Genomic DNA, 63,691 nt, shown 5'->3' on the forward strand with positions numbered 1-63,691 from the left:
ATCCCTGTGACCAGAAAACATGCTGAGAAGTAAAGAGCTAAGTGTGGAGCGTGCAGTATGCTAACAACACGGCTCTGTTGTTCCTGTGACCAGATTTACTCTTACTTGGTGGTGCTGGATGGTGGCACATACATAGACAAGTCTATCTGCAGGAAATTGTGTCATAGAATAGTTTGGGTTGGAAGGGACTTTTAAAGGTCATCTAGTCCAATCCCACCAAAACATTTTTTTTAAATTTTTGGGATCCTGAGGATCCTCGCAACAAGCTGCACTGCGAGATGTAGCCTGACACTCCAAGGCTATTCTGTGAAATATGAAAGGTCTCAAGCTCTTGTTGTAGGTTGGATCACATCTCTGCGGAGAAATCTAAACCTGGGGAGAAAGTAAAGGCCCTACAGAAAATAAAGTCTAAACCACCACCTAGAGGGGTAGAAAGGGTTGGTGGTGTTGGGGACTTTACTGACTGACACTTTACAGACCCTGTCCTCAGCACTTGCTCTCATCCCTGAGTTGCCCTGCTGTGCAGTGACCCAGAGCAGGAACCCATGCAGCTGAAAAATAAACATTTTTTTTTCCCTCGGGTTGTTTTTTATTTGGATCAGTTCTCTGGTCTCATTCGCCATGTGCTACACAGACAGCATGCTGGCATTGCTGATGGTGCAGAGTCTGGGTGGGGAAGCAAGGGGGAGTTGGAGGGGAGCAGGATTACTTAAACTGATGTAAGCAGCCCTGTTGTCAAAAAGGCAACCACAGCTGATACCAGAGCCTGCCTGGAGTGCTCTGTGGGGTCAGGGCTGGCCTGCAGTTTGCACAGAAGGGGGGAGGGGGATAAATGCCTCTCTCAAAAAAGCTGCAGAAATTCTTGAGTAATCAGGACAAATCATCACAAAATGCTGCTACTGGTACTCTGTAGTTGATGCATGAAGGATGCTGGAACCTTGTGAAACTTGCTGGTGTGGCATCCTGATACTGAAAAACGACAGCAGCACTTCATGTCCTACTTCCTTCCTGTCTATCCCAGCTCTCTTGCAGAAGCATTTCTTCTCTAGCCTTCTCTGGGAGAGAAAAAAATAATTTGGCAATTCCCTGGCTCCTTCCTTGGCCACCTTTTCTGTCAATGGCTGCTGTATTTCATCTCTCTGTGCTGCTGCTTCCCAGGCAGCATGTGATCCTCTGCAGTACGCTCAGGCTTCTATAAGGAATGGGTTAACACTATAAAATAGTATTTTTATGGAACCTCTTGGCAACGCAGAAAACTTTCCCATTGCCAGGGTGTTCTTTTTATTCAACAATTTGTTCCCAGAAGGCAACCCATTTAACCGGATTTTCTCTATTAAGTGGCTTCAGCTGCGTTTGTTGTTTTTTGAGCTTATGTGGTGTGTTGTAAACTGCAAACCAGTGTCCTACAGTACATTTGTCTGAGGGAAGTGAAGTGTGCACTGCTGTGATTCTGCCTGCTGTGGGAGCTTCTTGAAAGCCAGATGTCACATTCAAAGAGTAATCTGTGTTTACAAACACATGGCCACACATACTCATCACTTTCAACAGCCACCAAACTAAAATTCAAATCCTGCAGTTTTGCTTCTCTACCCACCCGCCCTGCACCCAGCCAGAGCAAGAGAAGAAAGTTTCCTAAACTTGAATGGGATCATCTCTTTTATTGAGATGAGGAAAAAAGACATTACTGTTTGCAGAGGGCTGAATTTAGCTTCCCAACTGGGGCCTCTCATCCTCATCTGTAAATTCTTGAAGACAGAAAAACACCAACTGCTAGCAAGATAATCCAATTTCCCTTCTCTTGCATTCTGAGGAAGATTGCCTACCCTACCCCCCACACCATGCCAGGTTTCAGTCTGGGAAGAAATTCTCTGGACCACTATACCCCCGGCAAGATCCGTATCAAAGCTTCAGCCCCCCAGGGTTCATTAGAAGGCATTTATTTCTGCATATTCCAGGGGGCAGGGGGCGGAGGAGGCAGATAACTATTCACCATGCAAATAGGCTGCCCTTACTTTCAACCCTTCCTTCAAACTGGGAGACATTAAAAAAACATGAGCTCTTCTAAAATAATAAATACGTTAAATCTGCTGGATGTTAAATTGCTGGTGCCTCCAGAAAAGTGCCCTGGCACCATTTGATGGGAAAAGCCAGTGAAGTCTGTTAACTCTGCTCTTGTCCTTGCTCCTTGAAAAGCTGTTAAAAGTTTAGTCAAGTGGGCTGAAACCGTATTAGAGCACTTGACTGGTTTAAGAAAGATTGTTAGCAGGTAGTTTTGTAAAACAGGACTAAGATACTTCAAGGGACGAGGGAAAATCAACCCGATTCTCTCTGCAAATTTGAAGTGCTAGTCTGTGATTTACTAATGGGGAGCAGTGAGTTACTAAGCTCATCACAACGCAGCATCCTGCTCCCCTAGTCCAGAGGGAGCCAGCTATTAATAAATCAGAACCCAGTGCTAAACTACAGGGATAAAAGGATCTACATTAATATGAAAATATTAATATCTGGAAGAGCAGATTATCATCTAAATTCATTAGAACAAGATAGCAGCATTGTTTAGAAGAAATGGCTTGCTTCAAATCTCATTAGAGCTGTAATCATACTAGCAACGGAAGATATCTTCCGACCCCTGCAAGCACTTTGGATGCTTGGTAAATGTGGTGGTCATGCTGGGGGTTTCAAACATCTGCCCAAAGCTTGCCTTTCCTCTGCAGTGTCAGCCGGAGGGCCCGCCTGAAGGAAAAAGAGACCGCAGGTACAACTGAAGAGGATGATAGGGCTGTTCCTTCTGAAGGGTGTGCCGCTCACGGAAGCGCTGTGCTGAAAATGGGCATTGCCTAGAGACACCCGTGACTGGGGATGAATTTCTCTGCTCCATGTCCCTCCAAAACTTTATCCAGAGCCACAGAGGAGGTGAGTGGAAATCTGTGAGACAGGCTACACCCTCCCTCCCTTGCTCATGCAAACTGAAGGGAACTTCACGTAGCAGTGCCTGCTGTAAAGGGGCAGAACAAGAGGAGGTTGTATTCAGGAGCTGTATCCTCCCAGGCCAGGGTCCCAGGGCAGCTCCTTCAGGGACACCTGCACAGTTGCCTCAGGCACTATCTGACGTGGAGTGGCTGGCCCTCACTGCTCACAGCATGCTTCCCTTCAGGCCTGGCCATTTTTTCCTCACTTGTACTAAGTCATGCAGAATCTGCCCCAGTAGGGCTGTGGTGCAGCCTGGTGCATTCAGGCAGCTCCCTGAAAACACAGGGACAGCTAGTGGCCTGTCTGCCTTCGTTCTTCAAGCCCAGACAATAACGGTGCCTTCTCTGCCAGCTGGGCAGCTGCTTTTCTGCGTTTCTCTCTATCACCTTCAAAGAGTTTATGGTTCTCAGGTTGCCTCCTCACTCAGCCCCCTAGGCAGCCTTGTCACTCTGCTTGTGGGAGCCTCAAATGTGGCCCCAAGCTTGTGACCTCACAGCTATGTCCAAGCTTGTCTCCTGGCTCTTTCTGCGCAGGATCCCCAGTGGGATGGTCAGCAGGCCTGCTCCTAGGTCTCTTGCAGACTGTCTTCTTTCAACAGAATTAAATCTTTCAGGTCTGTGTCTAGCTGAATGGCTTCTGAGAGGGTTTTGTGTACAAAACAGACATATAATCACGTGAGCACCTACTATATAATCACTTCAGCACCTACCCAGCGAAGCATGATGCAGTTTGTCTTGCAGCCTTTCACCAACTGCACGATGCAGGTTCGTGCAGCTTAGCCCACAGCTCACCAACATCGGCACAGTGACTACTTGCCTAAGAGGAGACCTGTACAACAGTATTGCATTTAGCTCACAAGAATTGATCCCAGACTTCATCATGGGGATAGTTGGCCTTGGCAGTACTGTCACACACTGATAAACTCAAGAACCCTGTTCATTGGCATAAAATCTTTTCATCCTTTTTATTTTAAGTCCAGTCAAAATATCAAATGGCCTGAGATTTCACTAGCAGAGAAGGTTCTGCAAAGAATACGCAACAGCCATTCCTGATGAGAAGGTTGACGCCAAAGTCAGGCTGTGTTGCTCAGAGCTGTTATTTCCCTTTGGCACCTGTGGCACTTCCAGGCTTAGTTACCAAACTGAACTTTCCAGGATATCCTTCAGGGAAGTGCCCAGTCAGGCCAGCGATCTAGCTCATGCTCACTTCATCACAGACCCAGGAAGACCTTTATATCATAAATAGAGATGTCACAAACAAGTTATGGCCCAACTGCCTAGGAGAGGCTGGCGAGTAGAGTTTAATCTACTCAAGATATGAAAGGACCTTGCGTAACACATGGTTTTGGTTTTCAGAAATATTGAGACTATTCTTTGCATTAATGATAAAGTCAATTAAACATGCCCCGTTTTCCTACATAATGCCCCTCTGGAGTTTCACTGGGAGCAAAGCGGATCTGGCATTTAAACTAAAGAAATCCCTGTTTAGTGTGTGGGAGTCTCTGGAGAGGCCACAGATCTGCACAGCAGCTGTGAAATACAGCATCTCCTCTGTCGCTTATCAGAAATCTATGCTTCTCCTGGGAAAATTTTGCCCAAAGGATTCAGCCCTTGCCAAATTTTCAACTGGATTTTGTTTGTTTATTTTAAATTTCTTTTTACACATCTGAAACCAACAAACTTTGAAAATGCCCTAAATCTATCAACTTGAGTTACTCCCTTAAAATAATAAAAAAATTAATTCCTTCAGGCTGCCAACTTCTATTTCAAAATTTAGTCTAAAATGGATTTAAAAGACAGAAACTCTAAACCCGGAAAAAATGGAGTTTAATTGAAAAGAATCAATGTTTTTCTTTTCTCCTGTGGTATTGCACCAGTTCATGGCATCCAGGTGTCTGCAATCATAAAGAAGCGCCCAAAGTGAAGCCTCAAAAAAGTGCACTCCCCAAGGACCCCCAGTCTTCTGGATAAGACTCTCATCGAACTCTAGAGGTGTTAGATGGAGATCTTGTAGTATATGTCAACAATACATATGTTTGTCCTGGAAATAGCTTCAACTGCATATTTTGAATGAAATTTCTTTACTTTGGAGAGAGCTAATGGTCAGATATCTGTAGGTATTGGTCCCATGTCATCATCTGGGATCCTGCTGAATGGTGGTAACATACAGAGGTGTCCAATGTAATGTACGGCCAAGATTGGAGAATCCCAAGTTTCTGCCTGTTTCTGGTGGCTGTCCAGGGAATATGGTGTTCACTGAGGAGGACAGTAGAAGCGATCAACCCTCTAACGAAAAGTGGATTCTGATGTTTGTGTCTGTATCCAAGCTGTTGCAGCTTAGCTATTGTCTTTGAAGAGCTTTGCTACCTGTCTCATTACCCTGGAAAAGACTCTGGGATGTTAAACAGAGAACAATCAATCACACTATCAGCAAATAACCCTCTAGGAGATAAATACAATAAAAGAGTTATACTTATCTTAGCAGATGTTGATATAATCTCAAATTCAGAGGTTACTGCATCTGAAGACCTTTTCTGGAACTATTTGGTGAATATGCATGTGATGGGGTAAATGGGTGGAATATGATTTAGGTTTAAAAGATCTGGCTCTGTAACAGTGTATATCTCTAAAAAATATATTTCATCTTATGACCAGCTGGATGAATATCTGGCTATGATACAGCAGCATCATGGTACTGTACGTCATGAAGACAATGCTAAATACTGACCCTGGCTCCAGCTAGAAGACTTAGGAAGTCGTGACATGCTGTTCAAGGCCAGCTTGCTGTAGAGGAAAGCAAAATTCAGGGCTGGATCCAGACCCAGAGTCCCTGTTCTCCTGCTGCTGGGAACACTAGTTTTGCCCTACTTGTTTGACTAGGACTGATTTGGTTTTCTTCCAGACTGGTTGTACTTTGCCTCATTATAAACTTCACCATGTACTGTCCTTTCCCCTGCCTTATCGCCCTGTCTCTTTCAAGGGCAACACTGGAATGCAAGAGGGGTGCTTCTGCTGGGAACTGTTCCGAGGTGAGAGGACAGGCAAAAACGACCCTTCCTCCTGCTTGGTGTTTCAAACAGCTTCCGCCAGCGGGGAGGGGATGTGTTGAGAACATGAGAGGAAACACTGAAAAGGGAGAAAAGGCACAAAAAGGGAGGGAAAAAAAGTACAGCAGGGAAGCTCAAGACAAACTTCAAGTTGTGGATTATTTCTCACCCAGGCTCTAATTAGGAAGCCTCTTATGGGACTGTGAAACTGTCAGGCTGCCAAATGTCAGCATGTTTGTCAGACATCAAGCAAGCCTCCCATCAGCAGCAGCTACAGTTTGGTGGCATGATCCTCTTGGGTCCTTCCAGTGTGTGTGGCTCACACTCAGCACTGGCATCTCCAGGGGCTTCAAGGCGCAGTGGAGGACTTTTCCTTCTCCCTTACGAATCCAACAATAAATCTTTTCCTGGGATCTGCGATCTGGCCCCTTCACCCTGGTCCTGCGCAGAGAGGGTTAACCGTAGGGTGCAGAGCCACTTCACCAGTATGTGACTCAGATTCCCAGGGAAATCCCCAGTTTATCTGATGGAGCCTGTTAGTCTGCTAATTGAATAAGCTCCTATTAAAAGTGCAATGTTCTTTAATGACTGCTAACAAAGGGCCAGATTCTGATCTGATCTTTTTGCTTGGGATCACTTTTGCTGATGGTCCGGCCCTGCCCCTGATTGCAAGCTTGCGGGAGGAAGGCAGCCGCCTCCCCAGCTCCACGGACCTCTGCAGAACCCGGCTTCCAGAGCAGACACCGAAACATCAGCTCTAGGGCTTTCCTGGTGCAAGTGAGATACCAAGTGGACATCAAAAATTCTGTTTTAATGAGCCAAGACTTCCATGAAGTGTAATAGGCAGGAAGCTTTTAACGGAGATCTTTAGGAAGAGGGAGAAGACTGCAGTGCAGTCACCAGAGGAAAGCATTTTTTGGGAGACTATGAAGGGCTCCAAGTAACATAGCTACTGCAAATATCTAATACATGATCCAAGCAGTGCTCTGGGTAATTAACTTTCCCAGTGTTGAAATCACGTTGATTTGTTGATTCTGCATATGAGATGTTGTCTGTGTCTGCACAGGAAAAATGCTGTGTATGCCTCTGCATATGCACATTCAAACCTTAATTTTAATTAAAATTACGTACATTATATCTGTATCTCTACGGGAATTGACTTTGAGAAGGTATTTGCCTAGTAGTAAAGGAAAAAAATGTGGTTAGCATTTAAAGTGAACTTAGTTGGGTTCCAGGGTACTTCCAACAGGGAGCTTAACAGCTCTGATTTCAGCCAGGCCCCGGCCACCCCAGGACAGGGTTGAGCTCTCTGGCATGACCCTGTGACCCCATTTGCCTTCCTTGTCTCACCTGAAACTCCCAGTGTGTTTCCCAAGCCTATGTGACATCAGAGGCATGAAAAGTTTTCTATTACAATTATAAGGAGAATTTTTTTTCTGTTTTCTTGCTAGCCAGGAGTGACGTCTGGTCACCTTCACCCCATGTGTTGCCACACCCACTCAGTTCCTCTGTGGGTCCTTTTATTCATCTAGGAAAGTTTCTGTTAAAATGCAGGAGCTTCTTCTAGAAGGTCGCATGTATTCACACTAGCACTGAGCTGCTGCTTTAAAAGTTTCATAAGCAATCCATAAGTGGTGGTTTTTTTCCCCACAATAACAATAGCGAAGTGTCAAGAATCTCAAGCTTCTGTTATGAGACTCTGAAACCCCTTTCTCAGCCTGTTTTCTATTCCCTACTCCCGAGTTGTCAGATGCTGTGACATGGCTCCATCACACCACGACGAGCAGTCCCAACAAACAGAAAATGATTTCCAACGGGCAAACATGCTGTTTACTCTCCAGAAAAATTGCCCTTTCCCATCTGACAGCTGATCAAGGGATCTCCTGCTGCTGTCAGCATGAAGAAGTGTTTAAACATAGGGATGGAAGTTTAAACATTTTCTCATTATCACAGAATAAAAAAAAAATTGAAGAATAATAAAAAATAAAGGCATTGAGACTCTCCGACCACCTGCTGTGTCAGTAATGAAGCGGTGTCACATGACCAACTGGCGAGGACTTTTATCTCTGCCCCAGTATCATTACTGAAGTGACACCTGTCACATGACCTGCATCAGGGCTTTCATCTGGGCTCCCCAAATGCAGTTCTGGCTTGCGAAAGGGATTTTCCTGGTGCTTTTCTCCCCCCTTTAAAGAGCATTGCCCGCTTGCGCCATTACAGACAGGGGTTTGCAAATATTAAAGCCCTTGGATTTTTTCTTGGGAATATGTAATTTGGCCAACAAACTTGCTCTGGCCTGAAGTGAAACAGAGAATCTTAGCCTGGGGAAGAAGTTATTTCATTTACTTCAAGGTGTTTTTAAAGCAAATATTTAAGTCTGCTGTTAAACTCTCTTTACATAAAAGAGGATGTTGAAGGATTTCTCCAAAATCTCAGATTTGTTTCTATTTTTTTATTAGGTGGTAATGTCACCAAAAATCCGGGAATAAAACCTCGTAACACCAATGTAGTGTTAAAAGGCAGGCATTCTTTATTGCATCGCTGGATGCACGGGGGATAATTCCACCGAACGTGCATACCTCATACCTTTTCCACGCAGTTTATATAGATCAAAAATATGCGTATTTATTTTATTCATGCATATTCAATATTATTCTCTTTGGCGATTGGTGTAAACTTTTCTCGCTTCTTACGTAAATGGTTGCACAGACTCAGTTACCCTCTTCCATTGTTCCTTTTTGGGTAGGTGGTATTACTTGAGTAGGGGGTCTGTGAGTCGGTGGTTGCGATCTGCCCCTGCTGGAATTACCTTTTGTCCACTAGGCTCGCAATCTTGGCAAACCTGGTCAGTCTCTTCAGCCCGTTTCACAGAACCACACTCCATCATTTCTCTTGACAAAACCACAATTACCTACTATGGTTAGCGTTAATGGTTACCTAGAGAACAGACCCTCCGTTCCCAGACCTAATGTCCAGGTGGGTCGGGCTGTACCAGGAACATAGCAGCATTGTTCATGTTTATGGTTAACTGATTCTATCTCCCTGGTTACATTTCCCCCCTTTGGAAGTTTTGAAATAATCATCTTTTCGATACTTCCATCCTAAATTAAATTATATTTTAGTTATGCACTAATTCTATACTCTACTGTCAATAATGATTTTATAACAACTCAATTATCCACTATCCACTATATGATGGGAGCATCATGACCAAATCACTTAAATTTTGTTTTTTGGCTACTGTCTGAATAATCATTTGATAGACAGCTGTTTTGTTGGCGAGTTCCTTTTTTAAACAATAATAAATGAGTAATATCACTAAAAATACGATTAATAAATGTAGCTCAGTACTAATTAAGGATTTTACCCAGGAACTCAAGATTCTACCCCAATCCACTGAAAATTTTGTCAAGCCAATTTTCTTCCAGAGTTCTTGGGAAGTATATTAACTGTTCCACTTTTATTGACAGTGGATCCTTACTTCTTGTTTTCACTTTTAATACTTTAAACAATGCTCCCATCATCATCAGTCTCCAGGCCAGAATTTATTCTTTCCATATTTTACAATGATAGCCCTTCCTTTTAGACATATTTTAAAATTAGTTTTGCAGTCTCTGGATCTCTATTGATGATTTTCCATGAAGGGGCCTTCTTCACTCGAGTGTAGTGTATCCACGGTTCCACTCCTTCTACTTTGATCGCAGTGTAAGTTGTTAACAGTACCTGGAAAGGTCCCTTCCACTTCTCCTGCAGTGGTTCAGAGTTCCAAGTCCTTATGCACACGAAATCACCTGGTGGATATTGATGCACAGATATATTCCAAAGCAAGCGATCTGGTCAGCACAATGTATTTTCGGAGTGCTTCGAGGGTTCTTCCTAAAGAAATCAAATACATTTTTAAATCTGTTTCCCCTGCTATTTTTATATCCCCTGGGATTAGAGGAGTTTGATAAGGTCTGCCATACAAGATTTCATATGGACTTACACCATCTTTAGGTCTTGGTTGGATTCTGATTCTCAGAAGTGCTAACGGTAAACCTTGTGGCCATTTTAAAGACACTTCTTGACAAATCTTACTTACTTGTCTTTTTAATGTTTGGTTCATCCTTTCAATTTTCCCACTTGATTGCGGCCTCCAGGGGGTGTGTAAATCCCAATTTATTCCTAAAATTTTACTTACTTGTTGAACTATTTCTGCTACAAAATGTGGTCCCCTATCAGAAGACATGCCTATTGGTACTCCAAACCTTGGTATTATTTCTTCTAACAATATTTTAACCACTTCTCTTGCTTTGTTGGTGCAACAAGGAAAGGCTTCCGGCCATCCAGAAAATGTATCCATTAATACTAATAAATACTTAAATTCATTTTGCCTGGGCAATTCAGAAAAATCAACCTGTCAATAGTCTCCTGGGGAATTGCCTTGTTTCTTAACTCCTAAGAGTGCTTTTCTCCGATTTAAGGGATTATTTTTGAGACAAATTGGACACTTGGCCACTATCGATTTAATTATTCTCGTCATTCCTACACACACTACAGATGATTTTAAACTCGAGACCATAGCATCTACACCCCAATGTGTCTGCGCATGCTTTTCTTTCGCAAGTTCTAACATAACTTGCGGGGTTACTATTACCTGCTTTTCTGGCGTTACCCACCACCCTTCTGTATTTTGTGATGCTTTTAATTGTTCCGCCAATTGCTCATCCAATTTGCTATATTTTGGTTTCAGATTCAGGATTTTTATCTGTTTTACTGGTACTAGTGCAAGGATACCTTGTTCCGCAGCCTCCTTTGCCGTTTTGTCCGCCAATCGATTACCTATGTTTACAGCTGTCTGACCAAATTGATGAGCCTTACAATGCATTACCGCCACTTCCTTTGGCTTCTGCACTTCTTTTAGGAGCTGGAGGATTTCTTCTTTATGTTTTATCGATGATCCTCGGGCTGAGAGCAGTCCTCTTTCTTTCCAGATAGCTCCATGAGCACGAATCATGCTAAATGCATATTTAGAATCAGTCCGTATATTTACCTTCTTTCCTTCTGCCATTCGCAAGACTTGTTTCAATGCCACCAGTTCTGCTTTCTGTGCCGAGGTATTTGCAGGTAGCGTTCCTGACTCCAGTACCTTGGTGGTGGTGACAACAGCGTATCCGGCCGTTCGTCTTCCTTCTTTCACAAAGCTTCTCCCATCCGTAAATAACTCCAAATCAGGATTTTCCAGAGGTTCATCTTTCAGGTCCGATCTGCTGGTATAGACTTGTTCAACAGTTAGCAGGCAGTCATGTTCTAGACTTTCTGTTGGATTTTCCATCAACAGAAACATTGCTGGATTTAGAATAGCTGTCGTTTTAATTCCACATCATCTTGTTCCAGCAGGACAAACTGATATTTCATCATTCTGCTGGGGGATAGCTAATGACCCCCCCTTTTGTTCTAAAACAGTTATCACCATGTGTCGTACCTGTACCACCATCTTTTGGCCCGTAGTCAATTTTCGAGCTTCCTGAATCAGCAATACCGTTGCTGCCACAGCATGTAAACATCCCAGCCATCCTTTACTCACGTTGTCAAGTTGTTTAGACAAGTATCCTACTGGTCGCTTCCAGGATCCCAGATGTTGTGCCAGCACTCCAAAGGCCAGATGTTGCCTCTCATGGACAAACAGCTCAAAAGGTTTGGTTAGATCAGGTAAACCCAAGGCAGGGGCCATCATCAATGCCTTTTAAAGTTCCTTAAATGATTTCTGGCATTCAGGTGTCCATGTCAGATACGAATCTTTCGTCCTGTTGCAGGGCTCTCCCATTCAAAAGCAAATATGCTTTGATTTTGTATATCTAGAGGTATGCAAAAGAAGGCATCCTTTAAATCTAGTACAGTAAACTATTTGTTCCTCTTTTAGAGATGTCAGTAAAGTATAGGGATTGGCTGCTACTGGGTGTATATCTTGAACTATCTGGTTTATAGCTCTTAAATCTTGGACTAGTCAATATTCTTTTCCTCCAGATTTCCTTACTGGTAATATAGGAGTGTTATATTCTGACTCACATTCTACCAGAAGTCTATACTCCAAAAATTGTGATTAACCCCTCCAATCCTTTTTGAGCCTCCCCCTTAATAGGATACTGTTTTTGTCTTACTGGTTTGGATCCAAGTTTCAAGGTCACTTTTACCAGTTCTGCTAATTTGGACCGTCCCGGAACTTCATTTGCCCAAACCAAGGGGATTACTGCGTTTTCCACCTCTTCTGGAATTTGCTCTTCCTTAAAAGAATCCTGTAACATAAACACTCTTGCCTCTACAGCTTTTGATTCTGCTATCAATAATTCAGTTTCCCCATTTTTAAAAGTTATTTGTGCCTCTAATTTGCTTAATAAATCTCATCCTAACAAAGGCAACGGACATTTAGGCATATATAAAAACTGGTGAGTTACCCACTGTTTTCCCAATTTAAATTTCAACAGCTCTAAGAAAGGTTGATTTTCTTTTTGCCCTGTCACACCAACATCTACTGATTTATGACTAAATTTCCCTTTACATGTGTTCAATACCGAATAAGTGGTCCCTGTATTTATTAAAAATTCTCTTTCCTCATTCCTTAGCTTGTTGGAGAGGGGCTTGGAGGGGAGCTGGTTCAGCCACCCCCCGCATCCATCCCCGTGTCCTTCCTGAAACTGGGCTGAATCCCCCTGCGCCCCTTCCCATAAGAGAAGCAGAAGGACTATCAGCCTCCAAATTTTGATCCTCTTGATCATCTCCCCATCTCTGGCAAGGTGCAATCATTAACTTAACATAATCCTCCTCAAGTCCATATTTTAAACACCTTTTACCAATACTACAAGCAGAACAACACTTTTAAAAATCCTCTTCAGATTTCCCTTTCTTTAAAACCATCACCATAGCATCGTGTGGATGTATCCCACACTGCTTCTGCCACTCCGGATGATTTCTCAGTGTGAAAAACAGATCTGTATATATTATGTCATTTACCTTCCCTTTTATAAAATAACATTAATTGCAAGATGGTGTTATCATGCAGTGTCCCATTCCCTGGCCATTTTTCCCCACTTTCCAAGGTATACTTTGGCCACCAATGATTGCAGTACTCAATCAATTTCTTCCGAGTCAAAGGATCACCCCGCAGACCTTTCCAATGTTTTAGAATACATCCCAAAGGCGTACCCCATGAGATGGGCTTTTTACTCGGAAATGTGCCCATCTCCCGAACAACCAGTGGTTGTGATTGTGCACTATATCACAGGCACTAGTCAGAGGGACCCCAACCCTTGTTGGAGCTCCCTCTGGGGTCCCAGCCCCCTGCCGGAGATCCCAACCTTGGAGACTTCAACCCCCCCCCCATTGAAGACTGCCCCCTTGGGCCCCACTCCACCAGCTTTCACCGAGCAGAGACTTTCCAGCAGAGGTACCTTTATAGCCCAACTCTGCATGGCTTTCACTGCGACTTACGAGCAGGCTTCAGTGGGACTCTAACCCACGTTACTTATTAAAAGAATGCCTTAATTAAATTCCAGGGGACTTACTTGGAATCCTTCGGTCCGGGGATCAGAGGTTCTCCTCAAGAATCCCTCGATGCCTGCTGGAGGTCCCGTGATCCCGCGGATCCATCGGTATTCACAAGCAGGGTCCCATCTGGGTCACCAGAAACTGTCACCAAAAATCCATGAATAAAACCTCGTAACACCGATGTAGTGTTAAAAGGCAGGCATTCTTTATTGCATCGCTGGATGCACGGGGGATAATTCCACCGAACGTGCATACCTCATACCTTTTCCACGCAGTTTATATAGATCAAAAATATGCATATTTGTTTTATTCATGCATATTCAATATTATTCTCTTTGGCGATTGGTGTAAACTTTTCTCGCTTCTTACGTCAATGGTTGCACAGACTCAGTTACCCTCTTCCATTGTTCCTTTTTGGGTAGGTGGTATTACTTGAGTAGGGGGTCTGTGAGTCGGTGGTTGCGATCTGCCCCTGCTGGAATTACCTTTTGTCCACTAGGCTCGCAATCTTGGCAAACCTGGTCAGTCTCTTCAGTCCGTTTCACAGAACCACACTCCATCATTTCTCTTGACAAAACCACAATTACCTACTATGGTTAGCGTTAATGGTTACCTAGAGAATAGACCCTCCGTTCCCAGACCTAATGTCCAGGTGGGTCGGGCTGTACCAGGAACATAGCAGCATTGTTCATGTTTATGGTTAACTGATTCTATCTCCCTGGTTACAGTAAGAAGAAACAATTTGATGACCGTGGAGCACAGTGATCTCAATTTACACACAGTTCAGAAGCTCTCACCTGCTTTATCAAGGCATCCTACCCCTGCCAAGACAAAGTCTTTACTGGAAAAAAGGAAAAGTCAGTCCTGCAATGTTCCGCCAATGTCTGGGATTTTTTGTGAGGTCTTCAACAGCAAACACCTAGATTTGAGATGGACCCACATACACAATAGCAGTACTGAGCACTTACTCACCAGAACCTGTTCAATTATTACCTCAAAACAGAACATCAAACATCCAGATGTGACAGAGGATGACCACCCACATGAACTAGATGTGAGCAGGTTGGAGATAAGAGTCTGAACTCCATGGCTTTTTCCTGCTCCTCCTTTCCCACTACACACTCAGACATGCATGAAGTCTGGTACTTCTCTAACCCCTTCATAATCTGATTCAGCTCACTAAAGCAATGGAAAACTAACACAGCGGAAGAGTTAATAATTTTCCACCTGTTTAATGAGTTAAATCAGCTCATCAACGGCTTAGATAAGGGCCAGAGAACAAAAGAGACTGTGAAGTTTGAAGCACAGAGGGAAATGGAGCAGCAGGACTGCCTTTTTGGGTGGCACCAACTTGGTACATGGATTCAAGTATGTTTCTTGTTACCTACTTTTCCTGACTCATTACAACACTACATCCATTTTCCCTAAGAGCTGTTGCCCCTGAGACAGTGGAGGCCAGGGGATGGAAAGTCTACTGAGATTAGTACTCCTGATGCAAACAGTACTCCCATTAGTTTGGGAGAGGAGTGATTCTGGGGCAATTTCTCTCTGATCTGGCATATTTAAGGCATCCAATGTTGAGTTAATGAACAGAAGAGCACTGGGTTGCATCACATCCTTTTGCCAGGGTCTTACTGACTTTCTGCCTCTCCAGATACAGAGGTAGAAGGTGTCATTCGGCCCTGTGGCAATATTGCATAAGAGCTTTGGCCATTAAGGGTTAGCAGCTATGTAAAAGAGCAAAGCCATTCTCTCTGCTCCTCCAGGGCAGAAGAAATTTACAACTAATGTTGTGCATAGACACCATGAGGAAAGTGATTCAGTTCCCATCATTAGACCTCTCACTGCCCACGCATAACAAATCCTACATATCTTGAGCGTTTAGTGGCTCCCAATTAGGAGCAGACAACTGGCCATAACGATCCCATGTGGCAGGCATTGGAGATCCTGCCTCTTCACTGCTCTTAGTCCATCCAGCCATCCCCAAGAGTGCAAAAGGAATGCAGAGCCCCCCTATCCCAACTCGGGTGTCATTTACAGCCGTTCTGAACATGCATATGACAATGCAGCGTCACTCAAATGTGGACAGCTATCTGCCACCTACGCAGCCAGCCAGCCACCTTAGAAAAGCTTCTTACTTGTACCAGTTCTTAGAAGCTTTTGCAATGCAACGGCCATTGCCAGTGTGCTTAAGAACTACTGGTTTTCTTCTAAAAAGGTTCCAAATGCCCTTCTCTCTACAAATAAACTTGCACACGGGAAGCTGACATGGAGGTACATGCCTAAGTAGAACTCTATACGATACTCTAGTCCGATCTTGCTTACACTGCTGTGAGGTCACTGTAATATTATTCCAGATTCATTGCAGAGCAAACGAAATGCAAAAGGTCCTAATATTGAAACAAATTTCTGTTCAGTATTGGAAAGGGAGGTCAAGCATTCACATTCACTTTGAGAGTGGCTGGTGTTTGGGAGATCTGGGTTCACACAATGTAGAAGTGGAATGACTTTTAAGACATAGCTTGCCTTTTCATCAAGGCAGAGAACTTTAAGGACTGTCATGTAACGTAAGGAATACCTCGTCCTCTTAACTGAGCAGTGCCTGCAGGTAGTCTGTGCACTCTTTTAGGTAGCTAATCTATACATTCCTGCAATTATGTCTATAGCAAGAGCAAAGGGGAACATAAACACTTATGCTGCTTCCTGCCCACATCTGCAGTGTTTGATTAGAAAACAATGGACTGGGGGTGGGGCTGAAGATGTAGCTCCCTTACACTAAAATGTCACCTTCCAGCTCTTTCTATAGCTGCCACCCATTTCTCTGGTGTTTCTCCATAGCTCCATGATTGCCTTTGTTCCAGTGCCTCAATGCTCTGCATAATTCTTGCTCGGAGAAGTTCTCCCAGTCATGCCAGTGACACTACTCAGGTGAACAAGAAGTATTCAACAAAGTTTGCATGCCTGCTCCTTAGTTATTTATCTTTGTCTTCCTGTTCTTCCCAGATCTGCTGTGAGATTACACCAAGGATTCTGTTTTATGATGTCCCAGAGCTGAGAAAAAATGTGCCAGATAACTGAAACCAAAAGGACTAGTATATGAACACAGTAAGTTGTTTGCTTTCCTGATTCTTCCACGAAGAACTCCATGAGAAATTTCACAGTAACTGTAGTTGGGAAAGAGCTTCTCCATGTATCCTCATCAGCAGTCACCTCAGATTAGCTTTCCTTCTCGTAGTCTGTCAGCAGCCCTGAGATCAAGGAGATTAAAACACCCTGGTAACTCATTAATGAACCAGGACTCTCTGCAACAGCTGGACAAAAAATGGACCGTGTTTGGCTGCATTTTAATTCTTTGACATCTCCCCTCTGCTCATCAACAGCTGCACACATTTGGGACCCAATATAAGGAGATACTTGAATTCAGCTCTGAGCAACCAGTCTGCAATGCACATGTCTGATGCTCTGCTGGTGTGGAACCAGTATGTTGGTAATCCTGTTAGTAATGGCAGAAGCTCTCTGTAGGAAATTATAACAAATAGTCTTAAACAATTCCTTTTGTTGACAACTTTATCCAAGAAACCATCTTCCCGGGAGACTTCACTCAACTTTTGACTAATCCCCTCCTTCCCTCAGGAGCTCTTTTGTTGAAGGAGATTGTAGGCAAACCCCAGGAATGACAGATCTCTGTAAGCCTTGGATCAGCCTCTACATTCTTTCAATTGTCAGTCCCCATCTGTCCTGTTTGTACATCGATCTTCTGGTCCAGGGATCTCTCTGTTAAGTGACACATGGTTGAGTTTATTCTGTAAGTCCAGTGTCCAGACTGTGCTTCATCTTGACTTACATCTTCATTGCCAAGTCATTCTTTCTGACATTGCTTTCTGAGAAACAAAAGGCAGGACATCTGCACAATTTAATTCTCTTCCACTGAAAGGTGATTTTAAAAACACCCCCACCCCCGACCAAAATCTGGACTTGCTTTATACTCTCATAGATTTGCTTCATTTTGTCAATATCAAGAGTTATTTCAAAGGTCCTGAGTGTAATGGAGGGTAGAATCTGCCCCTGTTGCCAAGGAATTCTGTTAGGATAAAAATCCATGGCCTAAATCCTGAATCTAAAAGAAAAATAAATCCTAATTCCAAATATTCTGCAGGGCTAGTGACTTGAGTTACTTTGCTTGTTGGCAGTTGGTTTAAAACAAGCTCTAATCTTACTGTAGATTCAACTACGCTTAGCTAGTACAGTAGCAGATGCATATAATAGGCACTGTATTATTCATCCACATTTTGAGAGGCAGCATGAGAACAGAAGCAGATTCCAATGATCCATACGTTCCTCCTCAACAGGTAGAGGGAAAGAGGTGGAATAACGTACAAAATGGATGGAATGTTGGCATGGAGTGTATATCACCCTGGAATAGATGCCTGGCACTACCTCTTCCCTTCCTGAAACCAGAAGGACAACAAGGAGGAGACTGATGACATTTTGTCCCTTGCTGTGTTGCTCAGGGCCCATGGATTCATGACTGAGCCTGGTATGTCTAGTTTTTTAGATTTGTCTATTTTTGTAACTTAACTCAGGTTGGCTAATGAAGGAAGGCTGGCCAGTTTCATTATGTTCCCAGGGAATTCCATTCTCTCATGTGCCAGCGTGAGGCTGTTGTGCTTTAGATGCCTATCTAGCTCCAATTAGATTTGAAAAAGGATACAGAACCCCCTGGTTTCCATTCGTAGCCTTACCAATGTCATTAAAATGAAAAAAAATTACTGTTTCATTTATAACCTTGCATGTCTGAATCCAGATGCCTTTTTTATACGAGAGAATTAATAATATGAACACCATCACTTATAGAATGTTTTCCTGTAATGTGTAGAAGAAAACTCGAGTTGACATTTAAGCTTGTTTAGTATGTTTTCTAAGCAGCTTAAAAAAAGAGACACAATCACTTTGAGGACAGGTTAATACTAAAAAAAAAAAAAAAAAGAAAATGTTGAAGAGTATCTCCTACTATTTTCATGGTTTCACTATTTTAAATTATGTATTTGTGAAATAGTCTCAAAATCAGTTAAAACTGGCAAAATCCAAGTTTATTGAACACTGAAGCATGAGTGCCTTCCTCAAGTGAGTTGTCCCAGAAGCCTTAGTGGAACTGACAACCAGATTTTTTGGCAGGATTATTCCTCTCTCATGACAGAGAGGGAACAGCCGTCCTGTCTGCACTTAAGTGAGCAGGGAATGTATTCAGGCTGCCTCCAAAACCCAGCCTGGCCACAGGGCTGGCAGTGTCAGGTCCGTCTTGAAAGGACTCGAGGCTGTCCTGTCTGCCTGCTGTTGTCTACATGATGAGGACAGACAGGGTAGAGAGAGGCTGTGAGACCAGGCACTGAGTGCTGGGACCTGATGCTATAGCAGGTACATGCTATCTACATGCATTTGAATGCACAGATGGGTAGCTGAGGTTTGCGCTGCTATCACAGCTAGGTTGTCTCTTAGCTTGGCAGACAATATGATGGCCAAACTAATTTGACTTCAAGATCCATTTCCAGGTCTGCCCTGCAAGCTCAGATCCAGCCAGCGACACTGACCGGACACATGCTCTTAACAAACACACAAAGTAAACAAAGAGACAGGATATAATAAAAGGGTACTTTCTGGTAATTTCTTTCAATAACCATGATTGTAAGTGACCTTTTGGTCTTCTGTAACAGAAAGGAGATGAAAAATAATGATGCTGAAGTGTCATTTTGAGGTGTGTCATGTTAAAATACTGATTAATTAAAACCAAGGATGTTACGAGCTAAGGAGATTTTTGCCTATCTTTGCTCAGGCTCCACTGCATGTGAAACCAAAACAAGTAAGCTATAAAATGTGAGCTCAATACACAAGGACAAAGGTGAACAAAGCAATTTGGTCAGTTTAAGAAATGGGGAAATGAAGCAATACTTTGACTGGGAAGGCATCAGAGGAAAGGGTACTGGTCTGAGACTTGGGAATATGATAAAACAAACCCAAACCTCCCATGATACCACTGAGCATTGTGCAGTGGGGGCCGCTGGCTTGCTGATCTCTTCTCTCTGAATGTGAGATTTCCCACTTTGTCTTCAGCCTGGGATGTAGTCATCCAGCCCGGGTATCAGTTCTGTTTTCTCACCTTCAGTACACAAAGAAATTCATGTTCTAAGGATGATGGCAGCAACGTTGACAGTGGCAGCTGTCAGCAGCGTTGACAGTGGCAACCCAAGAATTAGTCAATTGTCTCTGCTTTCTACCAAAACTTGCTTGAACCTCCTGAGAGATGGCCTTTTCAGTAAGAAGCAAACAGGTCACAGATTTCAGGCTGCAGTCTCACTCCTGGAACTATGAGCACTGATTGTCCTGCAGAAAAATCAGGTTAAAGAGAAAGCTGCAAAATGGTCCTTTTCCTACACTGTGCTACTTTCCTAATGCTCTCTTGTGACATTAGCCACAATATAAACTAATTCAGGATCCTATTTCTCACAGCTCCATTCCTTCCGATTTTTTTTGAAAATGATTTCTTTAATCTAGAAAATTTTCTTCTCTAGAAATCTCATCTACAATTTCTTTTCTTTTCTCTTTTTCTTTTTCTTGGAGCAACCAGCAAAATGTTATTTGGTAGAATAGTGGTGGGAATGCAACCCACTAATCAAAAGGATTCAAATGGATCTCCGCACTGCCAAGCTCTCCCCTTCCCACCCAGCAGAGGGGGAAAAAAGGAAAAGAAAAAAGAGATAGAGCGAAGGCACAGAGCTTCTCTCCTTCAGCAATCTCACAAATGCAAAACCTTCCACTCCAGTGACTCCTCATTAACTTACAAAATCTGACAGTCTAATTATCGTAGCTGCTTCACGCTTAGAATAAATAAATACTAAAGTGGGTGTTTAAAGAAATTGAGCAGTGAAATTCAGTCATCTAGACAGTCAATAGAGAGATAGTTTATTTTAAATTTTTATATTCTTCTGTATTTGTATGATTTTAGGAAAGCTAATGAGATAGTTGTCTTTCAGGCTAATTGAGTTCCTAGGCTCATGGCTGCTTGCTGTCACAGTCTCAAACTTAGCTTTAACTTTTGTGCCTTAGAAATCTGATCACTACATCCCCATTTGGTCTTTTCTGCTGATAACTGGGTGAAGGAAGAAGTGCACCTGAGGATGGCAAATGACTACATGGGAGTTCCAGTCCAAATGTCTTGCACAGCAAACAAGACAACTAAATCTTCTCAGATTTGCATTTAAGAGTGTTAAAGGGAAAGGGGAAGTTAAAGAAACCTCAGATATAACTTGCAATTAGACAAGATACAGAAAAACTTCTGCTAACCTCTGATGCAATAGCATCTGCCTGCTTGAAGGGTATTAACAGCACTCCCCCCCCACAAGAGCAGTTCATGTCCCTGGACAAGACGACCTTTGTAGACATTGTCTGGCCTGAAATCAATAGGAGCCAGAGTATTTGATCCGTGTCTGTAGGACTTTGTTTCCACAAGTCATGTGGGCCAGAGTTTGTGCCAGTTGTGCTTTTGCAAGAGCGTGAGCTGAGGATTGAGCAAAGGAAACCTTCCTTCTTTTCCCATCTTCCCCTCTGCCCTGTGCTCCTAAACAGGTCCCAGCACCTGCAAGCACGATGTCTGCCCCAAGCCAGCGCCCAGGGAAGAGTTCAAGTAGGGCAACATCTCTAGAGGCCTCTGCCTTGGCACGCATCTGTTGTCATGTTGCAACGGCTCTTTCCTAGGGTGGTGGCTTAAGGACGTAATACAAAACCTCAGTGGCCTGTCAGTATTAACACAAGCAGACCTTCCACCACTGTGCAGATCAGGCCAAGTGTGAAGTGAAGCATGTTTTTCCTGAGTTAAGTGAAGATCTGCTTTATCATCTCGCAGAAAAGACTGCTTCTGGTTCAGGAGTGACAGCTCATTTGCTGCTCAGCACCAGCTTTGGTCTATTTCCTTATTAAGGCACATTATAAACCAGATTCATACACTTTGTGGGAATTTCACTTTCTAGGTGCCTATATCTGATTTGCAGTGAAAGATATAAATTTTCTGTATACAGAGGTGGCAAAGCACAGAGGTAAAAAAGTGTAAGCGACTTTCAGCTATATAGGAGAACCTAGGGAAACCAGCCAACCCAAACAAGATGACCACGAAAGCCAGCTCTTCTTTACACATGCCCTGTGATAACACCAACCAGTGCTGGGTAATCCCAACAATAATGAGATTTTTGGTAGGCAATGGCTTGTAGCCTTAACCTCCTCATTGCCTGTGCTTGTTTTGCATTAGTTTAGATGCAACAGGCATTAAAATGACAGTGCTCTGTCTCCTGCTACTTGTCTCTGAAAAGCTGAATAGCGGGCTGTTTTAGGAGAAATGGTACAGTGTCATCACTACCTGGCACACTGGTTTTGAGTTGCTGGGAGAAGATAATAACCAGAGACCAACCTTACCCAAAAGGAGCAAGTCCCTCCTAGTCAAAGCCAGGATCACGTCCACATAACACTCAGTCCTCGTGGAGTACAAATTGGACTTGACAACTAACTGCTGTGCTGATAGTATACCCAGGGTTGAATGTCTCCTGAACTGTGAGAAAGGTCTATACTGAGCCTGGACATCAGTCCGATGGGGACAGGATCTGAGCTACTAGCTCAGGCCTCCCTGGCCCATGTGCCTGGGCTGTTTGGCAAGAGCAATATGTTTTCTTGGGACCAGACTGGTACTAACCCTCACTGCTCACCCTCCCTGCTTGCAAGCCTGCTCTGAAGCACTCAAGGGCAAAAGACAAGGAAAATAAACCAAAGCTAGAACTAAGAATAATAAGCTGCAATTGTTACTGTGTCTGACCTGTCTAACAGCAGAGTGAGACATCTTCTCAGAAGGCCCTTTGCACTTCAGGACTGACACGGAGTTAAGAGCACAACTCATGCTTTCTTGATGCAAGGATCTCATCTTTCTTCCAGGAGTGATTAATTGGACAGAAAACATTCTGCTTTAGCAGGCGGCAAAGGTTTAGACTGAAGTTTTATCAGAGCTGCTGTAGTGCAGGGCTGCACTGCACAAAGATAATTGTCTCAGGGTTGGCTTAGCCCAGAAAAAGGACAGCAAATGCTCCAGTTTTATGGAAGGTCATCACTGCCACGCCTTAGGCTACTAGCCACAGTGGAAGGAAACTGGAGAATCCCATGCTCCTCTTCTTCGTTGCCATATCCAGAGGTGCTCGTGGCGTGTATAGAATTAAGGCCACCAAGACGATGAGTGGGGCTTGAACAGCCTTAGCAGCCCCTTCCAGTGCTAGAGGCACAGGAATGAGCAGCTGTAGGAGAGGCCTGTCTGTGGACCAGCCCCACTCAGGGACAGAGAGCCTTCCTCTCTTACACTGTGGGCTACTCTTTTCCTAGCACTTTGCTTCCAGATGAACATAAGCAACTGCAACCTGTTCCCCTCTGCAGCAGCTGACCACCAGGAAGCAAAGAGCCCCTTGTTCCATCTGCCCCTTCCCAGGGGCAGCAGCCAGCCTCTAGCCATTAGCATTCTCTTCAGTAATCAGAAACATGCTATTTGGAGGGGTACTTGTCTTTGAAACACTGATTTCTCCAATTATTTTTTCCCAGGAATTGACCTTTGAAAAATGTCCTCTGGCTTCCAGCTTGTCATAGCAACTTATAAAAAGGACAGTTATGGCTACAATTATTTTATAAAAATAGAAAATAGTTTCTTATGGGAATCCTTTATTTTTAAATAAAATTACTTTCTCTCACACACACCTTGGGATCAACCCTCTCCTCCTTTCACCTTTTATCTCCAGCTCATTCTTTGCCCTTCTGCTTTAACTTTCTCCTTCAGAGGATGGGGACTAATAGCCAGCATTGTCCAGAGAAAAGTGGGAACAGAATATATTTAAAATCTGCAGTGGGTTATCATAGCAACCAGAATTTTAAAATTATACAGTTAAATTCCAAAATAGTGTGATGCCAAAATGACAGAAGAGAACAAATGTCTTACACAATTATGGCAATAGGGATGGCTACACGGGAAATTATTCAGAATTGCCTAATTCTTACGGGCTTAATGAGTCACTTATGAATATGGTCTTGCATGATCATACTGTACTTGTTTCAGCCCTGTGCGCTTTGATTCTCTTCCCAACACATTGGTTGCTATGATAACGCCATGCAGTTTCCTGTCCACAAGGTACTTCTCGCCATAATACGGGGGATAATAAATATGGGATGGTGCATAAACCCAGGTGAAATTAATCTATCCCCTTTCTGGCAGCGTGTCAGAGAGATTGACACATTATGCCAACCTGTTTTCTCATTCCTTCTGTTTCTCGTTATTCTCTCCCTTTCTCTCACACTGTCTGTCTCTGTACCTGTTTTTTTCCACACTCTCTCTCTTGGCACTGACACTTTCATCTTCTCCCTTGGGGATTGGAGATGTCACTGCGGGAAGTGCTTGTCCGCCTCTCCGGCAGCAGCAGAGCCCTGTGGCTTTGACAAACCTCATTTAATTGGGAGGAAGCCAGGAGGGTTTGAAAGAACTGAAACATCCACGAAACTCCTTTTATCAGGCATAATTTAAACTCTGCATGGAAAAAACCCTATATGTATAAAGAAAAGTCAACTTCCCTCCTGCTGTGCATGCTCCCCTCCTCCCTCCCCAGCACAGGCAGGCTCCTGCGAGATTCCATCTCTTCATTTTTCTAAAAGTGTCAAAGTAGATTTGTGCTCTGTGGCTGGGTGAACAGAAAAGGAATGCAGATGTTTCTCACTCATGCACATACACACACAGAGCACCTTCTGAAGAGTAGTGGTTTGGGAGAGACGCTAGCTGGCTGCTCCTTCACTTGGGATGTGTCACAGGAGACAGAAATTAAGTTTTCAAATAGCTTGACAACACAGTCCAGGAAGGCTTCTTCTTGATTGCCCCTATCTTAAAAAAAACCATCAAACTAGCTAGTGTAGTGGGTGCCCAGGAGGCAACAGGTAATGTGAGGGCTCTCTGGCCTGTTGCCTGATAGGAGGGAGCTTTTCCTAGTGAGGAACAGAACCTGTAGCTTGAGAGACCCTGCATTTATTGTCAGCTCAGGGCAGGAGAGGCAGATCTGTGTGTATGCAGCTGTGTGCTTAAGAGAAGGGAGCAAGGGAAGAAGAAAATAAAGCAGGTAAAACTGAGGGAGAACTGATGAGACAGGCACGAGGAACAGCTGCTATCTCTGAACATTAAAAGGGAGCAGGAGGAGCAGTCCAAGGGAACTGGGGCTAGCACATCATACTGAGCAGCTGGGAATTCAGGACATCAGGAGGGACCAGCGTGAGAGTTCCACTGAATATACAGCGTGAGCCAGCCCAAGGGAAAGCTCCAGGCCCCTGGGGTTGCAGAACTGGGGAGAAACAACCTGCCAAAGCATATACACCTTCACTTTGCAAATGTACCGTGGCGGCAGCCCATCCAGGTCCCCTTCTAGTATTAACACTGTGGTCAAGCAGAAGAAAAGAGAAAAATAAGCTGTCAAATTTGCAATGGGATGTAAACTTTGCAGCATATGGGAGTGGGGAGGGAGGGTAGGCAGAAAAGAGAAAGACATCTGGGTGAATGGCAGAGCCTTTCAAAGTACAGGAGAAACTCATAACAAATGTCATGTGAAGTAGCTCTTTCTTGGTGAGATTAAATCAAGAGTTAACTTACCAGCAGGAACTTGGTAGAGCTGAGGAGGCAGAGGGCGGAAGAAGCCATGAAGAAGTGCATCTTGTGCAGAGATCCAGCCTTGAGGGAAGGCTGTAAGCATCCTGGAGGCCAAATCCTCCGCTGCTGGCACCCTGCTCAGCCTAGGAAAATAGGAGCAAAAATAGCACAGGAGATGAGCACAAGCCAGAAAACTGGAACCAGAACTTGACTCAGCCCTTCTCAGAGCTTGAGGCAGAGATAATGGAGCTGGATAAACTCACCGTAGCTATATAGCTTTCCAGGACATTTGCTTTTCCATGCGTGTTTGATTATGTTGGAGTGTATGCATCTAGGATTTCAGCTCAAACTCATGTTTTCGGAGAAATTTTTAAAATAAGATTTCGTTTTGTAACAAGAAGGTTGTAAGTAAAAGGGAAAGTGTTGCTGGGGAAACTATATTTTGTCATAACTGGAATATCAGAGGTTGGTGTTACCAGTTCACAGTGACAATGCAAGTGCACAAAATAACCTGACGGGCCCATTGAGCAGACCAGGGGACAAAACTCAAAAAGTAAAGAAAATACCATTTCCCCTTTTCCTACCCTAGTACCAATAGAGCAGCTGGTTGTAAAATGTGTCGGGGATTTACAGACACAAATCTGTTTCTCAGGATGAATGCTTAAAACAGATGTAATACACACATGCTCCATGCCCAGCAAATACCAATGCCAAGTGGCTGCTTTCTAGAGGAGCACACAGCTGGGGAGAAGGAAGTGGAAGAGAGAAAACAAACCAGCAAGGAAACAAATAAAAATAGTAATTTAGTTTTACAGCTTTTACTTTGTTTGTTCTGATCATGTTTCAACATCAGGAGGCCCATCAGAGCATGCTGTGTTGTGCTTCCTCCGTCGGCCCCTGCCAGTGCTTCCCCTCCAAGTGACATCAAGCGCTGCGATCTCCCTGCCCCTACACTCCCCCTCCCTACACAGATTCTCCCTACAGAGATTTGACATGATGACTTTTTTGTTTTGAGGAGATAAAATGTAAAAAAAAGAAGGGCAAAAAAACACACAGAGAGAGAGAGAGATCCTGACAAACACATTTATAAAAGTTATCTGGCCTCACTTGTGGTAGGTAACTGCTGAATTCTCACCTCCAGCAAAATGGTTTGAGCCCCTGCTGCCTTGGGGAGCAGGGGCGGGACAGGGAGCCAGAGCATCCAGCCTGCGACTGCTTGGAAGAGCTGTGCCGCAGGCTGCCCCTGCAATCGCAGGGTCTTACTGCAGACCCTCTGCCCCCTCAGTCCCTGCTACTGCAGGCTCCCACACTGGCCAGCAACATGGTTTAGTGCTTCCCACCATGGCTCAGGCTTCCTAGTGGTGGCCAAGCTCTGCACAGAGCTCCCCTTTGACTTCTTAATTGGCCATGGAGAGTCATGGCTGAGCGGTCTGTATGAAGCAGCTCTTTCCTTCTCAAGAGCCGAGCGTGCCAAGGCAGCCATTTGGCCGTAGCGGCATAAGGACTCTGTAACGCAGAGTTGGAGCTGGCCCACATGCAGCCCAGAGCTCTGCCACAGAGGTGCTGGGTCAGCCCATCAAGTATGGGGCTATAATGAGGCCTGTCAAGCGATGATGGCCAAAAAGCAGAAGTGCAGTAGGTCAGAGCTGCGAAGAATATAGTTACTTCTTTGTTCAGGCTGAGAGAGCATTTGTTCTGTGTTATCAGGGTTTGGGACATGCTGAGCTTTGTGTGTTTCTGAAGATCTGCCTGACAATGGCTGACATTTCAGCAACCTGTACTTTGCTGAAAACTTCAGCATGTTTGTTCAACCATTCAGAACAGCGTCTGGGAAACCCAGTTCTGAAGGGAAGCACACTTCCCTCTGAGTAGGGCTGGATCCCATTAATGAGCTGAACAGGTAATAAACAGCAGTGATGAAAAATGTGGTTACGTCCTCAAAGAATATTTGATTCTTGACATGTGCATGAACACAATCCTGAGGACAAATCCTGTCTAGTCTTTTTCCTACATACCTATAAAGCCTGTTGTATGCCTCAAAATCAGTATTGGGGGGGATTTGATTTTAATGACTCTCTAAACTAGGTTAGGGCACTTTGCCTGATTATAAATTTCTTTCACTGATACATATATACATTATGTATATGTCTATGTATGTGTGTGTGTACATGTATATGCTTGAAAAATACTCCCTTCTCTTAGCACACTAGGGAGTGATTGGGCAGTGGTGGTGTGCCAGGTCAAGCCAAGGTATGTGACCATAGCTCTAGTCTCATAGCTTCTGGCCACTGAAGAATGTGATTTTTCCCCTCCTAACTAATCACAAGATTATTTCATTGTGTCATGAAAATGCTGTCCTAGCATGTCTTCCTTACCACTGTAAAGCAACTTTCCTACAGTCTGTTTCCAGAAATGAAATGTGGGACAGTGCAAAGTCTGTCTTCAGTCTGGCAAGAGGGCCTGGGAAAGTATGACCTTCTGAATCGAACTGTGCCCTGCAAAAAGCTGCACATAATGTCATTGAATCACTGCTTATCTGAGAATAATCACTACTCCTCTGAGAATAATAAACCCACTATGTGCCTACCTCTACTGCAATCTCTTGAAATCACTTGCTTAACTGACGTTAGATCTGCTTGTTTCTACAGAGCCACCCTGCTCTTCCTGAGCTTGCCAAAAAAAAATCATTTCAAGTTAAACAATTGCATAAAGAAACAAATAAACCCAGAGGCGATTTTGACATTGCTGTTATAGGTAGCTTATCTGTCACAGATGACTCGGAGTCTCTGAGGTCTCCTGCAGGTAGCCAGTTCTTGAAAGTGTAATATGCAATCACAGGATTAAATGAAAATCAAGCCAAAACCCATTCTTTGAGCCCTTACAAAAAATGTGTGCTCAGAATTTCAGAGGGCCCTATAGAATCTGTCATCTTAGTATTTATAAATATACATTATTCTTATAGGACTGGAGTACCAGCATTGATGTTAATAAGGCTGTTCCAGTTCTGTAACCCTTTCCTTTCACACATCTGTTAATACAGGCCTTGGGGCCTCCTTCTGTTCCAAGCGAGTCTTAGCTTTGACTTCAATAAAAGCAGTCTTAGTCCCTAAAGCCTTCACATGCAGGAAACAGAAAGAGGTTTGCAAGCCTGAATCCCCAGCAATTGTCTTGGCTTACCAAGGGGCTGCTGAGCTTCATGTATTCCCCTGTGGGCACATGGAATTTTTCTGCATGGATCTGGCAGAAAGACTGGGGACAGAGCAAAAGCACTTGGGTCTCACTTTCTTCTTGCTCACTACTCTTGCTGTCAATCCCTCACTAAGTTTGTTGTTTATCAAGTTTACCATTTTCATGTAGGCTTTGTACTTATGGACTCAAACACCTCTACCAGACCGGCACTTTGCAGAGTTTGCAGTTTTGGGAAGGCTGTGTTGCTGTTGCCATTTTTCAAGGACACCTTTCTAAACATTGTGGAAAATGTAAAGGAATGCATTCCTCAAATGTTTTCTCACAAAGCATGAATTTTCTCAGGCTTAGATATAAATGAGTGGCTTAAGCCTGGAAGATCAACAGAGCTGATCAACAGAAACATTTCCCTGCATCAGAAAGGCTGTAATTTCTACCCAGCTACATTTTCCTGAGCACCATTTCTGACAGCAGAGGAACAGGGCTCTAGCCATGGAAAGGAGAGCAGGAAGCGTGATGTAGACCTCTCCTCCCGCCCAGCCCCGACAAGCATTCCCCATGGCAGTGAGACCACCAGGAGGCAAGCACCACTGGTCTGTAGCCAGTAGGCTCAGAGCTTGGCTGGGGCTTATGCTGCACCATCCAAGAGCATCTGCCCTCCCTTTTTGGCCTGGAACATCAGCCACATCACTCAGGGACAGAGGCTGTGGGCTGTGGGCAAAGTGGGAGTCCCCTATGCCTTTGCCTGCATGGCCGTTTCCAGAGTGCCAACCCCGGGGGCTCGGTAACTCACTGTCTGACTTGATGCACAGACAATTTGAAAAAGTGTAAATGACTGAGCTTTCCGACAGCAATCTTCACCATTAAGCCAGGCAAGCAGGTTGTTAAAACTGTCTATTACAGGGTAAGTAACTGTTCACAGCTGAAGTATTCTTCTGCCCCCAAATACTAAGGTAATTGCTAAAGCAGTAAATGGCAATATAATCTGGGACGGGATTCATGACTGTTTAGGTGCCAGAGTACTGGAATTATCACCAACATATAGAGGTTATATTTTAGTATCTTGAATAGCCACTTGCCAAATCAGTTACCAAGTTTAACTGGCAGAACGTTGCTCTTGGATCACTAATAACATTTTCTCTGGATTCTCCTTCCTTCATTTTGCCATCTTGACTGTAGTAGAAGTGTAGAAATAAGTTGTCCATATTGAGTAGAGATGTGAAGTTTCCAGGCAGAATAAAAGAAATACAATTTAAAAAATGGGTTGAAAAGGCATAGGATTTTTTGTATGAGGTAGAAATTTTTACCTCTTCACAGAGCTGGCCAAAAACTTTCAGATGTAACTTTCTGCCAGAAATTTTTGATTTGTGAGATGGAAACATTCCACAACAATATATAATTTTATTTTATTATTTAATAAAAATGTCAAAATGAATTAAATATTGTACTTTAGCTCTACTGAAATATTTTAACGTTAATATTCTTTAATGAGTTTAACATAAAAGTTAAAAAATACATGTTCCATTGATAACAGCAGGGCAAAATGTTTCAATGACATCTAACTGAAAAGTAATTTTGTTTTTGTGGAGTGCATTTTTGGGATTAACATTCCAGAGAAGAAGTAGGATTTTCTTTACATTGCAGACAGAAGTATCAGCTTGTTTACTGGGAACTGGGAGGAATACCTGAATTATAGTCTTCGCTGTCTCAAGCAAGCCTCTTGACTTAAATTTATCATTTATATAACATGGAGATTAATAGTTATCTTCAAGGAGTAGTGTAAGAGCCAGTGAGCCAGCTACTGCTGTCCCTGTCTAAACACATTTATAAGTGGAGAATTCTGCGTGAGTGAGGACTGCCAAACTTGCCACTTTGAGTATACAGAGGTTTGATTATAAATGGAAGATATGGGTAAGAAAACAGTGTGTCTCTCCTCAAGGATTTAATGCAGTTAACTAATCCACTTTAAATCAGTTCAGATTAATCTCCTGATTGACCCCATACAGACAAACCCTTAGAGAATGCTGAGGCCGCACTGTGTTGTGCAGGGTAAGAACAGAGCAGTAAATACTTTCCCTACTGTAATATTAAGACCAATCCAAAATTGTAAAACAATGTAAACAGCTACGCCTTAAAGGTAAGAGATAAAGAATATTTGAATACCATTCCCAAAAGTGGATGAACTACTGATTTAATTGTCTTACAATGATGACATAGACATAAAATGATGGGATTGTCTAGGGCTGATTGGCTTTTTTAGCAGTACAAGTAGATCTGAAAGGTAGCACTTGGTTTTGTTATTTTCTATCCGTATTCAAGACAGTGTGTGCTAATGAGGAAACACCTTGTCATAGGAAAACCCAGGTGGAAGTGGCTAATGACCTGATAATGAGGCAAGCAAGCCAGAGGACAAAAGCTAAACTTTCCTAATTGATGAAGAGAGAGAAGGAGGATGCCAAATGCTGCTGGATGAAGGCGCTGGGGTTGCAGGCTCACAGAGAAAATTTCTCTCATTAGTGAAATCTCTGTGGCTGCAGGACAGAAGCAGAGCTCTGTCTGTATGGCAGGCTGGAAACTGCAGTCTGTGCCCAGTGCCAGTTTCCCTACAGCCTGGCCAGCACGCGTTGCGCAGTGCTTACAGTGCTGCTCTTCCCTTTGGGATCTAAGCCACATGCAGTTTGTTATGACAATAAAAATTTCATCGTTTTAGAATTCAGTTTCCAACTATCCCGTTTGTTAAATGAAGCTTCAGCATAAAAAGTGAGATTAAAAAGAAAAAAAAGCACTGGGCGTGCAGACTGCCTCTGCATTCTCAAGACGTCCCTTGAGGTTTGCCGGTCAGCGCCTGCTGCTCGGCGCCTCCATCTAGTGGTGGCATTTAGGAAGCGCAACCTGTACTCGGGAGCACGCATTGACTCCGGAAAGCTACATCTCACTCAGCGTAGCAAAGCCTGCAGACGTATGAAAATCTGGGCTTAATTTAAAAGTCGCTGCTGCGTCTGAAAAAGCCCACTGTAGAACCTCCGTCTTCTAAATGGGATGATACTGCCTGCCATAGGAAACGTCATTAGTCAGTCCGTACAATAAATCAAGGAGTAAAGCTCACTCATAGCGAGCTCATCATGTTATAAACAAATAAGCACTGTTCCCCGCTCTTTGGAAACCAAACGTCAGAAAAAAGGAAACAAAAAACAGCTCAGTGCATTGGGCACTCCAGTATTCCCAGTTCAGCAAAAGCACTAGCTTAATGTCATGGGCTGTGATTCCTAATCCTTTCCTGCCCTTGACCTCTGCTGTCTAGATTCAAACTTGTAACCATTAATGGGGCTGGATCAAAACGCTGGGCTTCTGGTGTCACCAATGATGTTTAGAGGGGATTTAAACTCCCTGCTTTTCAGTGCAGTGAAATGAACACAGCAGTAGATTAATGCATGGATTTGAGCTCACACAGCATGAGAGCTTTCAAAAATGGTGTTAAGAGAGCTACAACTGCCTCTTTCAGGGGAATCAAAATGAGGGGAACAGAACAAATGAACAAACACAGGGCAAAGCCTTGTTGCTATAGGCAGGGCTCCTAAGCCCGGGGAGCCAAGGAGAGGACCAGCGAGTGCACTGCAATGTGGGGCAGGAGCTCTCCCAGCTCTTCATGTTCTGCAGCAACTGGTTCTCAAGCCAGGGCTAGGGTAAAACTGTGCTTTCAGGCCCCATGGCTGCATGTAATTCCCTACCCCAAGTGTCTCTCCTGCAGAGTTGCAGGGTTGGCCACGGAAGAGCTGCTCACGCATCCTGCTCTGTTCATCTCGGGTCAGGCACAGGTTGAGATTTTGGCAAACTGGAGGCAAGGGGCATGAGGCCCATTTCTGAGCTTCTTTGTGCAAGAAGGCACAGGAGCATAGGGTGGACAAATACTCCTCTGCACATTTCCTCCCTTGCTGGTTGCCCATAGAGGGGGCATGGGCTCTTCCTCCAGGTGCCCTGTGGGTGCCTGGCTCACAGACCCTACAGCCCCGGCTGCATCTCCTTTCCAGACTCTGCTGCAGGATGTGCTCGAGCCCACAATAGTGACAGGAAAACATCTAAAGGTTTCCAGCTTTCATTTCAAAGATTCCTACCAACCCATCTGGCCCAAGAACCCTTCCAGTAACAATCTCAGTCAGGGGCTGAGCCTGTGCTGCTGAGTCCAGTGGGAGTTTTGCCATCAACTTTAATGAGAATAGGATCACACCTCAGTGCTTTGTTTTGCCCGTGTTCATTCCTTGCCTCAGGCAGGAACTTGTTTGTTTGCTGCCTGCACTCGCTGGGAACGTCAATAGGACTAGCTAAAAGCATTCAAGCCATCAGATTTGGGGAAGTGCTCTATCCCAGGCACTCAGATTTGCACAACTGTGCTGGAAATAACCTCAAGAGAGAAGGTTTTCTCAGGCAGACTCCTCAGCTTCCACTCGGGCTGGGCATGTCCTGGGGTGGGGGAAACAGCATTTGTGCTTCAGGGAAGAGTGGAGAAGTGCACAGGAGCCTGTGAATGGCAAATAGCTTTAAACATAAAGACTAATTTGCCTTCTTATCAGCAGCCCAATTAAAAACTGACTTGAGTTAGTTCATGACTAGGGCAAATAGTCCAACCTGTTATGACTAACCTTCTTCTATCCAGACTGGTTTGTATTATCCAGGTGTGAGTCAAGTGCTTGGTTCCAATACGTGGCTGGAGCAGCTCACAGCCCCTTAGGCAGGCTCTGAGGAGGGGAAAGGGATGCTGCCTCTCCAGCTGGCACAGCTATTGCCCCAAACACGGGCTCAGCACCTCTCTCCCATGTGCTTGTTAGCATGGTGGGATGCTCCCAGAGGAAGATGTCCTCCAACTCCTGCGTTTCTGTCTGCTCCAGCCACAAAAGACACCAGCATCACAGGATCACAGCACAGCACAGGTCAATTCTGCCCTGCTAGAGTCCATTAGGGAAACTTTCTATCAAGCCTGAAAGCAACTCCGATCTGAAAACTGCTTGTGATGACTAGATTTGTCTTTACTGGAGCTATTTCCATGCTGCCTAGCTGCCTGTCCTCTCCCTCCCAGCCCTGCCACTGGCACCATCCACAGCACCAGAGGACAGCACTGACACTCAAACAAAATAGAGCTAAGCGGCAATCACGGCTCAGGGCAGTTCTGGGCACTCACACATTCTCTGTTGTCTGTACTACTTTCTTTGCTAGCATAGCCTTAATGCTTGCACTTTTAGATTGTTCTTCTATATAGCATCAGGATACCTAATCATCATCACTGAGAGTTTTTGGCCTTGTATGAGCAGATGACTGGCATAAAAAAATTCTTTGTGATCAGTTTGTCCCACACACAAGCATTTCTTTCCTCCCAGACTACCCTTCCCAACTTTTAGACTACCCAGCCAAGCCTTCAACAACTTAGAGAAGAAAGTGCTTCCTCCAGCTGTCTCATCTGTGCTTGCTCTCTATCCAAATTAAACTTGCTGTGGACAGCGACACATTTCCATTTCACGGTGGTTTGATTAATGTGTCTCAGCTAATTGTGTGAAGGATTCCAGTCCTTTCGACTGTGAGACCAGGTTATTGTTCAGCCAGTAGCGGCTACCATGTGAAAATGGGGGCCGTTTAGTGTTCACGCACCAAAATCAAAGGAGGGGCATCTTGGACTGGGTCACAGAGCAACACCCACTTCTTTGAAAAGATGTTACTATGCTCTACTAAACCCGTAAACCTCCTGCTCAAAGCACATGCTCTTCCTCCTCCTCTCAACCCTGCTCTTTTTTCCCTCTTCCAGGTAGACAGGCTGCCTCCACCACTGTCTTAGGGTACAAGTGAGAGAGAATGGCTAGATTGTAGATGGGTGGATTTCACATTCTAGGTTTTTTAATAGTTCACTTTTACATTTCTCTTAGAGAATGATCCTGCTGAGAGGCTGAGAATCAGTGCTCATTGGTTCCCCTCACTGACACTTAAATATGTTTTCCCAAGAGAAAACATTAAACAAAAAGAGAGAGAAAGAGAGAGAGAGAGAGAGGGATAGTGACTGAGTTAGCTTTTCAAAGCATACTTCTCAATCCTACCTTATCAAAATGAGAGACAACTGGCCCTTTGAAGTCCAGCACACACACTTCTCTACCAGCCCATGTGGAAATAAAAGAAGCCAGCTTTATAAATCATACAGACTTCTAACATTGCCCACATCCAAATCAGGGACAGTGACCTTTAAAACTGAGATTTAAATGCCCCCAAAACAATCTCCATGAAAATTAGGAGAGTTCACATAAACAGTGTCTCCACGTGCCTGTCAGCTTTTCCGGCCTAAACCAGGAAACATTGATCCTTTGAACTGAGGAGTGGAGACTAACTACACTGTCAGCACTTGCGGCAATGAAATCTTCCATCAGCCTAACATATACCTAGCACTCAGTGGGGCAACTTTGCCATGGATGTACCTTTGCTTGCATCCTCGGCCAGTCCCAGTGTTGTAGGTCCTACAACAACACTATCATTAAGTAGCTCAAGGGATTTAGTAACACTGAAGCAAGGGTTTTTCATAATGAGAATTACTGAACCCAAACTTAAGTATCTAGTGGCTCAGAGGAAAAGCTAGCATTCTTGTGAGTTAAATCTTACCTGGGTTATAGTTGGGGAGCTTGGAAAGTCCTGGCCAGGTGTCCTCAGTTGGGGCTCCCAATACCTGTGCAATAGAAGAGAGAGTGATAAGAGCAATAACCTCTGTCTGCCAGTACCCTGCCTTGGTGTGGAGCTGGAGGAATTGCTCTCAATGGAAAGAAACTGTGGACTTTACTGCAAACCAGCACAATTCACACTGCCCTGGCTGGTACTGGATCTACCACTGTGCATAAAGGACACTGACATTTTAGCACTTGATTTTATAGTGGAAAGAAAAAAATCAACCTAGCTGATTTTGTTTAGTTTTGCTGGAAAGTTATATTTTAGGTTTTATGTAGAAAAGCCTTGTAGTCATTCATTTGGCACTTGTCACATGTTTGGCTCAGCCACAGCAGCACGCTGGTGGCATGCTGCAGCCTAATCCAGACCACATGAAGTCCCTCTCAGCAAAATGTTAATCAATAAGATGGAGTTTTTGAATGCAAAACCTATGCTTGATGTCTTGAAATTTGAATGATGGATCTTAAGTTTGGCAGGTTTGCTTCCTCTCTATGCCACGAGAGAACAGGAGACGCTGCAGTTCACATTCACTCAGGCCATACTTCCATAACTACCACCGCTGGCCTAAGCAGCTCCTTCCTCTTCATCCCCTTCCCATTTGGTCCTGCTCTTGCATCATCTCTTCATTAGTACTACCAGTCATTAGTGCTACTGTTTGGGCAGCCAGATAATGAACTGGGTAAATAAACTGTTCTCATTTAGAGTAATCCAGGGAGGAAACCAAGTTATAGGAACCCAAGTTCATGTAGCCCCAGATGTGAGGGGTGGCACAGGAGCAGGAATGAGCAGCCAGGGACAAGAGACAGGGGATGGAGACTGCTTTTAAGGTGGCAGCTGCCCCTAGAAAAAATGTTGATGAAATGACAGTCAGTCAGTCCTGATGATTCAACAGACCAAACGCTTTTCACAGAATGGGGATTTTCCAGCTACATATCTATACGGTGTTTGAACCAACAGTCCTATGTGGAGATAAGCAGGCTGGATGATATAGACTCATGCACGCAAATGCAGATGGTCTCTAAACCAGTGCACGGTGCCTCTATTACTAGTACATGAAAGGAACTGACTACTAGAAAACAGTAGGAATCCCCATTCTGAACCTCACACTCGGCAAAATATCTCAAGTTAGGCATTGAAAGCCCCTAAGGAGCTTTGAAATCTTGGTCTAACAGAGCCTCATCCCAGGCTGTATAATAACATAAAACCTTCTGTGAAAGGCACTAATTATTTCATGGCTCTTAAAGCTTCCTCATGATTTTTAAATAAGTTTTTTTTTGCCTTCTATAGCACAAATCCTATTAATCATGGTATTAGTTATAGTACCAGAGAAATGACAATAGGGCTATAGCCCTTCAAATGCAAAACCACAGGAAATGTATCCAGAGATTTCAGAGCTGCAAGTGGAAGGATACCCTTCATTCACGCTCTGGGAAGCTGGACCCTGCCCTGGCTTTGAACCCTGTTAATTGGCCAAGTACGGATTTTTTTTTCTAAATAATTCTCTTTTTTTTCACTATGAAAGAGAAATTCAGCATTTACTTAAATGGACTGAACTCAGTTCTAAGAACTGGACCACTTGTCTGCCTTTTTATCACATTCTAACTAAAAGCAGAGAGGAAAACCCTACCTGGCAGGAGTGTTTCTGGATGAAGGGATTAAGAAGGAAAAATCTGATTTATACAGACTTGAGGCTATAAACTCCTTTCTCACCGCTTTCCAAATTTCAGTTTTCTGTACTTTCTCCTTTGAAAATCCATGTTTGGGAAACAGTCTATGCAGAAGAGTAAATCCTTGGGAGGAGATGTGAAACAGCAGACACCTACCACAAAGCCCAATAGGAATCTATAGGTTGACCTTCCTGAAGGGTCAGTAACAGGGTCAGCAGCAAGCAGTAAGGAACATACAGAATCCGCTAGTGCTGGTGACTGCCTCAATTCTACCAAGCCACGTGAAAGATACGGCTCTGTGTTTCAGTTTCCCCAGCAGAAAAAATGGCTTAAGAAGCTCTTGAATATGTCTGCTCTCACTCACTGCTGCCTTTATAAAGTATTTTCACACTTTCCATTATGCCAAAGCAGTCTCTAGGGCTGCAGTAGATACTGGGTGATACAAAATATTCCAAGTTAAAATGAAGAAGGATCTCTGAAAAACCTTAAGGTCTTGCCATTTTCAAGGTAGTTTAAGAGCAGTATTAGAGCTCCTTTGTGAGACTATGGTGTGCTGTATCCTACAGTATGTAAAGGATTTAACAAGAGGGAATAGAATTTGCAGTACCTGCATACCTTTTATGCCTTCTTCAATTTGAGATCAGTTTAATTGGCTTTAATTTTTTGACGAGATGACAAACATCAAAGGAAAGTCATTTGATTTACTTCTGTGTCTGTAAGAAAGTTGCCAAATATAAAATGGGGTACAAAGTCTGCTATGAACTTCGCAGATTGGACCAAATTATTTCTGCTATTCACAGGGCCTGTGCTTAGGACTTAATTTTAAGTAGGGGACTGGAGCAGCAACAGATTCTTTCTCTTGCCCATTTCAGGGTATATTTTACTCACCGCCCAGATCTTCACCAGCTATTCATGAGTACCAGAGGTTCCTGCAAATATTTGCTGGCCCTGGATCATTTCAACAAATACACAGCCTGCACTCCTGCAAGAAGCTCAAGGTAGTAACTCATTCATGTACATGACATGCATAGTACAGTTGTTGGATGGGCAGGGGAGAAAGGAAGAGAGATAATAGTTGGAATGGAAATTCAGAAATCCTGATTTGTAAATGCAGAAATCCTGATATAAACTATAAACTATATATTTTGCAGCTCAAGTCTCTACCAATTGTGGGAAGACGGGAAGGTTTCCTTTGGGAAGGGTCATCTTATACGTTGCTGGTCTTGCAGCACTGTTCTAAGCACTTGCAGCTGGCCTTTGTTGCAAGTTGTACGTAGTATCATTAACCTCATACAAGTTCTACAGACTGAAACACTTAAATTAAAAAGCTGACAAGTCGGATAGAACAGGAGCAGACTAGAAATTTGTCACATTCACATCCCTCCAGGATTTTAGAAAAAAATAAAGCCATCAAAGTTCCATACAAGTCTGTTCCTATCTCCTTTTTCTCATCAGCACCATCCACTGAAAAAACCCCACCCTTCAGCCAGACAAGATAGCTGATATCCATGGAAAAAAAACCCACTAAGCACCATCCTTTTTTCCCAGCACCAAACAATTTCTTTCAGGCCTCTTTCACTTTACCCTGTTACAAACCCATCTAAAAAGATGGTTGTGGCAGAAGCCTGTGGAATACTTGGTTGTTTTCCATGAGAAAAAGGTGAAAACTTGGAGTGATAGCAGTAGGAAAGACAAACAGGGAACTACTACACAGTATATTGGCTTGAAGGATACATTAGACGCAGAAAGAACCCAGAGGCACTAACCACTAGAGCAATTTTTCCTTCAAAAGGCAGTAGCTCTTCACTGGAAAACTGAAGGCAAGATTTTGTAGCATAAAGAACTCTGTGACAACAGCAAGTATTCTTATTTTTATGCCATCCCTTGCTCTGCACTTGTGCCAAAGCAAACCAGCCAGCTTAAAAAAACCCCACCGAACCCTGAAAAAACACTTAATTTTACTAAGGTGGGTTAGTCCTGCTAGCAATAAGGATGAGATAGTTGCGGTCAGGGCACACTTACCTATTTGCAAGTATTTCCATCTCTTATTGTATGGTGTAACACTCTGCTCATTTACTTTTTAATCTTTTTCCTCCAAGTTTTTTCTAGGTTTCCTGTCTTTTCATTAGGCCCCATCCCAACTTTTCAGGTTTCAGTCTCAATCTTCTTTGGTTATAGCCAATTTGAGTCCTTTCAGCTTAAAAGCTGAAAACCCAGCTTTGTCAGACAGGCTCTGAAAGTATTATTTTCACTTGCTGAACAACAACTGGTAATCTCTTCTGGTCATCTGTACTGCTATGTTACCCCTTGCACCTTATTTTTTGCAATATTGTAGATGCTTTTCCCACCTGGCTGTGGTCAGCTGAAAGCCTGACATGCAACTCATCTGTGGTATTAATTTTGGTCATCTTTGCACATCAGGTGATGCCAAGCCTGTTTGCAGATCTGAATCTAATGCTGTTTTCACAAACATCTCTGTTGCACTTTCCCTTAGCTTCCTGTACCTTGGGTCTTGCAAGCTTAGCTCCTTACTTGTCTAGTATGTTCTTACAGGGTCCAGACGTCATAAAACTTAAACCACAACTTTTGTGACATAGATTTTTTCATGTTTCATAGCACTGCCACATCACACAATATTATTTTGGAGCCCACAGATTGAGTCTACTGAGACTAGTGTCACACCAACCCTCCGTTTTCACAGCTGATACGTGTGCCCCAATGGCTCACCTTGTTTTGCAACCAGAGGGGCTGCTGTAATTGTGCATTGCACAATTTTAACTGTATGTGGTCAAAGCAATTTAGGTACTCTTGATTTGTAGGCAGAAGAGAATCAGCTGTATGTGGTTTTGGAGCAAATGATCCTGACGTTCACCCACAGTTTGCATTCTGATATCCTAGCTAGAAAAAATGGCCATTACACTGGCAACAGCAGAAACTTCTTTTTTCTAGATTCAGCTAGCATTTGTTGAGAATTACGCATGAGAAAAGAGTTCAAAAACTCAAATCTAATGAAACAGTCTTTTCACTAATGGGCAAGCCATCAGTTTGAGGAGAGGAACAACTTGTGGGTTATTACAAACATACCTTCTGGTAGAGCTTTCTTTTGTATTCCTGGTTTATTCCCATTATCTCTGGAAGCCTTTAAACCTCTAATAAGGACAAAACTATCAGACCAACCCTAACTGCTGGAAAGGAAGGGCTTTTTGTTTCCTGTTGCGAGACTCAGCTGACCAGCTGCCTCTAATGCCTGCTTGATACTGTATTGATTCATCAGTGGCAATTACGACTGCTTCTGTCTGTGTGTGTTTCCAGACGAAATACGCTTTTCTTTACAAAAAAAAGGCCAGAAGTAACTAGAACAACTGACATATGAGCACACCCCTCTTTCCCCGGGTATTTTTGTCTATCTGTTAAAGTAGGACTTTGGAAACTAGTGATGGTCATCATATTAGCCTTTCAGTAGAGGCCTCAACTTTCCTTCTGAGATACAGGATTTACAGTTACTGCTCTGATAGCATTATGAGGATCCTTCTGTTAATGGGGATGATTCAAAAACATTTACTTTAAAATATTTCTAAAGATTTAGATCTAGTGTTTTTTTGGTTTTCCCCTTTTCCTTCTTAGCCCTCTGATATTCAGTTTCGAGGTCATGTTACCCCTTCTATCCTACAAGTTTCTCAAAGGGTCTCAGTCCCATATAGCTGCCTCGGGAAGAGCTAGGGCAGAGGGAGGGGTCTTTTGGGAAGAGGCCTAGACATGATGTTTCAGCATGTGCTAGATAAGCACACAAAGCAAGACAGTGACTGCTAAAGTAATGGGAGAGATGTAACTGGTTATAGGGATATTTAGTTCCAATGCGCATAAGCAGAGCTGGTTCAGACAGCACGGTTGCATCTGCCTGCAATCCCTGGAGCAGGTTTGAACACTGCACTTACTCATCAGCCTGCAATGCTGCACCACACAGTGGAGAGACCACTTCGTCAGGATTAAGATCTCTGCAGCATCCCAGAGTTCCCTCTCCACAGTTTTTCTGGCACTGGGAGATTGCAATTTTGTATTTAACCAGAAATATGTCATTTCTCTTGTTTCTCACCAAGTGTGGTCTATACAGTGGAGCCCTTAGCTTATATCTCCCAGTTTGCCATAGCGGGGCAATGCAAACCAGGCTGGGGAGAAGGCTATAGAGGGCCTGGGAGGTCCATGTTAAATGACTGCACAGGAACTCCTATTCTACATGAATCTACCTGGGAAGAGTCCTGTGATTTTTTTTTTTTTTTAATTTTTTTTTTTAATGGAAGACTATACAAGTACAGCCTAACTGAAAAGAAGACATGACTTAAGCACTAGTGATGTTAGCAGCTACTGGTGTGCATAAAGCACTTAGTGTTTAAAAAAAAAAGTCTTTCTGATATGCCCTGTAATGCCCCTGAAACATTGGTCTCCCTGAAATCCCTTAATTCAGTCTTCTAAAGTCCTGAAGAGATAGAGGGAGAACGAGAGAGAAAAAACATACAGAGATTAAAGAAGCTTTCCTAGCTAGTCCAAGAGCAAGTGAGTCTCCTTCTATGTCTCTTTCTTCATCTATTCAAGGCCTCATTCACTTCCCATGTGCCTCCCACTGACAGTACTGCTGCTCAAGCACACTATGCATGAATTGCCATAATATTTTATTTTGTTATAATTGGTTTCTTTAAACCAAGGCTTTAACACCCACTGTCTCATGCCATTACCAAGGACATTCTGACCTGCCTTCATGTAAATTGCAGCATCCAAAAGACATCAGGTTTTTTTCCCTTTCTTCCCAATAGACAAGTAACATCTGTGTGAATTCACATTATTTCCTAATAGACAAAAATTGAACTTAAATGCAGTGTACGTCAGGATAATAAATGACTCTTGTTAGAGGAAGTTACTGAATAGAGCTCACTGAAGTACTCTCTGTTTCTCTCCGTGTGACATCTTTCTTTAGGGCAAACACTTTGAATGTTGTTATTATAAGGAGGCATTATAACAAAGGTGCCTGTAGTGTGAACGTAGTTCAGTGGGACTGAGAGTACTGTGCTGTTGGAGCTGGTCAGAGTGCTAGATGGGATCTTTGTATACTACTCCTATGTTGCTATTCATTACACTAGAGCAGAGTTATGTAGTGGGGATGTTGGTTTTGCACAGGCAGAAATGCCAGGCTTTCTGCGCGTAGCCAGGGCTTTGGACAGGGGTCAACTTTCAGGAAAAAAAAAACCAGGCTTATACCCACGTCTGCCTAATACAAGCCCTCCAATCTGCTAGGCAGGCATCTTCAACTCTGCTGACATTCCTGAGAGACTGTCTGGAGGGGAGAGCTGGCAGGTAGTGAGGGACAGAAGACAGAACTATTTAGACTGGATTAGCAGCTGAAAGCCATTAGAATTTAGCAAGGTTCTCCTCCTTGGAGAAATCTTTATGCAATTAAATTAGCAGCAGGCCTACCGAAGTGAACAAATTAAAAAATCCTGTTTCCCTGAACTGCCCTCCAGACTTAGGCCATCGGAGTGTCTGATAAGCCACAGATCTCTGGAGGGTGATACAGCCTGAGAAGCCCTGGAGCTTTGCTGTTTGTAAACTTACACAGCACTCTTGCACATTCTTCAGCCTGCTGTGCTCCCACCCTTTTCCAGCTTTTGACTCTGCAGATCAGTTAAGGAAAGTCCCAGTGTGACGCGCACAGGCAGAAAATTAACTGGTCTGAAGAAAGGGTGAAGCAGCAATACTATCTACAGATGTAAAATTGCCCAGAATAAGGGTGGACTTCTGCAAATTCATCAGCTGCATGTTGTCTGTGAGTAAATCAGGACTGTGTTGCTGGAAGCGGGCTCAGGCTGGCGCAGAAGTGAGCCATAAGCTGGATGAACCTCAGCGCCCAGCTACACATCCAGGCCAGCCCAAAAGGACCAATGGGACCCCTGTGAAGCCCTCATCTTCTCCTGCTTTCTGTGTGCTCTCAGAGACCCCTCTACCTTCAGCTCTGCAGCATGTTTCCTGTGATTCCCAGCCATGTTAAGATTTTGGGATAGAGTCCATAAGGTAAGAAGGCTTTAACAGAGCACAGCCCTCTCCTGTGTGAAATGCAGAGTGCATCTGAGACATTATTTGAGAAGAAGCACAAAGTATCACAGAAATAATGAAAATGTCAGGCACCTTTCTATGTCCAGACCCATTCAGAAACCCTTTAATGCCACCTTCGTTACCAAGTCATTGTTGGTGCAGTTGTGACTGGATCCATTGTTTCTTCACAAAGCCATTGCTGTAGAGAACTACCACTGACTCAGCCAACCACATAGTTACAAAACAGTAAGTGTAAAAGTGTTCTGTTGCAAGACCTGAAAATGCTTCATAAATGTTACCAAATGAGATGTACATATCTCATAAATATTATCAGATGAGGGTTATATAAATCCACAGCTGAGATGTAGTGACATCATTCCCCAAAACTCTACAAACCCAGCAGTACAAAACTCCCCACTGTTCACACATTTTCTGCTCACAGGTGTTAATTCCTCTACTTACAACTGTACCTACTGTAACTTGGTTGACTTAATTTAATTCAGATAAAGATGATTTTTCCCAAGCGACCCCAGATGCTTTGAAATTGGTCAGTACCAGATATCTAGATCAAAAGAATAATCTGTAGCTCCAAGCAACACATCAGGAGGACGGTACCAGAGTGTCAGCACTTCAGAGGAGTATGTCTGTCTGGGAATGGACTTGGCATGAGCAAGGCCTGTAAAAAAACAAAACAAAACAATACAAAACAAACTGCTGTGTTAGGACAGTCCTTCTACCTGTACAACACATAGATGATGATAATTGTAAACAGGACATTGCTTTCTCTTGGATTTTTAAACACTAACAATCCTAATGCAGTTTACAAGCAATTGACAAAGAAAGTGTGTCTGGAATATATCTCTGGGGCAGATCAGATCAAACAATATGCTGTGTTTTGCAGGGCTTTACCACTTGTGACTGAAGTAGCCTTCCCAAACAATGCCAAGAAAGCCTTCTAGTTCAGCACATTGTTGTGTACTCTTCATGTTACATTATATTCTGAAGAGAGAGGGGTTGATTCTCAGTTCTCTTGAATCAGTTTTATTGGCAGTAGTTGCTCTGACTTAAATGAGGTTACTCCCTGCTCCTATCAGAAGGCAAGAAAGGATGCACTTACCACAGAAATAGTTTCCTGAAGTCCAGTAAGAGGTTATGCTTCTATGCCTTGATTGGCTGTGGATACAGATCTCTATGCATGCTAAAGCTTTAATCTGAGCAGATATATTAGCAGTCTCCAAACTGTGACTCACCAAAGTCGCCTAATTTGAGCTCACCAAGGCAACTGACGAGCAAGTTCTGGGGTTTCAGATCACGGTGAAGAATGTGTTGTTGGTGGATGTAAGCCAGGCCACGCAAAAGCTGGAACATGAAGAGCTAGAAAAAGCCAACAAAGAACTGAAATGATTTTGTGTTTCTTTGCTTTGATACATTAAGTCCGAACTTCAGGAGAACTCCTGGAACAAAGCACAGACAAAACAAGTAAGAAACCAGTAAAAATCCCAACAATTAGTACAGCTGGTTGAGGAAGAGAAAACTGCAGTGGGGTATGACTGCCCTGCAGCTTTCTGAGGTTTTCGGGGTGGAATATTTGGCCATGAGGGCAGTTACAGTGCAGTCCCTAAGTGCACATTTTGGAAATTTAACTTTTCTTTAGAAATGGCCTATGGATTTCAGGAGTAAGCGCAACTTGCCATAACACAGCCCCAGCTTTCAAAAGAGTAGATATTCTGATTTCAGTGTTCGAGGCAAAAAAAAATGTCAAGCAAAATGAAGGTTTAAGGAGCTGGAAGTTTTGCCCATTTGAACCAGCTGACATCAGCAGAGGGAGTTCTGCGGCCGTTGTACATACCACCTCTCTTCATGGTATAAGCTGGACCAGTGAATGGACTTACTTGACAATGTGAACCCTTACCTTCAAGCTGGGAGCAAACACAAAGACCTGATTTGAACAGATATAGCAAATAGGGTATTATGAATGAAGTAAGCAATCAAGAAAGCAGAAAAGCAAGCAAGGAATATCTAACTCCCACCACTGTGGCAGTGTAAACAAGCCTGGGGTAAAATAAGCTGGGCGGAAACAAGGTACGAAATGGGACAGTGGATAGAAACAAAACACGGCAAAAGTAATTAGACTTCAGCCCAGAAAATATATTTTTCACCAGAAGCTTAATCTGAAGAGCAGGAAAAACAGTGACACCCATAGGTCATTTTTTATACCAGAAAATTGTCCATGTAATATTCTGCATACTTGCACTATGTTCAATAGGAATCACTCAAAGAAAAACCAAACATTTGCCAGCAAAAATGAAGCAAGCTAGATGACTCTCCTGAAGGAGCAGCAAATAATTTTGCAGTTCAGTTCCTGCTGACAATGAGGATTTCAGACAGGAAAGCAGAACAGCTGGCTGGTCTTTACTCACAGAAATGCCAGTGAGTACATGTTACAGCCATATACTCCATGGGCTTTACAAGCCTGCCTGGTAGCAGAGTCCTGAGATCTGTGCCAAAACTACAACACTGAATCACGGACATATCTGAGCTTTAAGGATGTTTAAAATCTGGGGCCCCAAGAAACTTCATTAGAATTGTGTTGCTTAACAACTATCTGGAAAAAGATGTGAACAAGGTGGCAACATTTGAAGATGGCAGAAGTATTTAGATTAGCCGTGATAAGAAGTGACAGTAAGGAACTTCAGAGAGATCTGACAAAGTCAGATGAATAGGCAATTTTATAAGATACAAAGTTATTGTTGACAGCTGTAAGATAAATTAACTGAAGCTGATCAGGAAAAGGACCCAGGCATTCACTGAGGACATCTGCACTGAAACTTGAAGTCAGTGTGCAGCAACAATCCAGAAAGTTAATTAAATGTGAAAATGCATACTAAGAGGAGTAGGAGACTATTATAGCATCAGTCTATAAAGTAAGGGTACATCTTCAGCTATGCTCAGGTCCAGTCAACCAATCCCAAAAAGCTGTAGTAGAAACACAAGGGTTTTAAGTGACTGTAAATATGAAGATAGTTCCAGATGAGGAGAGAATGAGATTTGAGAGTTTTTAATTAGAGAGATGAATAATGTGTTCTAATGATAAGAGGGTACAAATTTGTGTAGAGACAGATTTGCTTGCAACAAGATGTCATTGTTCACAAAAGCTGAATGTCCTCTTGCATGCTCAGAAAATGGGAAGAGGGACTAACCAAAAACAAGCTTTGAAGGCTGAGAGGGAAGCTGTTACATCTCTGTCAAAGGCAGTGTTTCTCCAAAGTGTTTGTCATATATGGAACAAATAAATATTAGTAAGCAATTTAGAGTGACCATACATAGTGGAAAATAACACTCCCTCCTGCTTTAAGGGATACTAGTCTTTTAAGAACTTACCATTGCATGAATTAAGTCCTCCAGGATGCTGGCCCATGTACTGTGCTAGATCTGTGTGCTAAATAAAAGAGGAGAACTTGAGGTAAAGCTACTAATGTAAAATGCTTTTACCAACAATGCCTCTTCTGTAAATGGAAAAAAATATGCAACCACTACAAAGATGGCTCTTTCACCTTGGTGAACATCTGATCTGATGCAGCACACAAGAATGTCCCTAAGTCCTGGGTCAAATCAGGGACCTGGCTGCCCTGTTATCTCATCCTAGCAGTTTATGGCCTGAAGCTGATAGTCAACAGAATTCATACTTGTGTCAGAGTTAGTTGTAAAGCTCCAGTAAGTAGACATAGCCCCTGTATCTTCCTTTTAATTTGGTTGATACCTATCAGCACAAGCAACAGAATTAGCAAGACTCATGCTGAGAACTTGTTTATTGGCATCCTGCCCTCCCCATAGGAGCAACCTGCAGCTTGGTCATGGGGAGCCACTGGGGTCAGCACCAAATCCCCAACTGGGATGTGAGCTTCTATCATTATTTCCTATCCTTGCTGTGGCTCAAGAACAGTACTTTTATTGCATTGTCAAAGCAGAAATGGATGTAAATAGTGTCTGCCACCCTAGTGGAGACAAGATGTGGAATCAATTTTTGCATACAGCTGTTGCATATACAGAAAGAAAAGAGTAAGGCTGTGTGGCTGGAAAGCAGGAGATCAAGGAAAAGCAATCATTGCACTAAAGCATTACAACTCGTTTCTTTGTAGATGTCTCATAATGCAGTAAATTCATTATGCAGCCACTTCCCAGTAGTTTCCAGTACTAGTTCCACAGGAAGCTAGAAAAAGATCAACTCACCATGTACTCAACGACAAATGTTAGTGTGTCCTTGGTCTGGATAATGTCATGAAGCAGTACAATGTTGGCATGTTTCAGACACTTGAGAAGCTAGGGAAACACAAAAGGAAGATCAACTTTGCTGCTGCTGGAAGCGGAAGGAGACAGTGCATACAACAAGGCAGTGAAAATAAAAACCTGGGGAGAAATAGTCCAAACTTGGCAGTTCTGTAAGAAGCAGCAGCTACTGAGTCTGGAGGAGGATGGAACAGCTCCTTAGAGACACAAACATCAGTGCTCTAGGTTTGGCAGGAACCCATCTATCTCTCAGAGGTGGGATCTTGCCTCTGTCAGAAATGGCAGTTCACAGTTCCCAGGTGTCAGCTTCTCAGCTGAGAAGAAATAATTTCTTGAAGGCAAATGCCAAGAGGCAGGGGCTAAGAGCTCCCAGAACCAGAATGTAGCCGCCCCAGGCCTGTTACTTCTCCCATCCACCTCCTGGCACGTGCCCACCCTTAGGAGACTTCTGGGGAAAGCTGAGTTTCTATCAGCTTCCAGCTTCACAATATTGGGGTATAAAAATATGCCAGAAGAAATCACTGTAGATGCTAAGCTGAATTCTGAATTTAGCTCTGTGCTTTTAGCTTGGAGAAAGCATATTCATTACTTTCTCCAGTTTAAAACCCAAAGAGCAGAGATGACGAAGTTACTGAGTGAACAATAGCTTGTTTGTATTTATACAACTTTGGTATGATTTTTCTTTCAGCCTAACCATCTAAAAGCATCATTGCAACTGTGTGGCCCTGATCCTTTGGTGCCGACACGCCTTTGCCAAGCCTCAGCACATCCAGGGTGTGGTGATGGAGGGGGCAGCACATGGGAGAGTCTCTGCCTCTGTATAGACCACAGAGCACTGACTGATGCTAAGAGAAAAGCTACAGCCTTCTGAGCCTTTCCACCTTGTGTTAGGTTTCTCGTGATAGAGCAGGCTCCAGTTAACACACTCATGAAGGCAGCTTCTCAGAAGAAAGTCTCAAAGATAGTCTTTATAGGGGAAGAGCACGCACAGCTTCATCATTTGCTGCCATGGGTTTGAGACAGTATTTGCTGTAGCTCTGGACAGAGGAGGGATGCAGCAAGTGGTGGAGCTGGGATCACTCTGCCTGTAGATCCCTGGCACAACTGAAGAATCTGAGCCAGCTGTGATACTGAAACTGTGCACAGACAGAAGCCTCAAAGCTCAGCAAAAACAGGGGTCCTTGACTGCAGATTTTAGTTCAGCTTCTGACATAGCAGAATAACCTCAGAGCTGCCCCAGACTGACTTTTCCCTGCTGATTAAAACCAAATCAGTTTACTGTCAGACTATGCAGTGCTACAAATTTCATTCAGATGAGGCATGGGCATACAATTTTGTTTCAGCTGAATTAGCTGAAGCACACAATACAAAGCTTGGGCTGGTCGTGGGAAGCCAAATGAGTTTTGGTCTTGGATAAAAGCTGCTTTTTGTTTTTCAAACAACCTGCAAAAGATGTTTGAAGAGTTTTATGCTAGCAAAGCAAATTTATACTGGATTAGCACTTTGCCTTTTGTGACCATAACAATTTCACCTGGTTCTAGAAGCAGATATCTACAGACAGATACACTGTATTACACAGCTGTGGCCTAAGCATATGTCAATACTGAGACTGCTGAGCAGTAAGGGATGCCTGATTCAGCATAAGTACTGGAAACAGCACAGATTGTAAATTAGTTCTTGCACAGAGCTTGGTGCTGCTGCAGCTAAATTGCCTCTAGTACTGATGCTAGTCTATTTAGCTACTGCCAGTATGTTTCCAGTGCACAGTAGTATGAATCTTAAACACACTCCACATTGTACCTAATTGCCTAGGAACCCAGTAAAGATACCCTGGCTATATCCCATCTGCCATGGGAAGGGGCTGCTAACCTGGCTCTGTGATATCTCAAAAATCTCCTATGACCAGAGATGATGCTCCAGAAGAGCAGTACAGAGGGTCCACGGTAATATGGAGAATTCAGGCCCTGTGCCTGAATCAGGCTGCTGGGAACTGCTCCTCACTTGGCTGCTTCTACAACCCCCTGCTGGGGTGTCAGGTGCTACAGCCAGAATTGAGGTTTAAATGCATTTCGTCTCTGCGGGGCTTCCTAGGGTGAAGCAGCTCTTTGTCAGGGGAGTGCCATTCCTCCAGGGCAGCAGAGAATGCACAGCATTAATAAATCTTGTGCTTTGTTTGTGCTACTGACTTACATTATAAATTTGAGGTGTCAGATGCTGCAAAGCTCAGCAGTATACAAAAGATCTATTTAAAGCCCTTGTTTTCTTCTATAATGAATGAAGTTAAGGCTCTCAGCCTGTCCAGTAGAGCATGTTAAAGGGGTGCTGATCTTTAAAGCATCATTAGCTCTATGTAGATAGAGCTTTTAAGGCTTATTTTACTGGTGGGCTAGAAGTGAAAACACAGAGCAAAATGAGTGTACAGGAAACTGCAACATAAGCCATTCTGTAAATAGGCATATTTAGGTGTCTCCGCGCTTTCGCCCAGAATTTGACTAAGGAGTTTGTAAACTTTCTTATCTTGTTTACACTGTTCTAAGCGTGGAGTGGGTCCACTGACCTCTCTTGTTATTCTGAGTTGACTGGTATTAGAGTCCTTCTGTGCCAGAGCTGCTCTGTGAAAGCGAGCACATGTGGTCCCTAACACTCCAACCCTGTGGTGACAAAAATCAACGCTAATCTTGAACTGCAGTAAGCAGTAGAAAACAAAGTATGCGTGATCTCTTAGATTGATAGCTCTCCCTAATACCAGACAACAGACTGGCACAAAGGTTGCATATTTCTGCATAAGGTAGAAGTCAGATTATGATCCTCTTGGGATTTCAGAGCAGACAAAAATGAAGCCTTAATCATCCAGGCAGCTTGTGAACTTGGTGTGTAGGGACATGTAAATACATTCAGCCAAAATCAAGCACCTAAACAAAAGCATTGCTTTCTCAAAGACATTGAGAAAGCTGCAGACATTTTGCCCAGTGCTCTACTAAGTCGACCAATAGAAAGAATTTCTCACTGGGCTGAAATTATAGATGTTATTAAATACCAGTTTTATTGAAAACTCCAGGTATCAGCTGCCATCACACAGCAAAGTGGCACCGTTTGTGACAACAGCAAGCAGAGACCTTGGTGCAAAGGGCGTTTCCAGTCCACAGCTGCGCAATGCAACAGCGCCAAAAATGGCTGTGCAGCGTTAGCGTATAGACATGGGAGTCAGAAAGCGACTACGGAGCAGGTAGCAGGCAGGAGGTGTAAGAGGGTCCCACACTGCTACAAAGGACATCCTCTGGCTGCAGCTGGCTCTTTCCCTATTGCAAGCTCAGATGCATCTGTCGTGAGCCAATACAGCTGCCAGCAGGTTCCCCCTCCATCCATCACGTGCTTGCCCAGCCCAGCACAAAGGCCTCCCTCATGAGGGGTAGGAAACTGAGAGTTTTGGGAGGAGGACAGTCAGCACATTGAGTAGGCAAGAAAGGACTTAGGAAGACATCACATGGAGCTTTTTCAGGTTAAAAAAAATGCTGTTAAAGAATTATGTCCCTTGCTCTTCCCCGATGTTTGAAGAAGTTCTTTACGTCTTACCTTCCCGAATGGCTGTAAAGGGCACTCCCTCCTCTGCCTCCAGCCTGATCACTTTCAATGCCACCAACTGGCCATTGATCCTGTCAGGTCAGAGTGGAAGGTCACACAAAGCACCTCAGTGCTTGGCATGGCAACAACATTAACAGTCTCCTGGGGTGCTCCACACTTACCCAAGCAAAATTTCTAGGGCTCACTCCCCCACCCAGGCCCAGCCCAGAAAGCAATTACAAACCACCTCCATCTTGTATTCCACCAGCAGCGAAATGGGAGCCAGCCCGCCTGGCTAGAGTAGCACTGTTCTGCTGACCGGGTATTGCTAGAGCATGGTTTTGGGCAGTGTTCCTCATGCTGCCCTCTCACAGATTTCCTGCCCCTATATGATGGCAGCATGGCCTCACTCCCAGTTTTTCCACTGTGCAGGGATCCCTCATTCCAAGTAAAATCCTCACTTCCTCGTGCAGCCAGTCAATCTCCTGGCATGCTGCTGCAGAGCAAAGTGTCTTGGTGGAGCCTCCATGGCTGTAGTGGAGGAGTTCCCTGAAAAATTGGGATGGGGTTTTGTGAATATCCTGATTAAAGGCAAAGCTGGACTTTTGATTTGCCTTTATGTTCCTGTAAGTACTCGGAATTGCCCAGCTTCAAGCTCATTCTTATACTTTCCAGTAATGGGTGTTTTCAGCAAGTGCTGGGAAGGCAATAATGGCATAGGTGTTTTTTGCTCACCTGCTGATTCCCTTGTACACAGTTGCACAGGATCCTTCACACAGCTTCTCTAGATGTACATAGGATGTGGCAGCTCCAAACAGGATGCCTTCTCTCTGCTTCATGAAGAAATTGGTATGTATTTTAGATTGTTGGGTAGAACAAGAAGCTAGTAGCATGTCATTCAGTAATTAAATACTGATTCATGGCTGGAATAATCATAGGATGAAATATCTCCTGTCTGGCTCTATGGATACTGCACACTCACCCATTTGAACCTCTCCACAACATCCTGCTCCTGGAAAGAATCGGGGTGACTCCAACGCCTCTGTGTCCTGCACCTCCAACTCTGGAGGGTGTGGAGCCACGGAGGCTGCAGTGAGGGTAGAGGAAGGGGTGCTCCAGTTACATCCGACAGGTGGCACAGGAAAAGAAGGCAAACTATATCACTGGCAAGCCACCATTTTACTGATGTGATTCTTTCCTTTCTCCTTGACTGCACTGACTTTAAGCACTTCACATCATTTTTGTCTCCCTCCCCACAAGTCACAGATGTCCGGTACAGTTTCTTATCTCCCTCTGTAAGGGGAGCAACTGTCTGTATGTTCCTGTCTTGGTAAATCATAGCGTTCGCTCTGAGAACACATAAAGATATAACTGACTGCTTCAATTACAGAGGACGCTTCTACCAGTATCATTCTAAATGCATGTTTGTAATGGTTTGTAATGGCTACTCTAGCCAGGCGGGCTGGCTCCCATTTCACTGCTGGTGGAATACAAGATGGAGGTGGTTTGTAATTGCTTTCTGGGCTGGGCCTGGGTGGGGGAGTGAGCCCTAGAAATTTTGCTTGGTTAAGTGTGGAGCACCCCAGGAGACTGTTAATGTTGTTGCCATGCCAAGCACTGTAGTAATGGTTTTTCCAAGAACTCATTAGTATATGGTAATGTCCATTGCACATGTTTGTTTGGCATCTCTTAGTGATCGGCGGGGTCTTCAGATTATCCTGCAGCCTCCTTATCTCTGTAGTTTGCATACCTGTTCTCCCAAGGCCCAGGCGCCTAAACGGATTATTCAGGAGTCTCTTATCTTGCAACCATCCCAATTATTCACAAAGAACCAAGACTTGTTTTGGTTGTGCAATGATTCTGACCACCTGAAGTGATAACATCCCCTACATGATACATTTGTTACATTTACAGTTATCAATCCCTCCTTTTCTTTTGAGGATTTGTAGCTAGAAAGCTATAAATCCTCATTATTCTATTTTGTAGGTATTATTTTCAAATAATTCTATTTGGTGCCTAATCCTGTTCCTTTTCCCAATCACTGTGTGTCTCAAGTGAATCCAGTATCTGGGTGCTGTTATCTAATATCTGTAGGTCAAGTCTTGGTCCAGTCATGTAGCTCGAGTTGTCATGATCGCAGTATCCTCCATCATATCTTCTCCAAAGCTCGGGCCGAGTATTATTGTCACAATTCCAATGAGCAGATCCCCGCAATCAGTAGTTTCAAACCGCCAGCCTTTTCAACCATCCATCCTGGTTTAGGATCCTACTTCATTCGAGAATAATGGATCCAGGCCAGTTATCCTCGATTCTTGATTGCAGTGAAAGTGGTCAGCAATACCTGGTAAGGTGCATTCCATTTGTCTCTCAGTGGATCACCTGAAAAATTCTCTTAACATAAACCAAATCTCCAGGGCTAAATGGATGGATCGAGTGATCTAGCCCTTTAGCCCTGATACCCAAAACATTTTTACTAATTTTTTCTAATTGTTTTCCCAAGGATATAGGATAATTCTGTAGATACTGATTTCCCAACTGGTTCAAATCTTCCCCTGATATTTATCCTGGTATGGTCTCCCATGGTCTCAAAAGGGCTCAAATTTTCTTTGGTTCTAGGTTTTACACATATCCGAAGTAGTGCAATAGGCAGTGCTTGGTACCAATATAGGTTTGCTTCTTGGCATATTTTTGATGTATGTTGTTTTATCATGTCTACTTGCCCACTGGCTTGTGGTCTGTAGGGCATATGTAACTGCCAATCAATTCCTAATAGTTTGCTGACCTGTTGCACTACTTCTGCACAAAATATGTCCCCCTATCTGAGGAGATAATTGTTGGTACCTCAAATCGAGGTATTATTTCATTTAATAATACTTTAGTTACTTCCCTTGCTTTATTTGTTCTACAAGGGGAATGCTTCTGGTCAACCTGAAAAGGTATCCGTGAGTATTAATAAGTACCTGTACCCTCCTTTTCTTGGAAGTTCAGAGAAATCAGTTTGCCAATATTCTCCCGGTACACTTCCCTTGGGAACTACAATATTAATTGTTACTACAATATTTATATCCTCTGATTCAATTAGAGTGGCCTGGTATCGTGGAAATTCAGATGGGGAAAGCCAGTAGTTCCCTTTTTGTTGCAGTACAGCTGATATTCTGTGTGAGATCGGTACTGTGATCTTTTGGCCCAAGGTGAATTTTCGGGCTTCCTGAATAGTCAAGACCACCGTCGCCACAGCTTGCAGACATCCTGGCCATCCTTTGCTTACTCCATCCAGCTGTTTAGCAAAATAGGCCACAGCTCTTTTGTAGGGTCCCAGCTGTTGAGCTAGAATCCCCATAGCTATGCCTTGTGTCTCATGAGAAAACAGCCAAAAGGGTTTAGTAACATCAGGCAGGCCCAGAGCCGGGGCCTTCATTAGATCTTTCTTAAGTGTCTGAAATGCATTTTGAGCTTCTTTGGACCAGATCAGTCAGGTGGGGTTGTTTTTCAAAAGTTCACATAAAGGTCTCACTATTATTCCGTAATTATAAATCCATAACCGGCACCAACCTGTCAGTCCCAGAAAGGTCCTGAGCCCTTTTACCGTCTGAGGGAGGGGAGTACTGCAGATGGCTTCATTCTGTTCTGTTTCTAGTTCTCTTTGTCCAGACAGCTTGCATCCAAGGTAGGTTACCCATTGCTGCACCATCTGAGTTTTCTGTTGAAAGACTTGATATCCATTTAGTCTCAAAAAGTTTACTGTAAAAGGGTTCCATCTCTGGAGGGAGGTTTCCATGCTTCAAGTTCTCATGCTAGTTGATTTCTAAAGATTGTTGGGCTGTTCTTAAAACCTTGGGGTAACACTGTCCAGGCAAGCTGGGTTTTTCTACCCGTGGTAGGATTTTCCCACTCAAATGCAAATAAATTCAGACTTTCTTTGGCTAAAGGCAGACAAAAGAATGCATCATTTAAATCCAATACCGTAAACCATTCTTGCTACCACAAGGTGTATTTCCCTAACAATCTTATTCACTTCTCTTAAATCCTGTACTACCCAATAAGTTCCACCTGTTTTTGTTTCAGTGGGGTTTTTTTGGGGTTTTTTTTTTTTGTTTGTTTGTTTGTTTTTTACTGGTAACACAAGAGTATTGTATTCTGATTCACACTCCACCAGTAGTCCATACTGTAAAATGTTACCCCGTTTCCCCTCTTTTTCATTTCGTTTTTCTGTTGCTCAACTTCTAAGAATTTTGCTTCTTTTTTCTTCATTTAGAGCAGCAGCTAGCAAAGCAGCTTGTAACTTGATACCTTTCTGTTCTAATCACTTTACACAACCCTTCATAAAATCCAGAGGGGGTTTCCTTTTTTTTTTTTCTTTTCAATACCGCGTTAAACTTTTCATATCCTATACTTTTTAATTGTCCACAAAACCGCATCAGTTCTAACAACATATCATAATTCAATTAATTGTTTCCTTGTGAGGGCATCACCTCCCTCCGAAGCTCATGTTACAATAAAATAACTTCTCAACTTCTCCACCAATCGGTTAACACAAAACACACACACACATCCTAGAAGCGATCTTTTAAAATCCTTCTGTTTACAAACTGTATCACCTAAGTACAACAATATATACAGGCAAACCACTTCAGTTAACATGTTTAGATACATAGAGCTCTTTCAAAACAATATATACAGTATATTTAATACATACCCGAAAACCAGAGTCCCTAAATGATCGATCAATGCCAAATAACTAGAGAACTTGTAACCCCACAATATATACCAACTTGAAAGTATTTTAAAACCAATCCCCAAATTCCCAATTCAATTCCTAAATCATGCCGATTTTCTTTAAGCCAACCAAACCCCATACATTATTAAGATGTTGTCGAGTGAGGGGTCTTCCCCTACTTTTCCCAATGTTGCCATACAGATCCTGGGAGAGACTCTCAAAATCGCCCCCCGCGGGAAGACCCTGCACTGATACTTAAGAAATCATAAACCACGGCCCTGATGAATCAGAGTTCAAATACAACAGTCCCAAGTCAAAAACCAGAAATCAGCAGAATGTGCCAAACATACGTGGTGGGTTTTTTTCTTTTGTTTTTTTTTCTTTTTTTTTTCCTCTTTTTTTTTTTTTTTGACTTATTTGTCTTTCACACAGAGGCTTCATACACAGTCACACAAGCTTTCCAGTGTGCTAGAATACATCCTAAGGGGCTTTTCTTTAAAATACCACTGCTTTGCTGTCCCCCATTTTACTTTGTTGATTCTGTACTTCTGTTAGTCTTTATCTTAACAATTTTAACATGTCGTCCCCTTCTGTCCTGCTCTGACCATGTTCCAGAAATGTCACAATTAATATTCTGGTCACGAGAAAAGAGGTTCATGGTGCAAGGTTGGGTGGTTTTTTTCATTTTTTTGCTTTCTTCTTTTTTTTTTTTTTTTCCCCTCACCCCCACTTTGCAACCATACCGCCTTTCAGTCACTCATTCATTCACCAGTTAACTCACATTCACGCTCATTCACATTCAATTGCCGGTTTTACGATGCCTGATGGGTATGTTAACGAGCCAGTATCCGAGATATCCCATATCCCGGTTCAATACCAACAAATCCGTATCTCCAGAAGCACAACTTAAGCGGGTTTCCTAAGCGTACCAATACCGAATGTACGTTATTACAGAAGTACAAAGCTTAACCCATGCTTGTACCAACGCACAACTACCAAAAGCACGTAAGTACAGAAGTGCAAAGCACAACATGTGCCTGCACCAACACACCAACACCAAAAGCATGTTATTACAGAAGTGCAAAGCACAACCTGTGCTTCACCAACGTACCAAGACGTACACCCTCAGGCACTAGTAGCCTGGTATACAGCGCTCAGCGTAGGACGTCTCCTGCGACTTATGAGAACTCTCCAAATGACCGGTCTCACATTCCAAAACAGAGAAAGAAAGGAAAAAAAAGAATACCTTTACTCGTTTAGATGGTCCTTGTCTGCTACTGCAGTGATCTGAGTGAGGCAAGGAGTCCCTCCGGGAAATCCCGGGGGTACCTTAGGGAGACCTGTTCTCAGCAGGTCCTGCAGCCGAGCAGAGCAGAGTGGGTCCCATCTGGGTCGCCAGAAATGATGCCGTGAAAAGCCGGAATTGAAGACTCAATAGTCGGAAGTAATAGTAATGTTTTTTTCCAAGAACTCATTAGTATATGGTGATAACTGTAAGGCCTGGGCCTTGGGAGAACAGGTATGCGAACTACAGAGATAAGGAGTGTTATAGAAGCTCACCTCCCGTGACGAATTCAAATTGAGGAGCTAATTGTTAATTAATTAATTGTGAATTTATTAGCAAGCAATAAAAGAGCAAAACAGCGCTGGGCGACCAGGGAGTCAGTGCTCCACCAACGGTTCACGCCAATAACAGATGCAACCCCTCTTTTTATAGAGTTCCTATTTCCTGCATACATGGCTTCTGGTATTCTCTGCGTTGTGTTCGCGCTTGCGCAACTAATTGTCAGGTGGTCATTGTCTGCCTCTCCGTGGTCGTTGGGATGAAGGCCGAAGTCTTTCTCAGGCACCCTGCTGTCTGCTCATTCATCCCCCAAGTCATTGCTTTGCTTATCAGCAGATGGGCCATCTCCTTTCAGCAAATGGTTGCTTACTTTGCTTACTCCTCTGGATGTCTGCGGCTCCAGCTTAAGTTACAAAGAAACTCCAACATTCACATGCGATTTCATGAACAAAGTTAACCCATTCATCACAGTCCTTCTCCTCTTTCTCCATCAGCCGGTTTGAGAACAAATTTTATATGTATACATTTATTACAAGGAGGCTGCAGGATAATCTGAAAACCCCGCCGATCACCGAGAGATGCCAAACAAACATGTGCGACAGACATTACCATATACTAATGAGTTCTTGGAAAAACCATTACTATGATAAACATTTCTTGGAAATGTAATGAATATGCATGTTAACATAGCATAAATACCTAGTAACTGTGTCTCTTCGGTGCACACGTTTGGAGGAGAGATCCCCCGTGTGCCCGGCGCCGCAATAAAGAATACCTGCTTAATAGTCTGCCGACTATTGAGTCTTCAATTCCAGCTTTTTCATGGCATCAATGGTAATGTCCATCGGGCATGTTTGTTTGGCATCTCTCGGTGATCGGTGGGGTTTTCAGATTGTCCTGCAGCCTCCTTATCTCTGTAGTTTGCATACCTGTTCTCCCAAGGCCCAGGCGCCTAAACGGATTATTCAGGAGTCCCTTGTCTTGCAGCCATCCCAATTATTCACAAAGAACCAAGACTTGTTTTGGTTGTGCAATGATTCTGACCACCTGAAGTGATAACATCCCCTACATGATACATTTGTTACATTTACAGTTATCAGCAAGGACCAGCGGGAGGAAGAGACTTCCCCCAAAGACTGAGGTGCCCTTGCAAAACGGCTTCGCTGCTCTGCAAACTGAAGAGGAAAGACCTGTCACATCAGCAGAGATGCTGGAGCCAAGTAAGGCAGCTTGATATGCTGCCCGTATAACAACCAACACAGCTAAGAAAAGGTGATGGGTGACAGTAGTAGGCAACTCTCTTCTGAGAGGTATGACTTGCAGAAAAGATGAGACTCCACAATCCTCCAATTGTAAAGTAGGTATGTTTTATTCAGCGCTGGGCGCACGGGGGTTAGCACCACCAAAGATGTGCACACCGATATCGCCAAGCTATCTATAACTTATACAGTTCTATTTTGCATATTCATACACACCTATACATATGCATAACCTTTCCCGCTTTGTATTAAAATTAGTTCCAAGAAGTCATTTCCATAAACTCCTCTCGACTGCGCTTGCGTGGTGCCTCCTTGTGGTAGTTGTCAGGGGGTCATGGGGATGAAGATAGGTGACTCCTCTTCATCACCACTAGTAACCTTTTAACTTCACGCAGGCTCAGTTACTTCCTGGCCTTTACCCAAACTACAGAACTGGCTATGGCTGGCTTTGTGTGTAGACTTCTTGTTCTGTAACTCTTCTTTCCAGCCTTATCACTCAAATAGATAAAAAATTTGCGGAGCTAAGGAATTTGATGAGCTAGACTAGCATTACCTAGGTCTTCATAAGCATTGTCTAAGCTTATTTATTTATTTATTTCCCTTCATCAGTATGGAGGCACCCATCTGCCGACCTGACACACTCTCTGGAGAGGTGTGCTGCTTACCGGGGGCTCATATCAGGGACGTCACCAAGAGGCTACCAAGCCTTGTATAGTCCACTGACTATTACCTGCTGCTGTTGCTACACGTGTGCACCAACCATACAGCCAGAAGCAGTTTGAGGAGTATCAGGAAGGACTGATACCTTGATATTGCCTGGGAACAGCCAGTGGCGGACTCTGGAGCGCAGGTAATTTTTTCATCACTTCTCCCAGTCAAAGGGAAGGGGTTTGAAATGGCCAGTCAAATCTGACAAATCAACAAGTGCTTACAGGACTGGTGCCACAGCCAGGGCTTTGGTTACTTAGACCATGGGAATCACTTTGAGAAACCTGGTCTACTGGGGGCTGATGGGGTCCATTTGACAGAGAAAGGCAAGAGCATCTTCGGTGTGGTCATGGCCTTGCTGGACCTGTCAATGCCATGATCCAAGAGTTAACAAAGGGAGCAACTGACTTGTACTTATCTTATCGGACAGAAGAAAAGGTCGATAGCCCACCACTGTAAATCAATTAATCTCTACGATGTGATGGAGGCTGCACAGCCAGAGGTTGCTTAAACATTTGGCCCCCCTGAGCACATACCAAGATGCCCAGTCCCACAGGGCCGAGTCCCACTTGTGATGATACGACATTCATGCCAAGAGCCAATCAACACATAATAATTGACTTAGTCTCACCTCGCCAAAAGATTTTCACACGTATAAAAACTGGCACTTGAAAACTTTCTTTGGGAGGAAGAGCCAAGCGAGAACCTTACCTGACATGTTGACAGGCCTGAACCTCTCTTCAACCCCCAAGAAGGGACACCTCTTTGGTAAGAGTCATGCCTCTGACTTTGTCAGACGTATCCCCGGGTACACACTGTTAACTAAAGCACTAAACCATTAACCTGAGCTCAACTTTTGTAGACAATGCATTTATCAATGGCAATCCTAAATCCATGATACCTGTCACTTGAATACATTACTTATTGTTTCAACTTTGTGAAACCGTTTCAGTGGAAGTCCTTGGAAGGGCTCTGACAGGCAAGTTGAATCTGATAAGTGGCTGTACACTTGACCCTTTAGACACAAACTGTTGACCAAGTCTGGGACTAGGAGTAGATCCAGCTGCACCTAGACTCCTCTCTGGGAGAGAGTTTAGAACGCAAGGGGGTCTGCTCTGAACCTCGTGACTCAATGGGAGGGCTTTCCTTTTGCCATGTATCAGACTCCTTTACCCCTTTTAATGTGACATTCGGTCATATGCTGGCCAAGCTGGTGAAAGGGGCTTTAAACTAAAGTTGCTGAGGGACGGGAGCCATCTCACTGCTACAAGTTTGATGCCAGTGCCAGCAGTAGATACCCAGAGCCTGGGGAAGGATCACAGGTCAGCAGAAGAGCACCTGAAGGGCACCACAAAAGAACTCCAGCCAGTAAGTCAGCTCCATTGGAGGCCCACCTTAAATGCCTCTATGCAAATGCACACAGCATGGGGAATAAACAAGAGGAGTTAAGAGACATGCGCACGCCTGCAGGGCTGTGATCTTACTGGCATCACGGAGACATGGTGGGATGGCTCCTATGACTGGAGTGTTAGAATGGAAGGATACAGGCTCTTTAGGAAGTACAGGCAGGGGAGATGAGGGGTTGTCACCCTCTGTGCCAATGACCAGCTGGAGTGCATGGAGCTCCACATGAGGACGGATGAGGAACCAACCGAGAGTTTATGGGTCAGGATTAAAGGCAGGGCAGGGACAGGTGACATTATAATGGGGGTCTGCTACAGGCCACCCAACCAGGAAAACCGAGCAGATGAGGCCCTCTGTAGACAGATAGGAGCAGCCTCACATTCACAAGCCCTGGTCCTCATGGGGGACTTCAGCCACCCTGATATCTGTTGGTGGGACAACACAGCATGGCATAAGCAATCCAGGAGGTTCCTGTAATGCATTGGTGATAACTTTCTTCTCCAAGTGACAGAGGAGCCCATGAGGAGAGGTGCTATGCTGGACCTTGTTCTCACCAAGGAGGGGCTGGTGGGAAGTGTGAAGCTCAAGGACAGCCTTGGCTGCAGTGATCATGAAATGGTGGAGTTCCAGATCCTTAGGGCAGAAAGGAGGGTGCACAGCAAGCTCACTGCCCTGGACTTCAGGAGAGCAGACTTTGGCCTCTTCAGGGACCTGCCCAGTAGAGTACCATGGGATAAAGTCCTGGAGGCAATAGGGACCCGAGAAGGCTAGTTACTATCCAAGGATCACTTCCTCCAAGCTCAGGAGCAATGCATCCCAACAGAGAGGAAGTCAGGCAAAAACACCAGGAGGCCTTCATCGATGAAGAAGGAGCTCCTGGACAAACTCAAGCACAAAAAGGAAGCCTAAAGAGCGTGGAAGCAAGGACAGATAGCCCGGGAGGAGTACACAGACATTGTCCAAGCAGTCAGGGATCAGGTTAGGAAAGGTAATAGTATTGAATAGATAGAATTTAATAGAATCATAGAATTGAATCTGGCCAGGGATGTCAAGGGCAACAAGAAAAGCTTCTATAGGTACATCTGTGATAAAAGGAAGGCTAGGAAAAATGTGTGCACTCTCTGGAAGGAAACAGGAGACCTGGTTACCAGGGATATGGAGAAGGCTGAGGTACTCGGTGACTTTTTTGCTTCAGTCTTCACCAGCAAGTGCTCCTGCCACAATGCCCGAGTTGCAGACGGCAAAGGCAGGGACTGGGAGAAAGAAGAACCACCCACTGTATGAGAAGATCAGGTTCAAGACCACCTAAGGAAACTGAAAGTGCACAAGCCCATGGGACCTGATGAGGTACATCCACGGGTCCTGAGGGAATGGGCAGATGAAGTTGCTAAGCCACTATACATCATATTTGAAAAGCTGTGGTAGTCTGGTGAAGTTCCCACTGACTGGAAAAAGGGAAGCATAACCACCATTTTTCAAAAGTGTGAAAAGGAAGACCTGGGGAACTACATGCCAGTCAGTCTCACCTCTGTGCCCAGCAACATCGTGGAACAGATCCTCCTGTAAACTATGCTAAGGCACATGAAAAATAAAGAGATGATTGGTGACAGCCAGCATGGCTTCACGAAGGGCAAATTGTGCCTGAAAACTTGGTGGCCTTCTACAACGAGGTTACTGCATTGCTGGATAAGGGAAGTGCAACTGATGTCATCTACCTGGACTTGAGCAAAGCATTTGATACTGTCCTGCATGACATCCTTGTCTCTAACTTGGAGAGACATGGATCTGATGGATGGACCACTTGGTGGATAGGGAATTGACTGGATGGTCACACTCAAAGAGTTGTGGTCAATGGCTCGATGTCCAAGTGGAGACCAGTGACAAGTGGTGTTCCTCAGGGGTTGGTATTTGGATTGGTGTTGTTTGATGTCTTTGTAGGCAGCAGGGACCGTGGGATTGAGTGCACCCTCAGCAAGTTTGCTGACAACACCAAGCTGTGTGGTGCTGTCAACATGCTGGAGGGAAGGGACGCCATCCAGAGAGACCTTGACAAGCTTCAGAGGTGACCCTCGTGAAGTTCAACAAGGCCAAGTGCAATGTCCTGCACATGGGCTGGGGCAATCCCAAGCCCAAATACAGGCTGGGTGGAGAATGGATTGAGAGCAGCACCGAGGAGAAGGACTTGGGGGTGCCGGTTGACGAGAAGCTCAGCATGACCCGGCAGTGTGTGCTTGCATCCCAGAAGGCCAACCACATCCTGGGCTGCATCAGAAGCAGCGTGGCCAGCAGGGCGAGGGAGGGGATTCTGCCCCTCTGCTCTGCTCTGGTGAGAGCCCACCTGGAGTCCTGCGTCCAGCTCTGGAGCCCTCAGCACAGGAACAACAAGGAGCTGTTGGAGTGGGTGCAGAGAAGGGCCACAAAAATGAACCGAGGGCTGGAGCACCTCTCCTGTGAGGAAAGGCTGAGAGAGTTGGGGCTGTTCAGCCCGGAGAAGACAAGGCTGCAGGGAGACCTTATTGCAGCCTTCCAGTACCTGAAGAGGCCTGCAAGCAAGCCAGAGAGGGATTTTTTACAAGGGCATGCAGTGATAGGACATGGGGTAATGGCTTCAGGCTGAAAGAGGGTAAATTTAGATTAGAGATAAGAAAGAAATTCACTATGAGGGTGGTGAGGCCCTGGCACAGGTTGCCCAGAGAAGCTGTAGCTGCCCCCTCCCTGGCAGTGTTCAAGGCCAGGTTGGATGGGGCTTTGGGCAACCTGGTCTAGTGGAAGGCATCCCTGCCGCTGCAGGGGGGTTGCCACTAGACGATCTATAAGGTCCCTTCCAACGCAACCCATTCTGTAACATAACATACAAGTACATTTTACAAAACTTGTTCAAGTAGAAACACTTACATATAGTATGTATATACTATGTATAGTATGTATATACTATATATGGGTAATCTGTGTCTCTGTTTTAAACATATTTTGTAAAATTTATGCATGGATTAAAACACACATGAAATGTGTGCATGTGATTTGTACGTACACATGTACATATACGTAACGATTCAGAGGGGGCTTGTCCTATAGACAGGCTGTGGATCAGCATATCGGAAAACTGTGATGCAGGCCTGCTCCCATTTAAACCAGCAGCTAAACTGAGGGGGCTTGCGGCACAAGAGAGGACGGATGGAAATTATTGCTAGTTATTTATCAGGTTTCCTGTGTAGGTGATCACTCCTTATTTGTGCCTCTAATATTTAAAAATATATCTTCAGGTGTCTTTCCTGTGCGAACACTGTAATGGTGGCCCTGCACAGCCGGCTTCACCGCTCTCCTGTTCACTG

At 43.9% G+C, this 63,691-nt stretch overlaps 1 protein-coding gene across 1 annotated transcript; it reads right to left on the reverse strand.

Moving 5' to 3' along the window:
- Positions 1–19,637: 19,637 nt before the first annotated feature.
- On the reverse strand, positions 19,638–51,546 carry CDK15 (cyclin dependent kinase 15). The gene is given in 13 exon segments (XM_009939828.2): positions 19,638–19,918; positions 25,239–25,381; positions 28,002–28,047; positions 35,052–35,115; positions 37,667–37,760; positions 43,415–43,535; positions 44,110–44,233; positions 45,108–45,112; positions 46,241–46,298; positions 47,090–47,179; positions 48,868–48,872; positions 50,720–50,799; positions 51,443–51,546. Coding segments are annotated over 13 exon segments (1,044 nt in total). The 3' UTR covers positions 19,638–19,808.
- Between the last annotated feature and the right edge of the window lie 12,145 nt (positions 51,547–63,691).

Source organism: Opisthocomus hoazin, chromosome 9, assembly GCF_030867145.1.
Source record: "Opisthocomus hoazin isolate bOpiHoa1 chromosome 9, bOpiHoa1.hap1, whole genome shotgun sequence".
Lineage (NCBI taxonomy): Eukaryota > Metazoa > Chordata > Aves > Opisthocomiformes > Opisthocomidae > Opisthocomus > Opisthocomus hoazin.